The following is a 72089-nucleotide window of genomic DNA, read 5'->3' on the forward strand; positions in this document are numbered from 1 at the left end:
CCCCTCCCGCCCGCTGCCCCCCGCCTCAGCCCCAGCGTTCTTGAAGACCCTCTCAGCTCATCCCGCGGCCTCCGGCCACCACCCTCATCCCAGACGATGAGCTGTGGAGAAGAGCAGGTTCTTTCCCATTATTTTTTGGTTTTTGTCTGGTTTTTCTTCTTCTCGTACTTACACAGCTCCGCAGGGGGGTGGTTTTCTCGCCTCTGACTGAAAACGAGGTGTCTGAGGGGAAACGATTTGAATAACGAGGTGGTGTGAGGAGAGATTCTCACCCCCGAGAAGGCACGGGCGGTTTCTCTGGGCCAGCGCTCTGTGACAGGCCAAGAGCCGGCTTTGCTTCACATAAATGGTGGTGGTCTGTGGAAACACTGATTTTCTCACTCTCATTTCTGAGCAAGTACCTGTAAATTAAAAAACCAACCCCATAGTCACCTCCTGGGAGATGTTTGTATGTGTTCTGCAGGGCATAACAGTGTCTTTAATTTGAAGAGCATAATACTAGTTGTCATTTAAATTCTATATTCATAATACTGCCAAGAAAGATGTAATACTCCTTGGCTAGGGCTATTTTTTACAAGTAAATGTTAAGAATTTGACCTTTTTGCCAGAAGAAAAGCCCCTGACTTGAACCAGTAGGAGACAGGAGGCATTAATACAGATTAGAAACTGAAAGTTCAGAAGTGTTTTACATGGCTTTGTTTTCATGTGCGTTGTGAAACTGACATGAAACTTGGCAATAAGTACTCATATTGTACCAAGATGAAGAAATTGTGTTCCCTGAGCTAGACGGTTTCTATAATAAGTAGCCAAGCAAGCCCTCTGGCTGCTCCCTCTTACCAAACTGAAGCATTTTTAAAATCCACCGTATTTCCAACAAAAATAGTTACAATGACAACATTCAAGCAAAGGAAAATGCACACTCTGAAGCCAGAGAATTTGAATGCCTTTGTGGCAGCAGACTGAAAAATAATAGGACACAGTGATCTTCCCACCTGGAATACTCAGAATGTGTTTAAATTTTAAAACATTGCTTAGATATACCAAAATCAGTTTTAATCCCTCTGATTTTAATAGCAACAAATTTCATATAAGTATGTTTAAATTAGCTTATTAGGCTAAATTAATTCTAATTTAGCTGTATTAACACTTAATTTCGTAAGTGAGCTTAATTACATCTGTGTGAGTTTGAAGGTAATTATAAGAAAAGCTGAGGCTCCTATTTGACATGTTAAAGCCTTATAACAGAGAGAACAAAACCAAGAACATAGCACATACCACATCAGCTAGAGTACGAACTTTTCTACCTTCAAGAAGGGTTTGCCAATAGCATCACAAGCAACACAAGTTATGACTTTACTTAACATTTACAGCTCAAGAAAAAGCTTCTAAAAGGGCTCAAACCTCGCCTTTTGAAAAAATAGTTTAATCTATTGGCTTCCTACCTTTTTTCCCCCACTGTGTTCTAGAGGCATTGCTATTGAAGCCTTAAGTGAGACAAGGTACATATCAGCTTGCAGCACTAATGACAAAACAGTGGTATTTTTAACACCTCCTTTGAGCATCCTCATTTTATTTTGCTTGTCTAACTTGATTAACACAGTATTAATGTTTACTCACTCATTTACTGATGAAAGAAGTAAAGACTTTTTCTCAAGTACTGATGCTACTTCTCTATTCCTTCCTGGTCAAGGCTGTATTGGCCCTTCAAGGTCTTAATTTGAAGGCTCACCCTGCTACTGATTGGAGGATGTCCCTTTAAAAGTCATGGTGGAAGGTCAGAGTAATTCAAGGTTGAAGACTAGAGCATGGAGGTGAGGTTGTTTTCAGGGAGGCTGGTTGCCTTTCCTTTTTTATTTTCCTGTTGGTTTTGCTTGGCATTTTATAGTGATAGAATTGGGATGTCATACAGCTGAGCTTGTTTTTGTGCCTTAATTAAATGTTTTTAAAAGATTTTTTGATGTTTGCTTTTTCTTAATCAACCTTTCAGTGAATGGAGTTTAAATCTTAAACTGTTTCTACTTGCTCTAAAATGTAATTTTTTTCTTATTATGTAGAATTATAGTGCTAAACCAATATGACACTTTCTATACCTACGTATCACTTGTAAAGACTGCTTAACTTTTAACATTTCCTAGTTATTTGAGTAATTTTACCCAAAAGAGAGTAGGCAAGAGGCAGTAAAGCTGTTTTTAGAATCCTGTGTTGTTTGTGCAGTGACTTGTAATGGATTAAATTCTAAAATCATCTTCACAAATGCCTACTGCCTTTTGAGGCACAAGAACAGAGAGTCATGTGGTATCCACAAACTTCTACTTTATCTGTGGAAGCAGGCTTGAAGATCTGGAGAAGCTTGAGGCATAAGACATAATTTGTCCAGTTCAGTTTTACATCTATTGAACTAGAGGGATTCCAGTTATTCTACCTTAGGGGCCGCACTGGAAGTTTCCCAGCTGGTGTATTTTTGGTTTATTGTGTTGCTCTTGCTCTAAGCAGCTGTGCTTTGCCTGAGTGCTAATGGATACTATAGTTTTCCAACTAGCTGTCACTTACCCAAGTTCTGTATACTTAGTCTGCATGCTTTGAGTGTGAGTAAAATATCTCTGTACCTTCAGTACTTTTTTCCATGTGCTTCTAATGTAGGAAGACCTATAATCCAGTGTATTTTTCTGTTTTCTTATTGCTTATCCAAGTTCCAAATCATTTACACTTTTCTGTGCTGCTGTGATTCAGCTAATGTATAGCTTTAAAAGTGAAAGGTGGACCACAAAGACACTAGTATTTAACATCCTTTCTTTTAAAGAAATGCAGTAGCTCTATGAGGTGGTTGAATCTGGCATATGTCCTTCTGATTAAAAATGTGTTAATTTCTTTAATACCTGCTACTTTTCACAGGTATAATGTCAGGTGTTATTTTAATACTTCACTTAAAACTCTACTAAATGCGACTCACTCTTGTGTTGCTGTAAGGTCTTCCTAACAGTTGAGAGAAAACTTTGAGGACCTGTGTAGTATGGACAGTATGTTTTTAAAGCTATGGCAGGCTCCAATAGGGCAGAATTTTTGTCAAAGTTTGAAGCTACATTTCTTTCTGGAAATCATTAGTGTTTCTTTCACCTGTGATAACCAAAGTACAGACTCAAATGGAGTTCCTTATGTGGATAAAGGGATTTGTATTTCAGGAGTGTCATTGTATGCTTACTTGCAAAAGGTGGAAAAGGATGTAGAGAAGCAACATAACGTTTTCTGTCTGGCCTGGGATTGATATTGCTAGTTTAGAGTCATTAAATAGTAGAAATTCACATTCATATTTTAGTGTGTCTCACTTGATGTAGAGGTGGTCTGTGTATGAATCTTAGGGCTCTCAAGATGCTCATTTAAATTATAAATGTCTCTACAAAGCTTACTAAAACACGCTACCTTCCCAGAGTGAGAAATGCTACAGCAGGCCAACCATTCCTTGTTTTCAGAGCTATCCAAAACCAGTGAAGTTAACAGACTGGCAGCATTAAAAAGGCAGGTGACAGATTTTGGCTGGCTTTCAGGGAAGCATGAAGGAAACATCCATTTTTACAATAAAAATACAGCTTCCAATATCAACCTTGCCTTAAACACTCTTGTTCTATACCTCAGTTGCTTCCTTGTGGTATTCTTCACTTCTGTTGGGGCACATCTGTGACTGTTAATCCTGTTTTTCCAGACCTTGTCACTCAATCGCACTGAACAGAACAAGCTGTTCTGCTGGCATAGTCTGTGCTGGTCTTTGTTCCTCTCTTGCCCTGTTTATTGCTTGATAGACCTCTTGCTTTTCTTTGCCTGGAAGCTTTTGCTTTTGTTGATTGTACTGTACTCACTTCTTTGTGCTTGAAATTTAACTACATCTGGCTATGTGTGTACAAGCCATCTTTATTTTCTCTGCATTTACATCAAGAATATATACCACCTAGTGGCGTTCCAGTCGACTTGCACTTTAGTTTACACTATTTCTGGTGGTCAGAGAAGCCTAGAAGTCTTTAAGTGATCTGAATGCTTAAATTTTCTATATTCTGAAAATACCAATATTGCTGCTGTTGTGCTCTCTAAATTTATGAATTGGCTTTTTAGGTTGCCTGGGTGTGGATAAGCACAGGCATGTAATATCAGCCCACAGTAGAGACAAATACTAGTGAAAAATCTTGTAAATCTGCATATCAGACTCAATATAGTCACAATGACTGAAAAAGTGGCTCTTAAGTGTTTAGGCAGGGAAATTCTTGTGTGTAGAAGCCCTAGTGAACCATGGAAGGAAAAAATACTTCCAGTTTTTTCTCATCAGAGTCTAAAGCAGCCTTGAAACCAGCCAGCCCCAAGTGATACCAGTATGGCCAATTGCTGTCATGTTAATGGGAACAAGGTCTCTATTATCAAGTTTCTGTGCTATTCTAGTTTGTCCTTAGAAGCAGGAGACAGTGTGCTATGTGTTATGGCTTAAACTTACAGTTTGTCTGGGGGAGACTGAGACAGTTGAGCTGCTGGGGTTACTGGTCATTTAATAGCTCTGAATTTTAAGGAAAAAAAAGGCATTTTTTTACAGGTAAAACAAAGAATTGGCTGAACAACCAAGATATTTACTTAGCTTGTGCTTGAAATTTCCTGGGGTATAAGACTCTTAAAACTCAAGCACTTAAGTATTCTTGCTGCTTTGCTTCCTTCTGGTTTATGTTATTCTTTCTAACTTAGACTCAAGGTCCTTCAGAGTCCTGGATTTCTACAGCTTGGGGAATTTGAAGCAGTAGCAGGTTTTGTTTGTAAAAATCTAATTTTTCACAACCAAAAGCACTGTCCAAGCTTACCAATGGAATTTTCCTCTACTCACAAATGTCTCGTGGTTTGCTTGTCATTCTTGTCAGAGTTCATTGCTTGCCAGTTATACTGCATGCAAGCTCCTTTGCTAGGACAAGTGCTTCTTTTCCTATAGCTATGGAGAGCTTCTCAGTACCACTTTATTTTAGCTAGTCTTAGATACTTAGCTTCCATATGCAAGCTCCAAGTGGCCTTCCCAAATTCACATATGACTGACTTTAGCAAAAAGGTAACCAGCATATCTGATCGGCAGAGTAATGGTGTCAGGTCAGTAAAGTCAGTTCACTACCTCCTGATCACAGGCTGTGGAACCTAAGATGTTTTTCTCCATCTACAGAACAGATGGCCTCTGTCGAAGACTGAATAGACATGCTTCACTTGAACATTGCCCTCTCCAGAACTTGACAGCTACTGATGTCTTCAGTCCATCAGGTAAGTTATATATGATTTAGTAGCCATTACCTGTGTACTATTCCTAATAACTGACTAAAATGAATCTGTGTCAATTACACCAACAGTGACACAGCAATAAAGATAAGGGCCATTTAAATTTGGATAAATTTAGATTTATCAACTGGCATGTGATGGTATCCCTTGCAAGCTAGAGTAGATCTGGTAGGACTGCCTTTGTAAACTGATTCAAACACTATAGGATTGGGTCCAGAAAATGGCTGACCACAAGTTTCTTAGCTGAAATAATCACTTAGCTTCAACACAAGTATTTATTTTGAGAGAGGATATTGGCAATACTCTGTGGAAGGGGAAGTGTGTTAAGAATAGTGTTTAATTATTCTTTTGGCTGCCCACTACTTACATAGTGATAGGCTGGCTCTGAGGGTGAAATAGTATGGAGAAAGCATCTGGTGTCTGTACTAGTGCTGCTTCGAACTTCAAACAACTGCAACAATCAAAACAGCTTGAGGTGCTGTATAGATGGGGTAGGCATACTCTGTGAAACCAGTAGTAACTGTGGTTTTGTTAGTAGCATCTTAAAACTAAAATCAGGCTTGACAGCTAGGAGGCAATATATAATAACCTGAACCTCTTCTCTTATGAGCATGTTCATTTGTCTTGTAAAAATGCTTTCAATAATTCTTACCACTAGCTGGTGCTAGGGTACAGTTCATGATGTGCAGTCATGGTGCTTCTGCAGTACTAGCCTGCAGTGTGAAGTCTTTCATTTTAGTGTTCTGCTTGTGTATTTCTTTATACATTGCTTCTTGTCAGGTGCATCAGATCTTAAGTCGTTCTTGTGGTGATTAAGTTTTCTGCATGAAATGCAAGCATGCTTTACTTCTCAGATACTTTAGTACTTTCCACTCATACAGTCAAGCATGCTTATTGTGGAAGTAAGCTAATTATTAATCATGACTAGATGAGCTGGAGAAAGCCATCAGGAAAACTGTTTTCAAGGAATAACTTCATAGTTCTGGAGTTAAACATTTACATTTCAGTGCTTGTAAGTTTAAATGAACAGCTGGCAAGGTTTGCTCCCCTGGGAGTTGTGGTTAATAGCAATATATGTTTTCATAATCTCATTAATATTATCTCTTACACAGAGGCAGATCTTAGTGCTGGGAGTAGTTTCCTCAGGCGAAGTCCAGCTCTAGATCACAGAAGTAACTTTATGCAGCAACTTACCCTATGTAAATTTTTCCACTACATTACTGATAAAGCAAAGACTGCCTGTTGAAGCTGTCTTTTCTATACAACTTGCCTTTAAGGGCTGGTGGTTTAGGTTAGTTTCTTGTATCACCAGTTTCTAAAGCTATGTCTAAGACTTAAGTCTCACTGTGTAAATGGCTTGTATGAGTATAGGCAGGGAAACACTGACAGTTCTGCAAATGGCTGTCCCTTATTTCTTAGTGCATCTTTATTGCATCAGGGCTAAGTGCACAGGAGAGAAATTCCTTCCAGAAGGAAGCTAGTGTGTGTTTTGCTCTGTGCAGTTATTGCTGTTTACTCAATTTATGTGGGATGTCTTGCAAAATGGTAGACAGGAAATGAGGAAGAGCTGACATTCCCATCTCTTTTCCCCTGAGTACACCTGCTGAAGCTGCTAATTCCTTCCTGCACAGGATGAATCAAAAATGTTGCAAGGCAAAATATCTACTGGACTCTAAAGGAATGTGTTATTTGAGGATAATGTGGTTGAGAAAAGCAGGAAATGGAGTTGCTTCCCAGCTCAAATGAGACATGCAATACTAATTTCCTAAGGCAAACATCAGTACATTTAAAATTGCTTTGTTAAAAACATTTAGTCATTTCAGTGGTAAGGAGGAAGGGCGTTAAGGACTCGGGTTCATCCACTTCTAGTCAATTATTTAACTCACTTGCTGGTCAGTGTTGCCTTTAAGTTGTTACCAGATGGCAGTCTTATTGTACGGAAAATTAAAGGGCTTATGTAGTACAGAAAAATCAATTTTCTTAAAACATTAATAGTTTCCTGTTCTGCACAAGAGAAAAAGAGGGCTTCTCTGAAGACCAGGACAGATTTTTTCCTACCATTTTTCCCCTCAAAAACCAGAGGGAGCTTCTTTTTTTTGCCTGGGTCTTACTTGAATTGTTGCTGCACTGCATCAGTATTGGTCTTAGTGTGCTCTCTTTCCTATTCAAGATAAGGTTGCAATTACTTCAGTTACTTTTTGCTGCTGCAATGTCTTCCTAGATTATGTTCTGTTAGGAAAACTAAACATGGTTTGTACCAGTGTTGCTGTACCATTTCGGAAGAAAAATAGTCCAGTTCTAAATAAGCTGCAGAGCACGGAAGGTTGAAGTTTTCTTTATGGAACTTAATTATAATTAATGATGCTTTCAGGAAAGTAAGCCATGAAAAATCCTTTGTTCCCTTTTCATTTTGCTAAGGTAGATTTAGCATTGCGGAGGAGAGAGGTGCAAAAACTTGTTGTAAACTATATTTCTTAACTAAAAGCAGTTCTTCATTTGCAGATAAGTGCATCCTGGGGTTTGTATAACTATAAACACAAAAAAGCTCTTCATGTGCATCATGAAGTGTTACAAGACTACACTTGATTGTGGTCTGTGCTTTGTGTCAAAAGCCAGGAAATACTCAGCAGAAATCATCAAATCCATCTGACTTTCTAATGGGCTATAGTTATTATATTGTGGGAAGTTTGCTAATGAGTACAGCTGTAGTCTAACAGAACCAGCACATGGCTCAGTAACGTGTATCTGGAGAAGCTGCACCTTTCTGGCAGGATACTTCAGTATTGGTACAGTTTGCTGGAAAGTGTGGAGGACCCTGTAGAAATCTTTCAAAAGCCAATTTTTTTGAAAGCTGTGTTCTCATTACATCAGAGTTTTGTTTGAGGTTTATCTTCTGAATTTCTAGATTAAGGAAAAAGTAAGCTTAAAAGGAAATGATTCTTTCTGGAAGAATCTGTATGTGAACACTTACTGATTCAACGCTTGCTGTAGAGGGAAGATATGACTTCAGGTGCTTGGAAGAACAATTCTTTTCTGCCTCTCTGTTCCAGTCAATATTCTTTTATTTCAACTTGGATAGAACTTGCAGTGGTGCCTTCTTTATCCTTTGAAGAACCTATTTCAGAAGAGTTTAAAGGCAATTGTGGAAAGGAATATCCAGTCATGTCCTCGGTCATATCCAGTGCATTCAAGTGAACTTCAAAGCTTAATGTTTGGTAATTCTAGAGATCCTGGTTGCACACAAAAATAAGGACATTGTAGGTCTATGCAGTGGAACACTAGTACTGCAAGAGCAGCCCAGGATGAATTGAGTAGTTTCTTATCCTTGTATTTGTGCTGAGGGATCCCAGAGGACACTTAGATCTATGATTCTCTGTTAACCTGAAGCATAGCCTGGGAAAAGATTAGAACCCCTGTATGCCTGACCCTGGCCAAAAGTGTTTGAGACAAACTTCTAATCTGTCAGAACAAAACATTTTTTTCTCCTGATACAAGTTTTATCTCACTGCTGATGTAACTTGACATCTGAAATGGCCCCCACAGGTGGGCAAGTCCTTTGTTTTATTTCAGTTCATTCTGGAAATGTGAATGAAAATCGAATATTTATTGAAGACAACGTTCTGCAGTTCTCTACTTTTGCTTCCCCTTCCATTTTCCACTTTTCTTTTTGTGGATGGCACTGTTTGGTTTCGGGTCTGAGCTCTCAGTCATCCTTGCCAGCTGCTTTCTGGAAATGGAACACAACCTTGAAAATGCATGGAATGTGCAGCACTCCTTGCCTGCTAAGACCCTTGCCAGTTTAGCGCTTACCAGAGTCTGAAAATGTGACTTCTCCAGCCTGGAAGAGCCTTCCAAGCTACATGATTGAATGGGGACCTTTGTGTTGCTGTCCAACTGTTTGTTGCAGAGCAGGGGGAGCTGTGGGTTTGGTCCAGTGCCTAAATCCACAAGGCTTGGACAAAGACACATAGCTGGTGTGATGCTGGGTTTATTTATACATAAATGCCTCCATGCTGCAGCTGTGAGAAATATACAAAGCCCTAATTCAACCTTCTCATTATGGCACCTAGTGTTAAGTTACATATCCACTACTACCTTCTGTATCCATCAGTAGTTGCTTAACAAAAGTAGATGCTGAGAACTTCACTATTATTAATGTTTTAGGATTAAAAAGACGGCTGGAAAAGGATGACTGGTTAATCTGATGCCTTATTTAGGAAGGTAAGTATAAATAGGTATAACAAATGTCTTCAGACGTGGTGTAGGCCAGTTAAGACTTAAGCTTTTGAGTTGCAGCAGTTCAGTAGCACCTACAGTGCAAAACTTCAGGTGGTGGAGGAGATGTTTTTAAATGGAATGATTTTTGACCAAAAAGCACCAGAGCATATTTCTGACCTGAGATTTGTTGTTGGTAGATTCAGTAAGTTTTTCTTCGTATTGTTACTGTCTGATATTAAATAATATTAAGGATCACACTACAAAAAGCTATAATGGTACATCACTTCATCTGAACTAATATGGACCTGTGACAGGACTAATGGTTAAAGATTCCTGGGTTGGTGGCTCTTCCTTTACCTGTGGTTATAACCCTTGTCAAGTCACATAATTTATCATCCTCTCCTGAACTGGAGGTACTTGCCATCCTCATGTGAATGATACATCAGTGCTTTTGAGTTTGACAAATGTTAATGTGCAGGTTGTACTTAACTTTAATGAAATAATATGTGGTTAGGATACTTTCAATAGTGTATTGCAGGTGCTCTTAAAATAGTTTAAAAGCAATTACTGAATGTTTTAATTGGTATTTAACTATAAATGAACACTTTGAAAGTTGATTGGAGTAACAATCTCTGTGATTCTTCTGGTTCATACTTAATTATTGCTAATTTTATTGATTTATTCTTCTGACATTTTCTGATCTTTTAGTAGAAACATGTCTAGATGAATTCCTGTAAGAATTGCTGTATGGATGCCTAGAAGTATTATAAATATTGATGCACAAAGTCACTGCTTTCATAGTATACTGATGTGTATCTACCACACAGACACAAACACAAGGGGAAAGCTGTGTTTATGATACTTTTTAGTGACATCTGGCATTCTCACAGGAAGCCTGGTGCCTGCTTGTCTGTTCGGGAGAGCCACATTTATGACTCCAAGCCAAGCTACAAAAGGGAACATTACTGTTACTAACTATAAAGGAATGAATGTGATCAGGAGTAATGGCTTTAAGTTAAAAGCAAGCGTTGATATATTGACTGTTGTTCCCTGTGAATAAAAATCAGACCTGGCCAGCTGTTGAAAGTATGGAGCTGTTGTTTCCTCGTGTGTCCTCATGCATAGGAAGCCTCCTGACCTTGGGCCTTGATTCTGCAAGCATGTGTACTGATCATTCATTTCAGCTTACAGAAGTATTTGCCCTAGGCTAATGTGCTGTGTGACTTCTTGCAAAGCAGAAAAGATGGAATCTTCCACACAGATTCTACCAAAAAAATAGCTTATGTTTAAGCTACCTTTGAAGTCCTGAACTAGTAGCGAGAAGATAGATCACACCAGTCAATAAAAGCTCAGTCACAGAAGGCTGCAGTAGTTTGCATATGAAATATAAACCTCTGCATGGATTTTTAGTCAGTATTTCTAGAATGCTTGTATTGTGAAGTTAAATTCCTCAGTAGCAGAAGAAACTGGTGACATCTGTGCTCTTCCCCCCAGTGGCTGAATAATTCATAATTCCATGAGGCATGTGTTTGGTCAGACACAGAGTGCATATTACAGAGTAGTTTCCAGTACAGACAAGAAATTGTTAAATCCGGAGTAACAGAAATTCCTATTCTTTTATGTTGCCATGATAAGAAAAAGCTGTAATCTTCCTGCTCTTGTATGAGTTTACGTGCGTTTTTAGCTAATTCATATACATAAACAAGCAAATAGAACAGTTGTGTGAAACTTCATCATAATTTTCTTTCAAAAACCAGTGGTATGTATGGACACCTGAAAAAAAGATACTAATACTGAACTAATCTGGTCCCCTTTAAGTATCGTAACCTAAAAGTACAGGCGCAGAGGATACTAATGTGGAAAGTTAAACTTTTTCTAGCCAAGTTCAGTCTTCAACTGAACTGAGTCACAGGAAGTGGATGGTGATTAAGGTGTGTGTGAATTGTATTTCAGGGATGGGACCTCATGTGTTCATCTGTAAGACTTCAGACATGCTTTCTTGGAAGATAACTCATTTGATGTACCAGAACTTTCAAAAATGAAAGTTTACCCTTGCTGCATGACTTTGTTACATGAGTAATGCTGCAGAATGCAGTGAGTCAGAGGTAAAAGAATTACTGCTGCTGAAGTTAAACAGCTGCCTTTACAAAACCAAGTTAAACTGAGGTCCTGTGGCTTTCATAGAGGTTGTGAAAACTTTTCAACCTATTTCAAGCTTACTTTGGGCCTTGAATTTTGTGCTTTAAAAATGCCCAATACCAACTTGTGTTAGTAAAGGACTGACTTAAGATAATACACTAGATTTAAACTTGTTTCAAAGTTTTTATATAGTGCATTCATTGTACAGTGGTATCATTAATTTGTCCCTTTAGTTTTATGCAGCTTTTGAGTGTAAGCAGAAATGAGCCACACAAGTTTCAAAATCATTTGGGAAAATTGAGGGAAGTTGAAAACATTTTATCATTTTTTAAGAGAAAATAAAGAAACACTGTAAAATAAGACAGTTCACATTATAATTTTTATTTCCAAAGCTTGAAATGATAGTTCAAGGCACATGAATGAAACAGAAAAGCACATGTAGTTAAGTTGACATGTATAGCAATTATTGACCATATGGATTATCATGATTTTTACACCAAACACTTAAGTGCCTTAAAGGTTAGAAAACATGTTGCCTATCACTTGACATACAAAGCCTTTGCTCTGAACTGCCTGAATTCAGGTACTGCAGCACTAAATACGCCACAGAAAAGTTGTGGACTCCAGAGATGCTTTATACCTTACTAACATTCTGCTCTGGTGTTGCACATATGTTTTCAAACAACACACCAACTATACAGTTAGAAAGAAAAAATGGCATATGCTAATTCAAAAGCTTCTACATATCAGCTATAAAGTGGGTTGAGTAACTGGTTAAAGTGACCCATCAAAACTGGGTATTTTCCAAGCACCCTTTAATTCAGGATGTGTATTTCAATCCCTGCATGTCTCTGCAACAGGAGAAGACAGGAAATTCCTGGTGCAGCAGTCAGAAGAGCAAGCTTTCAGTTGGTAGGTCAGTTCCAGCTGGGCCTACCATGTTTTGCCACATAATGTAAATATCAAAAGCAGAAAATCTGTATCAATAGTGGAAAGATTAAGCTTCCACTATCTATCTTCTAAATAACTGGTTCTCTCTGAAGCCAATTCCTCCTTTTAGATACATCATTTGGTAGATAAACATGCCACAAGCACTTAACCAGCCAAAACCACTTAAGATTCTGGAGACTTTTTTTTTCATCAAGCTAGGATATATCTATTAACTGCAAATCACATTTCGGATGTAAATCTCATTGCTGCTGAGTTTTTCTTACTGTATAATCATTCTCTTGTTCTAGTGAACTCCTGATTAGTAAAAGCCTTATGAAATATTCCATACTCTGTAGTCTGGGGCAGTGGGAGTCCTTAGAGTTGTGTGGGATCCCCATAGATCTGGAATTCTTCAACCGTATTTTCCATGGATCATCTTCTCACACAGATACAGGAATAGTCTTTAGTTCTTATAAGAAGCACTTTTATTTTTCTGGTGTAGAATGGCATGGCTGTGTGTTTCAACCATTTTCAGGGCCTGTAGAACAGAAACCCAGATGTTTTATGTTCATGCTTACCCAAATGTTATGTGATCTTTTCTCCCTCCTCTTGTATGTCTGATTTCACTTTCCAGTTCATATTTTGCTTTCTCCTAATGCTGTATCAATAGTAGTTGTTAAATGTAGTGTGGTTTTCTTACTAGTTTGGAGTTTATAAGCACTTCAGATTTACATGGCACCAGTGAATCTTGTTGATACCAAAACAGCTTCTACAAATGTCCAGAGTAATAAGATAAAGATCAATTGTGTTCACATGTTATCCAGCACTTCCAGAAGTTAGTCCTGTAATACTTCATAGTGGATTTTGCCTCTGTGCAATGGAGTAATCCAAAACCCATGCACCTGATGACTATTATAACTGCACACAGTGTCTGACTAACTTCTCTGAAGTATGTAAGTGGGTTTAGATCACGCACCTCACATTGGCACTGTGGGGTCATGAAACAGGTTATTGTGTCAAGACAGCATGAGAAATTTCCAAAGCAGTCTCTGTGACCCTGCTCAGAGGATGGTGCTTGTTTGAAAAGCCTGAGTAACAATTTACTTACGAGTACCTGCCTGACATCTTCCTTACAACAGCGATGATGATTCCTGCAAGGATTCCAACTGCAACTATGACTCCAATAATTATTCCAACCAGTGCAATTGTTTCCAGACCACCTGAAAGAAAATTGGGAATGTTAGCATGCTTCTTATGGAGACCACTGGTAGGAGGCTACTGATTGAAATGACACTGTTCTGCTGCATCCCACTCCTTGGGGAAAGTTCCCTTATCTTGTGAACTCTGAAGTAGGTTGGGTAAGTTTAGGAGGCTTTTTGTAACCTATGAGAGTGCCTTTGGGCTGGAGGACTCTGTAGAGATGTGGCCATGGAGACAGCAATGGGGTGAAACAGAGGAGGCATTTCAGGGGGCAGCTCGTGGCTCCTCCCAGGACTTCTATTTAAGAATAGCATGGGCATCACTGGTGGCTTTTTGAAGGGTGTCACCTGGCAGTTAAGTTCTCCCTTGTTCTTATAAGGGATACTTCTGTTCAGTACCTTTTTCAGTTTTCTCTGGCTCCCCACTCAGTCTGCCTGTAAAGCCAAAGAGAGAACAATTATTTAATTACTTGCTCAGCTTTGTATGGAGTTTTCCATCCCAATTTTTAGTGCTGTATTCAAGGAAAACTTACCCACTTATCCAAGGGAAAAGTTTATCAAACTTTTACTGCAGAGGTTTGAGGGTTGTGTAATAGCTTGTTCTTTTGATTGGAAGTGAGCAACTGAGAAGTTTGAGAGAATGAATGCAATGAGCTCTCCGAAGTAGTAGAAATTAAAATCAAAGGGCCTCATTGATCTGATATATACTAGTGAATCTTAAGTGTGATCACATCAAGATCAATAAGGATATACCTGGTATAAAATGAAGATGAAAGTCAGATTTTAATTGAGATGGATTTATGCTGATATGCTGACAGCAAGGCAGAACTTTATTTGCTGAACTACTCTTTGTTAATAAAGGCTTTTTGTTAGTGTGAAAGATCCTGAAGTTCCTTACCTAGTCTTTTGTGTCTGGAAGATTGTACAAAATCTGATTAGTACACTTCTCTAATCCTGGAATTTGTAACTGAGAACTCATCAGAAACAGATGAAGCACAAATGCTACTTTGAATTCGTTACAAGTATGTAATCCCTAATCTTTCACCTATCCTTTAGGAAACATCTGAAAATTCTATATAAAATTTAAATCTGCTGAACAGTTTATTATTTAATGCTAAGCTGAGAAGTCTACACTCAGCAGAGATAAGCAGGGTGGGAAAGGAGATAAAAGCATGTACAATTTTTAAACAAACGTGTCTGACTTATTGAGGGATATAAAACTGCTGTAGAAAATGAAAGCTTCAAAAGGAAGCTAGCCAAAGAGAGAAGTGTTTGCTCATAGCTGCTGTCAAGAGGTAGTTGGCTTGGCATACTCTAGGGAGAAGCAGTGAACAATATACATACTAGAGGACTTTGTAGACACACAACTGCCACCAGATCTGATTTGACTATCTGTTTCAAAGCAAAGCCTATATGCTAAAAAGAAACTGACTTGCAATGGGGTTGACAGATGCCATTCATGTGAATTGAGTATATCGCTAATATATTCTGATAGGGGAACCTGATGTATCTGTGAAGCTGACTGACTTTAAGTATTTCTAATCAGATTTTGAGTTTGTACTTGAGGTAGAGTCCACTCTGAGCATCTGTTGGCAACAGCTACTACCATTCACATTAAATGAAGAACGGTTTTTTGAGTCTTCTTGGGCACTGTTCTGAATTTGCATTTGGCTATCAGAAAGTTGGTCTGGAAACAAAACCACCTCTTCTCGTAATCGTTCATCTGACCACTTTAAAGTGAGATTCATTAAACTTACAACAGTCATTGCTAGTGTTATATGGCTGGAATATCAGAGCAGAAATTACGATGCTTGTGTTCTCTTCCTTTTTACTGGTATGAGAGTGAACTGCAAGAACAACCACTGGTGAACGAAATGAACTCATTCCTTTTGTCAGTGTACATTTGTGATGAAGTTAGGATGCAGAGTGATTATTAAGGAGTAATTTTAGCAATCACCTTTCAGCAGTGCTTCCTTTGAGACAACCTTCAACTTAGTATTTGAATTTTCCAGGTATTGTTTAGTAGGTGGCGTTAGAACTTTGACATAATGAAACAAATGAAAGAATTTACCATCAGCATTTTCTGTGTTGACTTTGTAACCAGTAGAATTATCACTGTCTTCAGCCTGGGCAAATGCACTTTCTGTGGTCATCAGTTGTCCAAACTGCAAGAGATTGGTGACACTCTGGAGTCTTGTGGGCAACTACAAGAATTTGGGGGGAAAAAGAGGGAAAAGAAAACCTCAGTACATTTAGTCTGTGTGTACGAAATAAGCATTTTTAAATCTCTTGGACTGCCAGGTAGAGGATTTCTTAGCTATCGTATGTCATCTCTGACTTGTGTACAGTGACAGGAAAAGTAAGCTGATTTGTCTTCCCAGCCAGAGGCTCTCAAGATGGGATGACCCCTCAGTAGCACTATGGAAGGCATAGGGCAGTACTGCAGAATACTGCAGACCTGCCTTTTTTCATTGTTTTTCTTTTTTTACAGTTTCTCAGTTTGGTTTCACTGAAGCTAATGAAAAGATACTGAATTAGAGGTAAAAATGACAATGCATAAGCAGTTATGAATGCTTTTTACAACACAGAACTATTGCCAAAGTGTTTTCAACTTTGTCATCTTCACCCTGATTGCTTGCAAAGCAAAGGCATTGGTGTTAGAGCTCGTATGTAAGAACTCAAGATTATTCTATATAATGATTATTGAAAATCTCAGACAGAAGACAATACCAGAAATACAAGATCAGGGTACCCTAAAGGAACCTCTGTTCAGAACGATACTCACCAGGGTTGGTAATTCGTCAAGTTCTGTGTCATTTCTGAAATCTGTTGTTGTACTTTCTTCTCCCTCTAGAACTGAGCTTGCTGAATAAAATTTTAAGGAAATGAGTTAGCATTTTACTTGGTAGTCAGATGTCCTGCCTACACTGACGTGGAAATTGTGTTAAACATGAGATCTGAGTAGTGTTCCATCTCCCCTTCCCTGTGCACATACGTTTGCAAAATTACTTGGATTACCTTTGAATTATGCATAACTCTTGTGCAAAGCTGTAGGATAAAGAGCTGAAATTCACATGACTTAACTCTGGCACAACCTTGAAGCTTACTGGTTACTAAAGACTTTGTCCAAGAAAAAATTTCTTGAAGGAAAAAACTTTCCCCTTCCCTCTGGATAGATGCAACTGCTCCAGATCTCAAGTTAAGCATTTTATGTATTTGATAAATTACTTCAAGCATCTTCCACTTTCTAAAATAATAAGAGCTTTCTCTCATCTTTCAGCTCAGTCCCAGTTACAACCTTTATTTTTAGAACTATCATTAATGTTTATGGGTATAGATACAGTTTAGAAAATATTCCCACACAAATCTGTTCAGAGATTTTTTTCTAAGTTGCAAACCTTACTTGCTGAATATTGCTGAATAGGGATTTTTTATGTAACAATGTAAGGTCTCCCTTTTCATTCTAGACCTATCTATGTCACCTGTGTTCTTTGGTATAACAGACACTTAAATTCTGACCTGCACAATACTTTCTTTACAAATACTTCTGACTTCACCAGTAGGAAAAATAAGATGGAACAAGGTAGAACATGAAAGATGGATATATGAAGACAACTGGTAATATCAATGTTAAACATAAGTATCATTTAAGTTTCTTGCCAATTCATATAACTCTGACCATACACAGTATGATGCTACTGCAGTGATTCAAATTCTGCATCTAACATTAATTTCAGCAATTGGAGCAAAAGTTTGTCCAAACATTTTGAAATCAAGTTTGTATTTTTTTTTTCAGCCTAACGCTAAGTTCTTGCCAGGAAATACTGCACTGGTGGCTGAAGGTTAAAATAAAAATGTTGTTTCAAATGAAAAAGCCAATATTTAATTTTGAAACAAGTAACAAAATTGCACTGGGCTCTTTAAAGGAAACTTTTCATACAGAGGATGAATGATTCGACATTGGAAAAAAGCAGTCTCTGGTTTTGCTTGAAACTCTCATCTAAATTCTACTGGAAACTTGCAACTATTTTTCTTTGCTCCCAAAACTCGTTTTTGAACCAAACTAACACTTTTTCATCCATCTCTAGCATTGTAAGACTGAGAGCTTTGTCCCATTGCCAGAAGCCCAAACACTGATCTAAACTTAGACTTCTAATTCCATGTTTACTCAAGTAAACAGAATTTTATAAACCCAAAGGCAGATACACTTTCATTTGAAGAGCCAAAAGGGTGTGCGAGTAGTACTTGAGACACAAAGAGATGAAGAAAGTATATTCATATTATGCCAACATGAGGTCTAATTAAGCCAGTCAGTCTCCCAGAAAATCACCTTCTAATCCATGGAAAGACAAGAACAGGCCAGGGTAAGTTATTTTTACTGACTAGCTTAGAAATAGGATGTTTTGGTCATTTTTGATTGAAATGCCCCAGGGGAGCAGCCTTGAATATTCTTCTGTTGAGATAGCATAGAGGGGCCTGACTTAAGCGTGTTGCTTTAGCCACCTTCTACATATTAGGGCATTTTAAGATACTGCACTACTTTATAATATTTTTGTGAATGTCTTTAAAGTACAATATTGGGATTATCCTCTGTAAATGTTAAATGTAAAGAAAGAAATAGCAATAGAGCTCAACATGAATTGCGTATGGATCAGTTTAGTTTGTAATCCTGGTTGGAAATGAAAAAACATCCCTCATTTGCCAGTTGCAAAATAAACCCAGATGGAGAGAACCAATTGCCAAAGGAAAAACCCGAAGTAGAAATTTAACTTTGTGTATTAACAAGCAGCTTCTCTGAATATACTCTTGGTGTGACAGTAGCTTTCAGCCCTGAAGAGTTAGCTGGCAGTGAAGGCAGTGTCACACAACAAAAGTGGAAAGAATTAGTTTGTCACAAAGAAACATGAAATAATTATTCTTTGTGTCATAAAGTTATTGCAGATTCTTGGCAGCAAGTGAGATGTAGAAAATCTCTTTCAGTGCATTTGCCCTCTGTGTACAGTGATTGACAAAAGGAGGTTGCCCAGATTAATCTGGCCTAATTTTAGGTTCTTAAAGGGGCCTAAATAAAATGTCTGCTTGCTCTTATCTCCTTTCATAGTCTGCAGGGAAAGATAAATCTAGAAGGTAATTCAGCTCACCTGAGATTTGGGTCACCCTAGGTAATGCTGCTTCTCCTTTACTGTAAAGGGAAACTAGAATACTGTGGCACACCTATTACATGCCTCAAGCTCACTGATTTCTGTCATTGTGAAGGTCTTGTCCCAGTCCTGTCCAATCCACTTAATACTCTGCCCAAGCTGAGCTCCAGGATTTGCTGGGTTATAGTCCCTGGACTGTATTTCCAGGTTTGTTTTTCTGGACAGACAGTGGGGGTGGTAGTTAAGCAGACACTACTAACCACCAAAAGACAGACTGGGATGTAATTTATCAGTATACTACATCTGTAAGAAGAAATATTTGATACCAGGCAACTCTTTGTCAGGGAAAGTTGTAGTAAAGTAAAAAGTATTTAAATGGAATTGAGAGAAACTACTGGACTTGAAATGTCTTTCCCTGTACCCACTACAAGACACGTATACCACTGACATCAAAGAGACCGTAAATAGGATGCAAGGGTGTATGTGCTTTAGTTATTTGTTGGTTTTGGCTGATGTGGGTGAGTGTAGCAAGAGCCATAGGGTTAAGTAGTGCTTCTGCATATGTTCTTGATGTGATCTTAGAGGAGGCTGTAAATAAAAACATTGCCTCAGTGCTGTGATTGTCTCCAACCAGCGCTATGGCCTCTTCTGTTTGCAGCTATGTGTTGCTGCAGATGTGAATGAATCATTGCATTTCTTTCTGCCAGAGTTCCAGCTGGGTGTGTTTCAGTTCAAAGTCCTCAGCAGCTATCAGCCTGCAGCTTCTCACACCAGGAGAAAATGGGATGCCTTTAAAAGTTTAATGCTGCTTTGAAACCATCCCGTGGTTAAGCATCCTATGACCCACTTAGGGGAAGATGAGCTCACTGCTCATTGTTATGCATGGAGTGACAGTTCACTAGAAAAACCTTTTAGGGGTGCTTTCAAAGCACAGTGATTGTGAGTGGTAAAACTGTTGTTCATTAGCATTTCTTTCAGGTATCTCCAAAACTAACAAAGATACTTCTGAAGATGGATGTTGTAGGATCTTGTTTCTTCCCTGGCAGCCTGAATAAACCCAGCCACTAGTAGGCAAAGGCAGTTATAAGTCTGTATTTTAGTTTAGTCCTTGAAACAGGAAGCCCTCAAAATAGAATGTTTCCATCTCTGTGATAAGAGACCAGTAGATAAAAACGGGTAACCTTAAAGGATTCCCTCTAGCAAGAACTGAAATAACCTTTATTGCTCATTGCCCCTCTGCTCCTATTAAAATAAAAGCAGCTTCAGTTATTTATAACAGCTAAAAAAAAATCAGCAGGTGAACTGTCAAACTTTGTAAAGCTTTGATCTTAGAATTCAATTTTATTTTTATGTGTATCTTATTGATATCATATTTTATCCTATCCAGCTGTGCCAAATGTGTGCTTTGGGGAATGCTGCTCTAGAGAAGCAAGGGAAAGAATTTAGTGGGATAGGTCACTTGAGAGATACCACTCTTCTATTTGAGATACTACTGAGCTAACATCTGGACTTGACTGGTGTTTTTCAGTATCTGCTTCCTGAATTGTTACAGGCCAAGTGGTGGTTGAAGGACTGTGTATGTACATGTGTGGTGGCTGTCCTGTTTTGCCCAAATTTTATTTAGCAATTATGTCCTGGTAAAGGAATTCCCTTTCTGAGGAAGTATTCTTCACTCACAGATTTGAGTAAAGTGGGTCTTAAAGTCAGTGTCTTGTTACTGGAATCAGTTCAGCTCTAGTTCAATAGAAACTTTTATTAATGGTCGTGGAAGCTGAACAAAACTGTGTGAATTGATAAGGTATCTGCTCGCAGAATACATAATGTGTCAGCAGCACCTCTGTGATTTTCAAAACCAGTTTTGTCCGTTATTTTGCTTCATCCTCAATTTAAATATATTCCACCGTCGGGTCCAAAGCCAACCTCATCAGCCCAACCTTCTCTGAAAAGAGTTTTCCATTATTTCTCTATAGTTGCTTAAGTATTTTCTGGGATTTATAAAAGCATATAGTTGTCTTTGTGTGTGTGAAATAGTTTCACACTGCCAAGTACAGGCTGCAGAACTTTTTGGACTTTGAAAATTTGAGGGTTTGAGGAATATAATATAGTTTATCCTGAGTTTTAGCTTCTGTATTTTGAGCTTTTGGACAGTTAAAATCTTCAGGCTCTAGAAAGGAAGTTCTTAATGGGAACTGAAATTCTCATTTGTACCTCTGGTTGCATCATTATTCATGACATCTGCAGTACTCTGAGCACTTTGCACCCTTACTCTCTCTGGGGCCACAGCACCGGCATATTTTGTGTTAATTCCTTCTGGTAGTTGGACTAATGTATTGTGCCATAATAAAGAAATGCCCTGGCATATGCTTAAGTGTCTAGGCTTCCTGTTCAGGAGAAAGTAGGTACTGTCTTTCTGAATCCTGCAGTGCTTACTGCAGTTTCCTTTCACAAAGAATGACAGCTGTGCTTTACGTAAAGAAGGAAGCTGGATGACAAAATACCATGATCTTGTATCTGCCAGTTGAAAAGCGGCTGTGATGCACAAGAAAGGATTTAGTTTAGCCTTCTTCAGAGTATGGCTGCCTTTGTTCAGGTATTCCACGTAGCTCCTCATGACAGTGTTTTGCTGAATTGTCAGAAACATTTCCTTTGGTCACCACACCCTACTACAGATGGTTTCTATTGCTATGACTGGCTTAGCCAAAGGAACAAAACCGGAGTTGAAATCTACAGTGCCAAGTGGCGAAGAACTACCCTGCTGCTTCTGAAGGAAATCACATGGCTTCTGAATGTTACAATATTCTACACAGCCATATATGATACCCACAGAAAAGCAAAATAAGGTATATTTTAACTGGGCAGATATAGAGGAAAATAGCACTTGAAGAGCAGTGATGTGTATATGACCTACAACCAAAGCTATGAAACAAAGCCACAGGAGGAAACGGTGGTAACTTACTAAGCTTTTTCTTGTGCATGATAAAATTGACCACAGAGTTGTGGGCACTGAGAAGAAAGAGAATATTTGATTCCATTATGGGATATTCCTTGGAGAACTAGAGGTGAATCTTCTAAGATATGTTTTAATACTGTTGCTGTGTCAGTCTCTGATTTCTTCTCTGGTAAATATGCTGAATTCAGAGTTATCCCATGAATGTGGGATAAAACCACTTTCTTATTGATATTTTCTGCCCCATGACCCTGCTGCCCTGTTTGAGGTCTTACTAGCAACTTTGGTGTTTCCTCTGAGCAGTAAGGGTTTGACAGGGGCAACAAGACTGAACTTGTGATCAAAACGTCTCTTCTGCATCTTTCTTTAAGTGGCATCTAAAACTGGAGCGCTGCATTGCTCACAAGGAGCATTGCAGCTAAGAAAAGGAGGAAAGTATAAAACTATGTAAAAACTTTGTGTAATGGATCAGCAAATCTGAGGCTGTGTGCAGCAGAAAGCAGACAATCTGTGTGCAAATATTGGTATATTTAAATGCAGATGAAAAGAATTAGGAAATTACCTCTAAGATAGTAATAAACTAATATTTTTCCTCTGAATCACTTCCTTTCCCAAACTGAGACTATAACCATGTGCCCTTTCACAGCTGCCTTGATGAAGGTTATTAACTCCTTGTGTCTGCCAGCAGAACTGTTTGCATGATGTTTTCTTAACTCACTTGTTTGGAATATGCATACTAAACTGAAAACTGCTCAGGCTTTCACTTTGTTCACACAACGCTTTTTGGTTAGCTGCTTTATATTGCCACACTGTAAGCAAGATACATTCAAATATGTTTAGTCTGACTTTGATACTAACTAATAACATACTAGCTAATATTTGGATGGGTTTCAGAGTCATAAAAACACTTTAATATGTGTTTGGAATTAAGTACGTCCCCTTTACAGATTTAGCAGTATCTCATATACTACTAAAGCTCTCCTAAGAGAATATGTATTTGCCTGAAATGGTGTACACAGCTGAATTGTGCCCTCACAAAGGAATATTCTGATGCAGTTTATGCTGGATGTAGTGTCTGTAATCAACAAATACAAAGATGGAAAAAAAGTACATGAGGAAGTCATAAAGCAGTGTGAGAATGTGCTCAGCATCAGCTTCTATTTGCTTTGAGGTCTTTGGCTGAGCTTCTGAGACAGCGAGTTGGAAATCAATAGTAAATTTATCTCGTTTCTCATTTGTTTCTCTGTAGAACATCCCAGTGTACCTATACTCCCAATCCTTCATGTCTTTCTGAAATGCTCTGCAGCACATTGTGCCCCACACAGCTATAGGAGCTTTGCTGAAGCATGAATTCAAGCTGAGGGTATGGTGTGTGCACACACCACTTGCAGGAAGCCCTTTTGGAGGATGCCTTGTCTGCAGCATTGATCAGGATACAGTGAACAGTAGGACCTGGCAGCATTTGGGTTCCATCCTTTAGTCCCTGACCACATCCAGACAAAAAGCAAACAAACCAACAAAAACAAACGTGCAACTGAGACACACCATGTGTTAGGGCTGGGCAAACAGTAGTTTTTGTGGTCTGCATGGGTGTATGGCTTACCTCATATGACATGAGGAAGAAACACTGTCTGCTTCTCTCAGAGCCCAACAGCCTGCATGCTGTGGGTTATCCTTCCTTTACTGGCTTTTTGTTTTCTATTAAGACAAGCTTGATGTTCTAAGCTGCTGGTTTCTGCAGATGATTTTCAAGTTCTAGATCTAAATGCATCAGTTCAGTGGAAACCAGATCTAAATGCATCAGTTCAGTGGAAACCAGATCTAAACGCATCAGTTCAGTGGAAACTGTTGAATTACAGGAGCTTAGAACCTGGGTGCCTTTTTTTCAGTATTCACTGTGCAGCCTGAGTTAAAGTAAGCTTTTAAATATGAGTCTTTTGCTTGTAAAGTTACACAGATTCAGAAACTATCTTTTGTGATAGGATGGGCAAGCCTCTCTGAAGCCTCTCTGCTTTCCCAGTGGAGAGAGCAAATTTTACCTGTTCTCTGCTGGCCTCTTATCAAGATACTGCAAAACAGTCACTAATTTACAGACCTACTAATTGAGATCCATTAAGATGTTTTTCTCCTCTTCATGTTGATTAAGTTTTGGGTATTGGACATGTAGAGCTAGATTAATCTCATGCTAATGCAGTTTACCAGAGGCCTGTGTGGGGACACATGCGCAAGTGTGCATCAGTCGTGATGGAGCCAGATGCAGGGTCATGCTTACTGAGTACAAAACTGACTCTTCTGAGTCACATGTGGCTATTCTTTTGGTGGTTCATTTTGTGTGTTACCAGCAGTTACCCAGTTTGATGTTCAGAAATGTTTGGAGTTGCCTGACTTTTTTGTTTAGTTTTGCTGCTGAACTGGCAACAGAGTTTGGGTAAACCAAGATCCATTTGAAGCAATCCTTTCCTGTTATTTTGTCAATTCTGGTCTTCATGATTTTGAAAAGCATAAAATGGTTTTTTAGTCTTTCATATTTGACTGTAAACTTCAATTTCCTTTCTTACCATATAAACACTTTTCATCTGAATTACCCTATGTGCTTACTTATAGTCCAACAGAAATGTAATGTAGCGTGACCTAGTATAAACCTGTTTAATTGAGGCTTGCATAAGGAGGTATAATCTAATCTTTGCCTTTAGGTAAGATCAGGCATGTGGACAGTTGATGCAACTCAAGTGACATGTGGTAACTTGTTAAACAATCATGTTAGGTTTTGTTCATGTTATGTGACAGCCAATAGAGTCGTCTCCTTCCCTCCAATGATACCTGCACCAGGGGAAAGGTTTTGGACCGGGAAATGTCACCTCCATAAAGCACTTGTGCTTTTAATTGTTTGATTAATGCTGTGCCCAGAAAGAATCAGGTTAAATTCATTTGGTCTGATCCTGTGTGCAAAGATTTGCCTAAGTTCTTATGCGCTGAACAGGATCACAGGACAAAAATTACTTGCTAATCATTGGATAGGAAATATTTAGCCTATAAGTATAATAATCTAAAGATTCATTAGCTTGTATAAAGTGCTCAGGGCTGTCTGTGCTTGTAAGAACAAGAAAATAGTTGGCTGTTTCAGTGAGGATTTAAACCATGAATGGATAACACAAATAGAGTGTTATCCATCAGCAGATACTGATGAAACTACTCAGATTGTGGATCCCCTACTTGAAGGGTGAAAAATTCTATGCATAAAACTAGCTGAATTCAGTTTATTTGGCAGTTCAAGGAGGAATTTGGAACCAATAATAATCTTTTTGGAAATACATTTCCTGATTGAAACAAACCTGCTTTTCTTGAGTCAGTCTCAATCCATAAAAGAGTGTCCAAATATAAGGATGGTTGTAGATTTGTTTACAGCCTCATCAAGGTTAGGAGGTATCAGAATCGAATAAGGGGGCTTTTTTCCTCTAAAACCCTCAGGCCAAATTGTCTACCCCAGAGGTTCAGGTATCTGAATATACCCACTCCACTGAGTATTATACAAGCCTAAAAAACTTTTCCATCTTCACTGTCAGTGCAGGCACAGATTGCCCAAGGTGGAATTGTCATTCTAAGTCTGGTCTAACTTGTAATTGCTAATGGTTATCAGTAAACAGCACTGATACACATGCTAAATAATAGGGACTTGCTTATTTTATATCTGGAGTCTATTTTCCTGGTGTGTCCTTTGGAGGTTATCTGAAATGACTTGTTCCAAATGAAATCATAAAACCTAAAGAGACACAGAAAGCCTTAAACACTGTGAACTGTGTTCTAGATCCAACTGTGTTCAATGCAGACTATATCAGAAACAGAGGCAGAATTTTGCACGGAGGAAATACTTGAATATTCTGGCTGGCAGGGTTTCAACCTGAGCATTGCTGGGCTCCTTCTCTCAGGGTTGAAAGAAAGAAAATACGCTTAAAAATTCCTCAAAAGCCCAAAGATGAAAGACCTTTTCCTGTAATTCTGGTATCTTAGAAACTGCTGAAGAGAATTCTATGAAATTGGGATGGTTTTTCCTCTTTTCTCATGGCTTTAAGCTTTGGTCCATGTAAAACTGATGCTTTTTCAGGTAAGCCAGCTGGGTGAGCCTAGAAGCGAATAGTTGGGACTTGCCTAATTTCTGTGGACTTTACATTTTCTGTGAAATTTTGAAGTGCAACTCCAATCCTCCAGCCTCGCGTTCTGACATCCAGTCCAGAGCATCTGGAATTACCGTTAGAATCTCAAGCCAACATCCACACATCCTGTATATTGATATAGCTCCATTATTCCAGCAGAATGATATCAATAGCCACCAAGCCAAAATCAGGTCACACCATTCAGTTAGGGTCCCTAGATCCAAGTCAGACAAGTAGATTTGTGCTTTGGAAGACAAGCAGGTTGAGTCTCTGATTATTGTTTTCAGAGCACTAGGACTTGGGACATGTTTAATAGCAACAGCAGCTGTATTTTACCACTACACGCATACTTTCTGTTTGCACATACCTCATACATCAGGCACGTTGCCTGATGGCCAATTCATTCATAAAGAGTGCGTTTTTGAATGCAAAATTCCTGGAATCAAGTACTGCTCAGGGTAATTCTGATTTACTGTTAATCAGACTCTTCTTTAGCTGTAAAACGACTTAATCTGTTTTATCTTGAAGTGTATATTTTATTTTTCTTAAAAAGTTATAAATAGTTTGCCAAATAAACTTTCTGAGAAGATACATAATGCTGTTCAAATCTGTCTTGGGTAATAATTCTTCCTGGTTTCCCTCATTTGTACACATTGCTTATGGCTAAGTTAGTCTTAGCAAAACCCTGCGTAAGGCTCAAATTCTAAGCTGTTGTAATGCCTCAAAGTACAGAAGCTAAACTCTTGAACGGAAAGATTTACAAGTTACTGTCACAGAGTTTCACCACCTAAATGTCACTTACCACTAAATTATTACTTGCAGTTGTCTTTGTGTATATACAGTGAAACTACAAACATTCCAAGGGCTGCTGATGTGCCTTCCCTGTCTGCTTGTGCCCTTCTTCCTTTACACAGACACACAGAAAATGCTTTTCTAATAGAGCGTAACTCATCTGAAAACTTCGGATGTGTTTCTTTCCCAATTACAGCCATAATAGATGCCCAGGAGTCGCTTAAGGATTCAAAAGAAAGTTTCATAAACAGGACAGAGCAACTATATTGGCTATGAGTAAACACACAAACTGTTACATTACAAGAAATAACTGGAAATCACTGTAACCAATGTTTCTTCTTACCTTCTTCAGCAAGTGCTATGAAAGGCACGCTCCCTAGAACGAAGATGAAGAATTGAACTTTGATCATAATAAACATCTTTGATCTGCTTGGAGAATAGTTTTCCAATCCTGAGACCAGATGGATTCAAATTTGGATCAATTTTTTGGAGAATTGAGATCACAAAAAGAAATTGCTGCAAAAAAGACTTTGGTATTCCAAATATTCCTTTAACTGCTGTAGTCTAGAGGGGGAAGGTTTTCCCAGATGATAACTATACAACTAAAGAAAGCTGAGTGGAGTCAGCATTATTTGCGTTAGCCAAGGGGTGGGAGTATGCCTAAGGTGGTCCCCAAAGAAGAGCCAGGCCCGCCCTCTGCACTCTGTTTGGTCAGTACTAAAATGATGATCTCAGCCCAGGTTTAAAGTTACAGGAGCTATTGTGGCTTTCAGAAGACTCTTATTTAGTAAAGAGGGAAGGGGTATTTAGGCAGAGGGAGGTGTTCAGAGAGTTCTCTCCCTTCTGCAAACTGTCCTTAAGAAATATTTAAGGAACAACACTAAGGACATTTTTCCTGTTATTTCCAGCAGGGAACTGATGGTTTTGTTCATTTCAAAGCGAGTCCCCATGTTTATCTGAGCAAGTGTGGTAGTGAATGTGCAGTTAGGGAGACTGAAATAGTTTTAGGACAGGATGTTTAATTCTGCAGTAAATACCGTCTGAATTTTTCTGCATGTTGAGTCTCTCTTGTGTCCTCAGGTGACATCCTAGCTGTCTTCCAGCAGCAATCTCTGCCCACAGGCTTGCTGTGCTTGGTGGCCTTGATGTGCTAATACAGTCCTGCAGAGATAGAGGTTTTTCCCTTTTCTAAGGGAAAACATGTAACTCTTAGTAGTAAAGCTGTACAATGGTCTGTACAAGACTAGGTATTTTCTTGTGTATGTTTCTGCCCATTAGCATCCTATGGCATGAATGCAAGACTAGATGAGCATCCTACCAACATCTGTAACAGATACTACTTCTCACAAGTAATGGTTGTTAGACAGGAACTGAAGCAGGACTTGGGAAGAAATGATTTGTATTAATCCTTTCCTGAATCTTCCCTTGTCTTGGGCAAGTAATAATCTAGTGATCAACATCTATTTAGCAATGTGAGTTTTAATCAGGGTTCACATGTACCAGTGTGCCACATGGCTGAGTGGAGGAAGTATGTGACCTCCCTGGGTTTCTGTACCTCAAAGTCCTATGGTGCCAGGACATGAGGCTCTAAAGCATAGATTTGTTTTCTTTCTGCTGAGAGCCGTGGAGGAGGTCACCTCTGCAGGAGAGTGGGGCACACTTGTGGAAGAGGTTTAAACTTTAAAAAACAACTCTGAAACACGGCTACATTGTTTTGCTCAGTGAATGATGGTTAGAGCTGACCCCACAGTGCTTTATTGTGCTATAAAGGAAAGCAAGTCCAAACATAAGCAGTGATAGTAACGTAAAGAGGGCTGCAGGTGGGAAATGCAACACCTTCTGTAGGGCTTTTCTTTTGAAAGTGATAGGTGCCAAAGGAATTTATTAGCTATAGATCTAAGTTATGGTGCTGTAATTGTACTCTTTGGATTGAAGATGACTAGGAGAGCAGGATTTAAAACAGTCAATGTTAATGCAAAGAAACAACAGGCAGTATTGGCTCATTTCTTTAGAAAATCAGTGAAATATTGCCATCTACTAACTTTCAGCATGTCATAGGTCTTAAAATCTGGGATTATTTATCCCTCAGTAATGCACCTTCAGATTTACATAAAGAATGTTTGCTTATTGGGCAATGCCATCATGTGAAGCTGTGATATGCTGGGGGAATACGTAAATTTTAATGAAACTTACTTTGAAAAATGGAAACAAATCATTTTTACAATATTAGAGCAGAACATCTGGAATTCTGTCTGTATTTTCAGAATCAAAAGTGAATGTAGTACACTATGAAAGATAAGCTGGAGCAAACAGTGATTTCTTGATGTTAACAAGTTAGTAGGAACAAAGAGAACGTATTTTTAGGATTTCATTCAATTTCCTTCAAAGGTGCTCTGAAGACATGTCACGTTTATGATGATTTATAGAAACAAATCTGCCTCAGGTTTAAGAGTAAGCCTTTCTAAAGAAGGATAAGCTCTTTGCTGAATGGAATAATACCTTCCTTTAAACTGTACTGTATTCTGGGTATAGAACTGGAGCTCTTGAGCTTTCAGGAATTGGAGATGTCCAAGTTCCAGTGGCTACTTCAATACTTCTTAATGTTTTTACTATTCTTCCCAGTAAGGAATAAAGGAATAGTTTCTTCTGTAGCAGCTATTTCTGCTGCTGCTCAAAGAAAAACTCTTTAGATAAATTTATTGAGCTATGAAGAACTTAATAAAATCAGCTTCTATCACGGTATCAAAGTGCTACAAAGGGAAAGGAATTTGCCTACAGTTGTAAACCAAATCAGTGAAAAAGCTAGGAGTATCTTATTAATTGTCATCTTACTAACTGTTCTTAAGGAACAATGCAATTGTTGTTAGTGCTGAACTAATTGTTCCTTGGGGACAACGGTGATACAAACTTGCCTTCTAGTGGGGACAGCATATTGCTGAGCAAGGAGATTAAGGCTGGGAGCCGTTGCTGAGCCCTCTGATTTAAACCATCAACTAAATTCTTTCAGAAGAGCCAGCATACCCTGGGAGAGAATATGGAGCCAGGGAGAGAGAAAGGAGCAGTTTTCCTCTGAACTGTAACAAATCAAGGGGTTTTAATGAAACTTCAGTTTAACCATACTGTAGTTCTGTTAAGCCAATAGGGTTTGGGAAAATGAAGGACTTATTCTAAGTTCTGATTTAACAATCCATCTATGTTTAAAGGAGCACTGAACTATGTGCTCTGCTTTCTTCAAAACTGAAGTTAAGCACTTACTCTATGTGAGTGTATGTCTCTGGGAGTGGACTTGCACAAGTGCTCCGACGCTGCAGTGAACTGAGAGGTTTAGGTCTGTGAAAAGACGTCATAATTTGGTCTTTTTTGTTCTGGGTGTGTTCTGACAATTCCCACAAATTGCCAGGATATGAGTACATGGGCGCCCTTTTTTTTTTTTTCCCCTCAATTTTCTGGCCAGGCAGCTCTGTGTGTTTTTAATCACAGTGGTTTAAGGGAGGAGGTGAAAAAGGTCTAGAGTACAAGCAGCCCTCGTGTTTTCATTTCATTATCTGTTCTTTCTGCCTGACTGTATCAGTCATTTACGCAGCCTTGAGAGGCTTAGGCTGTCTCTAGTTCAGAAGAACAAAGAACGAAACAGAGCTGGGGGAGTGGAAAAGTATCCTGCAAAGTGTTATGCCTCGGTGGCAGAAGTGTGGGATGATGTTTTGCCCTGAATCAGTGTTTCAATATGAACCCAGGAGTGCTGAAGTCAATAGAAGTCTCCCTGTTGTCGTAAATGAGCTTTTAAAGAGCAGCTCTGGTATGAGTGAGGACAGCTTTGCTCTGATCCTGTGTAGCTCTGCGCATGCGGGGGGTGAATGTAGGCAGCTCAATTTCTGTGGCTGTAGGACTGATTAAGGTTGCTTTGTGTTAGCATTGGTCTATCTGCCTACATACACCCTTCTGAAAGTGCAGTGCTTTATGATGATCTCTTCCCTGATGTTGTTTGGCTTTATAATTGGCAATGGTTTGGCAGTTTATCCTGGAGTTGATTGCATTTTGCTGCTTATGGAAATAATCTGTATGTGTACATTTAATTCATCTGCACTAAAAATCTAGCTCCAGATTTCCTTTCCCTGAAAGCAAACACTGTGATCCAGAAAGTAAGGAATGCTCCATAGGGCAGAGTGTGGCAATGAGCTCAGGGGAACATGCTGACTCAGCTCCTGGTGTTAATGGGCTGGAGAGAAGAAGGGATGGTTGTAACAGAGCTCCAGATGTTGCATGAAGCTGTTAATTGTACTTAACCTTAGATGACAACAAAATTATTACTATTTTCCTGAGATACTTCAGGTATAATTCACCTTTTCACTACAGCTATCTCAAACCCACAAGGAAATATATAGAGAGAGAGGTCTAAACTACTTAGGGCTGCACTAACAGAATTGATATTTGATTTTTCTTGTGTTTGACTGTTTTAGAAACCCTTTGAGCACACCTGAGGCTTCTAGGATGGTAGTTCAGGAGTGCCAAGCATGCAGAGCGCCTGTAAAATGACTGTGCCTGGGCATGCCTGTCCCTTCTGCAAGCCCAGGCTTTAGTGTCTCAAACTGGACAGGCGGTTTCTGCAGGTTTGGGTTACATATCACAAGAAGCTGCCTAAACATCATTTAAGAAAGATGCAACGTATGGACAGAGTTTGCTTTCTATTTCCACCTCCAGAAGAATTTAGTTTGTGGATACTCTTTGCTTCTAATTTAATGTTTTCAAAGAATAAATCTATTATGGAAAGGATTCAGAAATGGAGGTGGGCAATTCTGTACAGCATGATTTGCTGAAAGGTTACCTCACAGTAAAGCTAAGTTGAAAAATTGTGGCTATCATTCTGGGTCTCCTCCTCTTTGAAGTCATAGAACATATTCTAAAACTGAATTGGGTATTTTTTGTATTTCATTACCTACCAAAAGGGTTTGACTGCAAAGGGAAAACAGGAAATGACTTGAAAATTAATAAAGCTTGCAGAAAACAGTTTCTGTGCTTCTGACCAAATATTGCAGGGCCCTCAGCTGCCCCTGGGGTACAGAAGCAGGAAATCTGGCAACAGAAAGAGATGGTATCTTTTCAGTTCCAGAGCAGATTTGCAAAGGATATAATGAAATTGAATGCTTGATTTCCATTTTTTGAGTGTAATTCTAGTGAAAGAATAGGAAATACTGGTTTACTGTGTATGTGCTGGTGGTACAGTAAACTTCTACTGGTCACAGTTCTGTGGAAAGAGAAATTCTGGCAGCACATGAGCTGCATATTCATGGGAAATAGCATTAGCCAGGCACAAGCCAGGACATTGAAACCTGTCACCAGTGTCCAATCTCTGACAACTTGTGAGACTTTGGGACAGCAGAGGGGTAATTTGGATATTCCTCTTTCAAGACATGAGACATTTGTGTTGCATTTTTATGTGTGTGTGTATAGAGAAGCTCAGCTGCTTTCTTACTAAAGCTTTCTCCTCAGAGTGAAGTTCTCAGGAGGAACAGTCCTGAAAATATAAATGTCATGGCATACAACAGGTTACATATGGTGTAAGAGCTGACTGTAGGGAGTGGTCACACTCCTGAGGGCTCACTGGAGTTGGGATTTCTGTTAATAAGTATTTTATCCAGAAAGAGCCCTTGCAGAGGCTGCCAGCAATCGTCTTTACGTGACATACAATGGAGTGACTCAGAGTTAAATATGGGATGCCCACTCTTTACTACTTTTAAACCTGTGGATGACCACCAGGTATTTAACAAAAAATTATAAGGTTGACGTAGGTTTTCTCAGGTCAGGAGTGCTCTTTTAACTAGAACAGTTATATAAGGAAAGCAACACAGCAACGGAGCCAAAAGAGGAGTAAAAACTATACAAATACTGTGTATTCAGTCTCATTTATTACAGAACAGTTCTGTGAGTTTGGTTTTTAATACTTTCAAAGACTTACATGGCTTTTATAGTAAATTTGTACAGATAAAGCAAGAGCCTCTCATTAGGAATTTACAAGTTCTAATGGTTTTAAATGCACGTTTAAGACTGTGTTACTGTGCTGGAAATGCACCAAGAATGCTGACAACGTGGCCGAGATCACGCTTGGATCACTGAGATCACACTGCTTGGAATCCAGGCAGAACCCAGCATGGTCCCTGAGTGTCCTGTGTCCCAGCAGCCCAGGCCACCAGCAGCCTGGGCATCTTCAGCATGGAGCAGGATCTGCTGGGGTTTACAAGGAGGTGGACTGAGGCACACATAGCATATGGGTGTAGGCAGTCGGTGTGTAAATTTGTAGTTGTCTCTTTGAATAAGCTGGTGTGTCTTCTAGAATAAATAAAACATACCTGGATGAATAAAGGAGAAATACTATCCCCATGAACTTCCATGACAAAATGTCCTTTGTAACTCTGATTTTAGGGAGAAAATGTATATAATGTTGCTTCTTCTCCTTTCTCTGTACAAAGCATATTCCCAAGAATAAGCAGCTTCATAAAGGAGGTGCAATGAGGGAAAGAAGAGTTGTTTCAGATGGAAAGGGGGGAGGGTTCAGGCCAGGGCAGAAACACGGGCTGGTGTGTGGATGGGTACTTACTGTGGGGAAGGTGAGTGTGCAGAGTGATGTTTTCCAGTGGCGTTTCCTGACTGATGCGTTTCATATAACTGGGATTTATCAGCAAATAATGTAAGTGAATAAACAAGAGACCCTCTCTGCAGCCAGCAGAGGGAGTGATCTGTTCAAAGGTGCTGTTCAAAATGTGCTCACTTCCCTAGTCCCAGCGAAGACGTGGAGCAGAGAAATGTGCTCCAGACAAGTAAGGTTTTGCACTGCAACCTTTCTGCCACATCGTCAAGCAGCAGCATGTTTTCCCACATGCCCAAATGTTTATGAAAACACATGCTTCTGTGAAAGGTTTGGTGAGAGAAATAAGTCACAGTGATCTTACAGCACTAGAAACCACGGGTTTGCTTGAAATGACAGTTGTTGTGGTGACCTCTAGCTCACTTTCTGACAAGCAAGCAAATTTAACAGCTAGCAGCAAGCTGAAGCACTGTATTATGGGGCAAAGCATACCTCAACTGAAAATGAAACCAAGCCCTGGAATCAGGGCAGGGATCCCGGGTGGTTCAACTATTTTGTAAGATCTGGATTCATTCACATATTATTCCACTGATTGGAATCATGTACTGTAGTCCCTTAAAATGAAACACTATACCACTGAATTAAATAAAGGGTCTCAGCTGCAACTGCTAATGCTTTGTCTAGGAGAAATACCAGACTAATAGCATGGCTTTGTAAGTATTTTGTCCAAAAGCTTATAATGCTGGATTGCTTTCCTGAAAAGTGAAGTGAATAAGTATCATAGGAATGGAAACAAAGCAACAGAGGACACACAAAAAAATCTAAAGCATGTTTAGCATAGTTAAAACATTAGTTAAATTCAGGGCTTGATCAATTCTGGATTAAATGAAGTGATCACTTCAGACTGTGTAGAGTGGTGGAGTCTCAGCCTGAGTGTGGAACATGGATCTAAAGTAATGTGATTCAACTGGAATTCACAGACAGACCTTAGCTTTGCATTACACAAACTGTTGCATGACATCAGGCTTTGTGATGTTAGCTTGTCAGTAGTAACTCGAGGAAGAGAAGGGAAAGTAGTTCAAATGCAGGATTTTCCTATCTAAGGGATAAGTTTGTTCATGCTTTAAACTAGGAAATAAATGTTTTATGCTTTGTTCTCTATTTGCAAGACCTGTCTTGTTCTAGAATTATTTTATGCACAAAGGTGAATGAGAGAGCTTCTCTCTCGGAGGCCTGCTTGCCACCTCAGTAGCTTCAAGCCATGTCTCTTCAGATAAAGGCACTATCATGTTGTTAAAATATGTGTTTGAAAGCCTATGCCTTTTAAAGTGAAAATGCTGAAAGCTTCTGAGGTGAATATCATCTAACTTTAATGCTCCATCCTCTTGCTGCTTCTGGTTATTTCCATGGGAAACTGAGGCACTTAGCACCAGAGTGACTTTTCCAAGGTCACACAGCAGATCAGAGTAGAAGGAAATGTTGCAGATTCTCCTTCCACTGCCAACGCTGTCTCTATTCTGTAAATTATTTCACTCGATATAAGTAGTGAATCAAGAGGTTTTTTCTTTATTGGAATGTTCATATCTTCTTCGTTTCACTGTAGGGAACTGTTTTAGAGGACCATGATTCATGTCTTTGTAGGCGTAGGCAGCTGTACGCCAAGTACAATACCAGGAATATTAACAGTTTCAGTTGCTTGCAGGCATTATTGATAATACTGCATCTTTCATAGCAAAGGAGATCCCTCCTAAAATAAGGGGTTAAGACCTGTATCTCTTATGGCCTATACATCCTGTAATCCTTATAGCAGTTTTATCCCTTGCCCTGTTTACAAAAGGGAAACCGAGGCTTTGAGGTATTACACTGTAAGTGTAAGTAAAGGTAAAGTGCTGGGGTTTAGTTGGACTGTGCAAACTGAGTGAAAAGTAGTAAGACATCTCCAACTCCCACCAGTAAGGGTCCAACTGAAGTTCCAGTATTTAAAACTATATGTACCACTGCAGGCACATCTACCTACGTGATATGGTACATCAGCATGTAGGCTGAAAGAAGTTGTGTTTAAGAGACCAGCTGTTCTAGCGGTTGCTAATGCACCATTCAAAGTGTGCCTGTAATAGACTGCTGGAGGTTAGGTGCCAGAGAAGTACCCCCAGTTCATTGTCAGGGAGGTAGGTAGTTCCTGAAGCAACTCTGAAACCAGTAATTGTAGTAATTAGCATTGTCTATCAACATGCTTTTGAAAAGCGAATCCAGAGGCAGCATTACAAGGCTCCAAACAGCTCCCGCTTGGGGATGGCTGCACTCCCTGATATGATTCCACCTGACATTTTACCCATCTTATTACCAGGGCGAGTGAAATGTCAGAAGGCATCAAGTCAAAATATGCTGCATTCCCTAAGGGACACTGGACTTGTGTATAGCCAGAGCAACTTGTGAGAGGATAGAAAGATCACTTCAGAGTGAAGACAAGTGACTGACCAGGATCACCTACCATGAACAGGACTGTAAATACTTCAGTTATCATAGAATCACAGACAGGTTTGATGGGGCTTAGAGCAATCTGGTCTAATGGAAGGTGTCCCTGCCCATGGCAGGGGGTTGGAACTGGATGATCTTTAAGGTCCTTTCCAATACAAACCAGTCTGGGATTCTATGAAAGAGGAAAAAATGACTGTTACAGTTGAAACCAGGACATTATGAAATATTTTCATGGCGAAGGACAACAGAGGGTTGTGTAATAATTATTTCCATGATTTCTACTACTCAGTTGATGCTTGGAATTCTCATTGACACAGATATACTTTCTGCCCATTTAAATCCATGAAGGGTATGCAGCAACAGTCAGTGTGGTAGATGGGAGAAGGGCAGTGAACACATATGACTGTCTGGGGGGTGAGGAGGTGGAGGTCTGTTTATTTGCATTCAAACAAAGGTCTAGAAGATCCAGCCTGTTTCTTTGCCCCTGTTGTGAGTAGCTTCTACCACATCAAATAAATTAATAGAGCCAAGGAAGGTGGCTTTTAATGGTTTTGTAAAATCCCCTTATCAAAGCAAAGCTGAGGAGTCATGAAAAGCCCTTGACATCCAGTTAAATTAGCCGTGCTTTTGTAAATGGAGCTGTTTTCTGGTACTGGCTGTATCTTTGATACGAATTTGCATAAAATCCTCACAAGTGCAGCATCTCATTTGCTCTGGAAAAGACAATTGGCCCATTAATGTTACAATGTTAACAGAAAAATCAAGCCAGGGCCTATTTTTCTTTGTTGGAAAAGTGTTTATGGTTGCTGGGGTAGTTTTTGTGTTTGTTTTTTTTGTTTTGTTTTCTCTGGTGTACCGTGCTGACCTCCAGAGAGGTTTTATACTCAAAGAATATATAAGGGGTGTTTTAATAAACATTAGCTGTCAACTGTTTTAATTGCTATAAATGTATTTGCTGTTCATTAGAACAACGAGAACTCTTCAAAGGGTTTTCAAGGTGGCACAGGGTACAAATTAAACCTATCTGCTTCCTACTGAGAGAACATAAATTTGCTTCCCAGATATTCAGAATAATTTCTGAGTTTCCTTCCTTGAAAGATAACTTGCCTCCTCGCTGCTAGAACATGCACGATTTGTCACACTTCACCCTCTGCTCAGCCAGATTGCACAGGGGCACGTTCAGTGCTTTGATGGAGTGTTCAGCAGTTGCTCTCTAGAGGGGGGCTGGAAAGGATGAGTGTGGAGGGCGTGACTCGGAGGAAATCAGTCCACAAGACTTACTAGGTTCCTGTCTTTTGCTTTGTAATAGCAGTCATGGGTTAAAAATAACAATCTACTTGGCTTTACATTGGGACTGGATTAAATTTTGTCATATCTTGGGGCTTTGAGAATATGCTCCAACTTCCTTCGCTGTTTAAGTGCACGTTGAAACAAGTTTCAGATATGAATGTTATGTTCCACTCCAACCACTGCTTTAAAGTCATTGGCTTCCATAAATTTTCCCCTACAGCTCTGATGGTGGATTTCTTATATATATGTATTTTTATTTAGAAGCTCTTAGGTTCTGCAGAATCCCTGATCTACTGAAGGTTTTTCAGAACTTGACAGGTCCACTGGTGAATCTGCCCAGATAGAGGGTGTTCGAGAAGAAACCTGAGTCCAGCTTTACTTGTGACTTTATTACATACAAGAGTAGCAGTGGATATACATGAGCACATCTCTGTGCTCAGGAGAACTTTCACCTTTAGTCACCTTTAATTTGCTTTAAAGCTGCAGTAATTCAGGATCAGCTAAGCAGAGGGCAAGTGGCTGACTACACTGTAGTGGCTGGATGCAAACTCATTCCTGGGGGAAAAGGAAAATACAATTTACATTGCTCCGTCTCTCATGGGTGCTTTTAGAGATTGTCAGTGGTTTCCAGTAAGGCAGTGACCATGCATCTGTGTAATCCACATTCTCTAGAGCAGATGATAGAAGTCTTTTGCTGGGGTTAGGCTGGTCTGATTTGGCTCTGAACTGCAGTGTCTGAAGTTTTCAGACTCAATCCTTGCTGCTGCCATGTTGATTAATTTTGATGGCATTTCCCTCCCAGTGGCATGGCAGCAGCAGAGAAGGGCTGGGCAGGTGTAACACAAGCTTCACTTCACAGTTTATTACATCTCAGAAATTGTAAGACAAAGGAATCTTTCGCTTTTTCAGCCCTTCTTAGATGCAAGATCAGAGGGAACTGTCCAAAGGTGCCCCTTGGCTCCCTTCATACAACATGCCTGGTCATAGCAGGGGAAGGTTTTTCTCAAAAGAAAAAAAGCACTGGAGCTAGAATGGTAAATATGTGAAGAAAAATGGGGCTTGTGTCAGAGCTGTTGTTTAGTGCTTGATTTCAGGGTTTGATGGATTAACATACAATTAATCATTCAAGTTCGAACACCATTCCCCATGACACATTGCTAATGTATGAGAGTGAGGAGGAAAACCGTTTGCAGTCCTTGTGTGCACCTGGTACAGCAGCCTCGGACATGACATGTGCCTTAATGAAGCATAAGCCTGGAATAATAACTTCCTTCATGGGAAAATATGCTTAATGAGTTCCTCAAAAATGTGAATGGGGATGGACCATTTTCAGTCTCAGTCTCTTCTAGCTAAGGATGTGTTGGCTGAGATTGGAATCCTTCATGTTCTTTCTTTTTTTCTTCCATTAGTCGAATTATTCCAGGAAGTTTTGAGCACTTTTTGGGGAAGGCTGGAAGTTCCTAAACATGAAATCTTTGTCATTTTCCTGCGAAGATATTTCTTACTTCACTAGATGAAAAAGCAAATGGGGTTTGTTTGTTTCCTCCTGCTTGCCATGATGCAGTGCTACAAGCACACTAAAGATCCAGGACCAGTGTGGCTTGTCACTGTTTCATTTTAGAGGTTTCTCTTATAGTATCCTGAATAGAAAATCAAACAAATGAAAAGCCAGATCTTTGTTGTTTTAGTCCAAAGCCTGCCCGCTGTTATTGTTCTGCCTATTCAGCTCCTACAACTGGAAGGTATAGAGAGAAATAGGTTTTGCTTCTTCATTCTGCACAAGAGGGTTTGACACAAACTCCTCCGAAGTTCTTTGATTATGAAACTGTTTGAAGTACAAGCATGTTCCTCTAACCCATCCTGTACCTCTTGCCTTAGGGGAGCCTAGAGGGCAGGACCACAGGTAAATGGGCAGATAGCTGAGGTCTGATCTGTGTGGGATCCCATCTGTGTGGAGAGAAGACTGTTTGGGTTTTGTTTGACATCCTTTTCTAATTGGGAAGCTTGTGTGTTTTCAGAAGTAAATGAAGTAAAATCTAGTAGTGGAAGTATTTTGGGATAAGAGGTGAGAGAAAGCTGTGAGGGCTTTGCTTGGGAGTGCTGAAGAAGCATAGATGATGAACAAATCTTTATTTCTGACACTACTCTCTGGAGCAATTTTGTGTTTACCATAGTGTCAGGTGAAGCCAACAAAATCCTGATGTGCATGATCTATTGTGAGGTACTGAAAAATGTCTTCAATGCAATCATGCAATAGGTGATCAGCAATCTGTGATCTAGTGTCCCTGCTACTGTAACAAGTAGCCAAAAGAACACCACCAAATAGCACATAAGAACACTGCGGGGATTATATCTCTTATTTTCCTGTATGAAGTGATTTAATATGCCACTGGAAGAGGAAGAAGTGAAGCTCAGAGCATGGGTAAGCTATAGGAGTATGGTGAAACTTGCTCCTAGCTCATCAGAAGAGACCAGGGTGGCTGTGGAATGACCGCTGTCCTGCAGGGCACAAGAGGGTGCTGTGCACTCAGCTGAGAGCAGGCTAACCCGTTGTGCGGCAGAACGGGTTACTGTGACTGACTGATGCAAATAAAGATGACAAAAGTAAAGCTTTAATTATTAAATGGAAAGCTTTGCTGCAGAATCTCCTTCCTGCTATCCAGAATTGCCCGAAATGTCTGGCAAGTGAATGAAGCTTCAAAATGATTCCAGAGAATTTTTATGCTGTGAGGAAAATGGATACAGAAATAAGCAGTAGCTAAGGAATGAAAGCTGAACAGACAAGATGAAACAGGAATGTTATCCAGAGAAAGACAGTTCAGGAAGAACCTCTATGGAATCAAAGACGACAGGAGAAAGGTGCCAGACCATGCAGGTGGCCTGTGATGGCAGGCACTGCACCTGGTCTGGGGTAGCTGGGACATGTTGGCAGTGAAACTCCATTTGCCTGGATGCTGTGGGAGCAGGGATGATGTTTGACAAACCTATGGGATACCTATCCCAAAATATCCAGAGCCAGTAATCTCTAGTTTCCTGCCAGCCTCTTCACAAACCTCTCAGGCAGGAAAGCTCCACAGGTTCCACAGAGAAGATGCAAACTGCATGCAAGTGTGCAGGATAAGCTGTGAAGATACTGTTGCTTGCAGTGCTTACCCTCTGGGGGTAAGATGTAAAGAACACATATGAGCACCTGAGCAAAAGGAAGATCTTTTCTGTACAGAAAAGAACGGTGGTTTTAGCAAGGGCTGGTGGAATTTTTAGGGAAGCTGAATCCTGCTTCTACCCGTGCCTGTGACATGTTCTTGGATCTTTCACAAATTGTGCCTTATTGTCTGCAGTCTCCCATCTGTGAAATAGGCATAATAACACTGAGGCATCTTCAAAATGAAAATGTCAGTCTGATTCTGTATATTTGATAGGGAAAGGTGGGTCTGCATGGGAGGAGCCCTAGGGACCCTTAAGTCCTGTGTATTATAAACCCCCTAAATAGCTAGATCTCTATGTAAAGTTATCATTACTACAAGATACTGAGTCAGATCTGCTTTCCTGTGTTAGGAACAGCTTTATCTTGAATTAAAGCCTTAACTGAATTAAAGGCAGAAAACCAGTAAGTTACAACAGGAGCAAAGTGTTTGCAAGATACAGCCTTAAAAGTTTAAAAAGCATCATTTCTGCATGAGAAATAGCAGATGCAGTTACTTCTTGATGCCGATTCATGGAACCCAGATCATAAGAGTTACTTTGCATGGGGGGTTTTACTATTTTTATTCATAGGCAGCCTATCAAACTTCCACTTCGTCTGTAAAGTAAAGGTAAGTATTTGAAATGATCATGTTGGGAATTTAGTTGGGCTTTGCCCTGGTGATTTATAAAGGCAGCTGTGCCCATTTCTTTCTGCGATGTGGTTTAAAAGTGATTCAAGACATAAAAAATACCCGGAGCAGGATTTGTGGTTATGGCAGGGATCTAGAGGCTGGCACAAGGTGGTTTAGTTAAAAGACTTATGAATTAGAAACAAGGTGTTGCAAAACGTGAGAGGTGTTCAGAGGTGTAACTCTTCCTGGCACGTTCATTTCCTGACAGCTCTGAGGTTAGAAGGGATCCCTGCAAATCATCTGGTCCAACCTCTTCCTCAAGCAGAGTTGGAGCAGGTTGCCCCATGTACAGCATGGGGGAGATTTCTCTTCTTGGATATTTCTGCAAATGGAGACCACAACTTTTCAGGGCAACCTGTTCCAGTGTCTCACCACCCTCACAGGAAGAGAAGTGTTTTCCTGTCTTCAGATGGGTTTTAATCTGTGCCTATAGCCTCTTCTTCTGTTAGTGGGTGCTATTGAGAACAGTCTGGCTCCCTCTGTGTTCCCTCACAGCAGTTCAGTGTTTCTATGTCCTTCCTGAAGGAGAGGTTGATAATCCTGCTTTATTATGTGAGTTTAAGTTCTGTATCTTGGGAGGATAGGCTGTTTTAGAAGGAAATTTTTATACCATGTCCTGGATGAAGGATACTCTGAATTCAGTGATGAAGTACAACCTTAAATCAAGATTACTGGCCTCTCTTTGACATAGGAATGAGCTCTTCAAAGGTGTGTGAGTTTGTGCTTTAATCTTCAAGACACACACACACACACAAAAATCTTCCTTCGTAGGCATAGGTATGGCCCAAGCACCAGAGTCCCGTTTCTATCTGCTTACAGAATGTGCATAAGGAGGGAGGGATGGAATTAAAAGTTAAGCTTGCAGCTGGCAGAGGACTTGCCTTTCTTGTTGTGGATTTGAGGATGCCAGAAAAACACAGATGCCTTGTTGCAAAATCATCTCTGCTGGCCCATGGGAGACAGGCAGATTGGTTGTCAAATATTGCAACCTCCTGAAAATGAAGAAAATCTCTTCAGTTTTAACTTGCTCAAGATTTGAGCCACAATTTGCACCTTTATGTGGCCCAACAGACATTACTGGTGCTGTATTAGAAAGTAGCTGGTTTGGTCATTAAAACAGGAAGGGAAAACCCCTCACTCTTGAGACCATATTCATTGTTGCTGTAGGAGGTTATCCTTCTTGGTTAAAAGATAATGAGTCATATCCAGAAACAGCACAAGTTCCTTGTCCTAGGGGCTCCCCCTTTGGTGCTTTTTGGCTCCCTATTTTACAAAGGAAAGGGAGAACAGTCCTTAGCAGTCAACCAGGATGCTTCCTTGACCCTCACCTGCATTTCTATAGAGCATTGCTCACCTTGAGGTAGGCTCAAATAAAGAAATAAAATCAGTGATTTCATTAGGGTTTGTTACCTGGGGGGCTTTTTAAGCATAAGCTGTTGCTGTCCGAGTCACAGGATCAGGTGTGATTTCCCATTTGCTGGAATACACAGCAAATGTGCGAGCAGGCTCTCGGCTTTTTTTAGCTCAGAGAAGCAAAGGGAGCCCTTTGAAAGATCCTCTGCTTGCCCAATCATCGCTTTCCCTTGCACTGTGCAGCATTATAACATTCTGACAGTGTAAATCCTCACATTTGCCTCCCTCCCTCCTCCCTCCCTCCTTCAGTCATTCTCCCTCCCCCTCCCAAGGCTGCTGCTATCGGATCTATGATGATATGTGATCTCCTGGATACAATCACACACACACACACAAGTACCAGGCACTACTGCTCAGCTGAGCAAAATGTCTTTCTCTTAGAAGTGGTGCTCATCACAGCTTTCAGATCCTTGACGATGTTGCCATGCTTTCCTTTCTGCCTTCTGCCTTCTTCTCTCTTTGTCTGCCTGCTTTTCTTACCCGTGGGTCATTTTTGCCCTGCTGTCTGTAGCTGTATGGACTACCACACCATAGATTGCCGGGATCAAGGACTCCCAAGTGTTCCTAGTTCATTTCCATTGGATGTACGGAAACTTCTTATAGCTGATAACAACATTCAGGTGATACCAGCTGATTTCTTTATATTTTATGGAGATCTGGTCTATTTGGACTTCAGGAACAACTCTCTCACCTCTTTAGAAGAGGGCACTTTTAGCAGGTCTACCAAACTGCTCTATTTAGATTTAAGCTACAATAATTTAACACAGCTTGATGCTGGGATATTCAAATCAGCAGAAAAACTGGTAAAATTGAGCCTTGGCAACAATAACCTGGTGGATGTGGATGAGGCTGCTTTTGAGAACCTGGAACAGCTCCAAGTGTTAGAATTGAATGACAATAACTTACAAAGCCTCAATGTGGCAATTCTAGAAGCGCTTCCCTCCCTGCGGACTATACGCTTAGAGGGCAACCCCTGGGTCTGTGACTGTGACTTTGCCAGTCTTTTCAGCTGGATACAGGACAATGCATCGAAGCTCCAGAAAGGTAAAGCTCGGTGCCTTACAGCACAGCATGTATGTTCCTTATGTGTCTGTCTTGGAGGGCAGGAGGGGTCTTGGTCAGGTTGTCTGTGTGCTGCCTGCAGTGTCCCACACTGCAGTTTGGTCCAACTGTAATTGCATGCTTTCAGCAAAGCAGTCCATTAAACTGATGTTGGGTTTTTAGCAGCAGCTCATCCTCCCAGTTAAGAAATACAAGTTAAAATTTAAGCCCCAATAGTGTTGATTTATAGACTAAACTTACATAGGCAGTGAAAGAGGCTTTTCAAATTCATTCAGTTCCGAGCTGGTTCTTTTCCAGACTTCATTTTCTCTTTGGTAAATAACACTTTCTACAATAAGCCCTTTGAGAGCAGCTAAATATTCTGTGGCAGCTCCTTAGGAAAAGTGATTTTTTTCTCATCTTGCTGATCAGCTCTAAAGCTGCTACAGAAGAGTTAAATCCCCATTTTATGCAACTGTGATTGTCAGCCCTTTCCTGGAAGTATTTTGTTGTGATACTCTGTGTTTGAAACTCTCTTTGGTAGCTTGTTTTGGGCTCTTTTTCATTAAAATAGCACTTTTTCCAATACTAAGAATAAATTGAATTGGCTTTGGAACACCTCAAATATAATGCTTGTATTTGGGCCAGTAATTTTCAGAAAAGCATGGGAGAGGAAAACAGTATTAAAACTGGAAGCATAGGAAATCCAGACTCTTGCTCCGCACATCCCAGCCGACCCTAAAGCCTCTCTTAATCCAGCTTTAGCAGGAGATCATCTCCCGGTTCATGCCTCTGAACAAGCACCAGGGTATAATCTTAGGCCATTGAGCTGCCCAGATGCAAACTGCTTGGAGCAAAGAACCTCTGTAAGGGCTACAGAGGCTGTACAGGCATTGCCTGACATGAAATAACTCTCTTGGAGGGGACAGGAGATGGTGAGAACTAAAAGGCTGAGGGAGAAGAGCTCAGGAGAATGGGTTGTGGCCCAGTAACTGTTTCTTTGCATTCAGACAAAAAGGAAGAAAAACAGTGAGGCTACAAATTTCAGAGGTCTTTTCTCTCTTTTCTTGATCAGTAGTCAGTTATTCAGGTTCTTCCTGTGCTCCTGACCTTGGGCAGCATTTCTTTAATATACACATCTAGGTTGCCCTAAATATCCTTAGCTGTAAAGCAGCTGTATTGAGGAAGAATACAGCTTCCTCACTTCTCCTTTGAGGAAAATTGGTGCGGTTTTGCCCTCTCCCTCAGTGAAACTTTCATCTCTATTCTTTCAGAACCAAACCTGAGCCTGTTCTCATGTCTCCCATGATAGCTAAAGTTTGCTCTATTTGAACCAAGTATTTGCCCATCTCTCATGCTAAACATCAGTTCGCTTTCTCAGTGCTTTCCATCTCTTTTAATGAGCTTCTGCTCCTTCCCCTTTATCCAGACTGAGCCTGTTCAGTTTGAGAGTCTGTCCCAGCCCTGTCAGTGTTTTAAAGCATCTCTGAACTTACATCTGGAAATTTCAAGTGATTGAACTCTCCCATAGTATTACCAGTGTTCCCAGTGTCTTCCAAGCTTCGAGATGCTTTCTCACAGTATTTTCTCTCGTCCACAGTTGTGTTTCAGCCAAATAGCTAAAAAATTACTCCCTCATCCGCATCTTCCAAACTTTCAGCTAGATTTGATTTGGGAAGACAAGGAGGGAAGGAGCAAATGCTCAAATGGTTGGTTTAATCAGAGCTGTCCCCCTGACATGCCCCTCTGGCTTGTATTTGTTCCTAGGAGTAAGTCTCCTGATATCTTTGCAGCCAGTGAGCTACAGTGCATGTATGCAGAAAAGCCTGTGGAGTCAGCAAGCTGCTGCCACAAACATACAGGCTGTCTCCTGTAATAAACCAGCAAAACATTATTCACAGAGGGCAAAATTAACCCAAAAAAGGAAAAGCTGTCTCAAAGGCATTTCTAAAACCACACGGCCACAATTCAGTGCCTTTCAAACCAACTTTTGGCTAGTCAATGTAAAAATAATTCTTAGAATTATAATCTGAGTGCATTTTATATCCAGTTTTCAGTTTTTAATGATACCACAATAATATACCCTTTAAGAACTAATCACATTTGCACTGTGTGGCTGTACTTGTCCACGGCCTGGTTTGCGTGGCCTTTCCTGGCAGGGATGGGAAGAGCAACTCACTGAAAGATCCAACATTCTGCCTCCATGGCTTCCTCAGAGTGCTGCTGAAAGGCTGGAGAGAGAAGTATTCTGGCAGCAAACGCATCAGGCTAAGTAGGGCAGCACACATTATGTCTGGAAATACAACAAAAGCAAAAGGGATGCATTTTCAGGGGCCGAGAGAAGAGCTCATTTATCAATGCTACATGGTTTTCCTTTATAATTCTACTTAAGCATTTGCATTGCATGGCCTGTACAAATGGGAAATTAAGGAAGGGGAAAGGAGTTAGCTGGCGTTTTTCTTCTCGTGTTCTTGAAGAATGAACTGTAATGAGCAGTGCAGGGTGGTTCTGTGACACATGGAAGTTCCCCAGCCCGTAAGTGGCAGACTTTGTAACCTGGGTTTACTGAGGAGGGAAAACTGTGGAAGGGTGAATGACAGTAAACTTACAATGGTGGTCCCCAGCCCTTTCATGAGAAGCACTGCAAAGAAACTAAAGGCTCTGTACACTGTCCTGTGTCTTACACTGGCTTGGGATGCTTCTGTCATTAAGGTCTCTGAACAAAAGCCATACTTCAACTCGTTAGTTTTGCAAAAGCCAGGTCTATTCTTTCTGGCATGCTTCCAGAAACAGCTAGTGGAGGTCTGCCTTCTACTGACCTGTCTGACTGTCTGACTGTGAAGCTTCTTCCCAGCTGAGCTGCCTTTGCACATCGGACCTGTCACTTCACACAAACAGCTGGGGTTTGAATCATTTTGCAGATCCCTGCATTTATTCACCTAACCTAAACGTCTAACTAAAGGCTTAATTTGGCACTGAGTGAATGCTCCTGCATGCCACCTCTGCAGGCACATTTGTTAAAGAAACTGCACTAAAAGTTTTGGCATTAAACTCAGCACCTTACCTGCAGTCAAACCCAGCACTTTAAAACAGCAAACATTTTTCTACATGTAAAGAGATAGTAAACCAGCATTTTCATCATACTCCAAAACCGAACCACAGTCTTTTCCTTCTGATTTGGTTATTGAAGAATTCACAAAGGAATTGTGAAATCCAATGGTGATGAGTAGAGACTATAACTATTATTCTTTCTCCTAGAGCTGATAGATCTATTCTCTGCTTGCCTATATTTGATCTATCTTGAATATTACAAAAAGCAATTTTCAAGTCTCTAAAGTGAGAATTGAAGAAAGAGGAGGGGGAAGAAGAGAGTTCGTTTGGGATCTGACAGAAGAAGTTAAGAAAAATGTGTTTAAAAGCAGGAGACGTGCTGAATAAAGGGAAGGGTGGTTATAGGTTAAGTTAAATAATTTTGGGGCATAAGGTTCCAAATCTAAGGAAATTTGGCATTCATTGTTTTGAGATCGAGAGTCATCTTTTAGATTTCTTGCATTTTCTAATTAAGAGAGAGCTGGTAATCCTGTAAAAATACACTCACTTTCTCATACTTGGAAGGGCTTTCTTCAGCTTTCAGAGCTTTTTCTGTATCACATTTTGTCTGGGCTAAAAATGCACTTTTCCTTTCTTACCTCATCTCTTAACCTACTTCTTTTAGGAGCACTGTTTGAAACTGAGGGCTCATCCAGCAAAAGGCTGTTGCTGGTGCACATGACCTACAGAACTGAGGTTTATGAATTTGTGTTTAAACACAAATGGCTTTATTTCTGATGAAAAGTGCTGTTCCAATTAGTGCATACCACTCTGAAAACTGTTTCTGGAATCCCTCTGAGGATCCCACCTTGATGAAGGGATTGGGATCAGATAAAATGCATATAACAGGGACAAACAAGTAGTCTGCAGTGGCCACACAGTAGAGATCCGTGGCTGATTTTTCCTGTCTGAGAACATGCTTTGGGCAGCTGTGCCTGTGACCTTGTTTGCTAATGACTAATGCATTTTTAACATTACTTTTAATTAGAGTTGAAGGATTCCCGGGAGAGTGACTCCAGTGTCTCCTTTCTGTCATCTTGCCCTCATTTTGCTTCTTACTTCTTTTCTTCTCACTATCTTTGGAAAAACCTTTTGGGAAAGTTGTGCAGTTTCTGGGATTGCAAGAAATAGTCAGTGTCTGTGCTTTCTGTGCTGGATGCAACAATGTTTTCCCAACCCTTTGTGTTTAACACAGACTTCAAGTTTCCCACTATGATTTGCAATAATGAAAAATTTTGCTGCCCTCTGTTAAAGCAGTATCAGGTTTTTAGCATTTTGATGAGGTTTAGACTGAGCATTCTTATTGGTAGCTTGAAAAATTCGTTTGGAATTGGCCAGTGGCAGAATTCCAGATACATTTGTGCTGTGTGTGTGATAAATAAAGGAAACAGATGTTCTGAATGTCTGACATTAAAGTAGTGCAAGTTCAATGCGAGGATCAGTGCTCAGTGTTAGACTTGCAGATGGGATTAGCTAGCACAGTGTCAGTTCACCAGCCCCCTGGATGCTAACACTTACCTTCACACCACTAGAAGCCAAACTGGTGAAACAAGCCTGAAGAATACAGAACTGGCTCCATGTGCAGGACTGTATCCAAAACTGAGGTAATCACCAAACTTTACTAGAAGACAGTTCATTAGTGGCGGCAAATCCTGTGTCACAACACAAACACGTAGGGAGGACTTTGTTTCTCTCTTCATCTGGGCAAATGTCACTCCACTTTGTAAAGTGTTGTTCACAAGACTGCAAATTTTTAAGATACTCAAAGGGGCTTGTAGTGCTAATACTGATACAGATGCTGTTTAGCTACTTTAAGGACTTCTGTAGCTAGTACCTATATAGATGGATAGGTAAATTCTGGTAAAGTGGTATATTTCCAGGTAAAAGCTATCTATGGGATGAAGAGGATGTAGGAAAGCCAGAGTTGGTGACAATGAGACTATAAGCAGCCTTCTGGAACAGGAAACTCAGGCTGAATTCAGTCCTAAAAGAAAACAGGAGATTCAGAAGAGAATCAGTGTGGTGAGAAGAATGGAAGGATTTGTGTGAGACTGTTTAGAAGGACTGCCATGAGGTGATCATCTCTTGCTTATCTGGCTCTTTCTATAATCCCATTCCAATCTAAGATCCATTACTAAACTTATTCTGTAAATAAAATAACATGTTACTTCACTGGTCCAGGCTGTTACCGTAGCCCTGGGCTCACTGAAAATGTTAACCATTGTCTTCAGAACAAAGCATCTCTGTTATGTGGGAGCACAGGTTTCATTTGCCTGTCTAACTAAACCCCAGTGAAACAACTGAACATTTTGTAAGTCATCTCATCTTAGCATTCTTTATCAGTACCTATTTATCTGCTGTCTAGCGAAGGCTGCCTTAACTTCATGTACTAATACAGACCAGAGCAAGCTTCAGCTAAAAAGGACAGACTGTTCTTGTCCATTACAGCCATTCAGTTCTTCCCTGCGTATTGTGCACCTGCTAGCACATCACTGGTACAGAACATAATATCTGCCTTTATGGAAAGGAATTAAAAGCCTTAAGACATTTCACACAGTTCAGCAGTTTTTATTCTGTTCAAGCAGAAACTCCTAACAGAAATTAGATTCCCTAAGAAATGCATAAAATCTGTTTCTATATATACACACACATATAAATACATGATTTGCTATCCTAGTCATTTTCAGTAAAATGATCTGACTGCCACTGGCTTTTCACTCTGTTTCTTCCATTTAAGGTTCTTTGGAGTACTTCCATCTTGAAGCTGTGAGGACAGCATTTGAGGATGTGAACACCTAATGTTCAACTTAATACTTAGGCATTGAGACAAACTGTTAGGAACCCTCTGATGTTGATCTGTGAGACTCTAGGGCACTTGGCTATAAAAAAAATTGCTTTAAGGACCTAAATCTAGGCTGCAGGTTTTTTAAGCCTGTTCTGAGAGCTCAAGGCTATTTCCACTGAGAATTCATCTCTCTTCAGAGGCAATGCCTCTCTCAGTGCTTATTAATACATCTAATGCATTAGTGACAGTGTTTAAGTGGACAAAAGAGAACTATAGCTGGAGGAAAAATATCATATGAGAAATAAAATGCCACATTTAAACATTTCAGTCTCTGTCAACTGCATTCAGCAACATGAGAGAACAGCTAAATTCCACCCGAAAGGGTGAATATAATTACTACTTAAAAAATAATAACAAACAGCATATTACTGTGTTTTTACATTTACTGCATAGTAATGAACATGTGTGCATGAAGCTCACTTGGATGTTTATGGCTTCAGGTATTTTTATGGATAGATTTCCTATACATACCAGTGCATGTATGAGTGACAGTTTTCATGATCTCATAGTTGTACAGGAAACTGTTTCTTTTGATACCTGATTTTTGTGACCTCTACAAAGACCCAGCAGAATTGAGGCCTCTTTTTAAGCTCAGCATCCAAAATTATAGCTGGTAAATTTCCCTCTGAGGGTAAACAGACCGTAATATTCAAGTAATAATGAATTTCAGAAGTTCTTCAATAAAAGTTATAGTTAGCATAGGTATTAGAAATAAGCAAAGAGGAAATGTACAAGGAGCCCTTTAAAATAGAGTCGAGTGGACCTGGAGTAAGTGATACCTCTTGCTTAAAAACATCTCTCCTTTTAACATGGTTCTAGAATTCCAGCGTTTTCATACCTGTCATGTTACGGAGACAATCTGTTCCTCAGGGTACAGCCCCATATTGTCATCTCATTTTATGTCTCTGTGTTGAGACAAGCCTATATAGAATCTAGCACCCGTCCCTTGACTGGCGCTTCAAAGCATTCCCCTTTTAAAAGCAAACAATATGTTACAGTCTGCCAGGAAAGTACATCTGCTGCTTCAGATGACGTAGCAGAAAGCTACAGCCTGTGTGACATTGTCCTTGGGCCAGCTGGAGTCACTGCAGATAATGTGATTGCCCTGACCAAAATAACATAAGCTATATATTTATAACACTCACATTTGTTATTTCATTTACAGATTTGTTTGGTATGAAGAAGCAACTCTTTGAACATGTTGGGGGAGCAATGAGGTATATATATAACTACCATCAAAGGTTTTCTTGCTGCAGCCAAGCACTAAATATCTTTGACATACCCTTTCAAGAAGCTTGTCTGTTTTTTTAAATTATTAAATTGAACAGGTTCCACAGAAAAACAAAAGCAAAGCAAACAAAGAGGAAAAAACCCAAAGAAAGTATATAAAAAAACTAGCATTCCAGTGGCTAAAGTGTGTGAAAGTGGAGCACTGAGGTTAACTGGCACTCTCGCGTCCTCTAAGTCTTGTGTGTGGGGACAGGTAATCTGATTGAGCCAGTCTATATGCAACTGAATCACCCAGATGGAAAAACCCACACACTTTATATGAATACTGATCACTTTATAGAAGCTATTCTTTTGTTCGTGCAGAGGGTGTGTGATGACCTGGGATTGTTTCCTGCCCAAGCAAAGAACAAAATTGAATCTACTGCACAGGTGGAGTACAGAACATGGTTCTCCATACACACCGGATCCTCATGTCATAAGGACAACCTACTTTTAAATAATGAAAAGTTATGTATTGCTTTGTAAGGAAGCAGATGACATGGTATTCATGGTTCGTAAGTCATCTTAAGCAAACATGCATTAAGATGACTTATTGATGACATTTTCAGGTAAGCAGTTAGGAGCTCTGGTGCAATAATCACTGCTTTATCTTTGAGAGGAGAAATTCCTTGTGCCACCAGAGATACAGCTGCTACTCTTACTACTGCGACAAATGAACAGCCTGTTCCAAATCCTCTTTGGAGCGGAAAGAAAAGCTACTGTTAACTGTACTGGGGTTTGCAGTAGCATCACAACACAGCAAAAAGAAACATTCACCCAGCAGGATGTTCCTCCCTCCTTCAGTAGCTGCCATGTGCTTCCTCCGAGCTCTGCAGTCCTCCTGGGTTGCTTCCAGCACAATTTTAGATGAATGCCTATCTGTGTGGATAGACGAGATCAGCTCCTTCCTGTCTTGTTGAAAAGATGGTGCATACACAGGTTGGCTGAAACTAGAGCTGGGATCTAGCAAGACCTCTCTGTACTGCCCCTGCTTCATGGTTGTATGCTTTGCCCATTGGCATCTATTATTCTCCATGACATGAGAATTCTATAAAAACTTAAGGCTAAACTAACACATTGGAGTGTCATGGAATAAAGCAAGTAGAAAATTCCCATCTAATCTATTTGGTTTGAGAACACGACCTACATTCCAGTACCCATGGCTACATGGGGAGGAGCTTTTTCCTTTCTCATTATTGTGTAATCAGACTCAAGATCATCCCAGTACATTCATAACAAGAAATACCCTCTGAGTGACTTGATATATTGCAGGTTCTATTCTTTAATTATTCTGTGTGTTCTGATGTTAGGTGAAAGCATCTGAGGAATGGGAATAGAGCTCACAGTCTGCAGGCTCAGTTTTGATCTATAGCAAAAATGCTGTTGGTAAAGAATAAGTGGGATCTTAGTTTTCCATCTCTAGGATCCTGGGTAAATACTACCATGCTAAGTTATTTCTAGAGGCAAGGGCTGCAATATGTAGAACTAGTTAGAACAGGAGTTATCTTTTGGAGTCTTTTTTTCCTGTCTAATATATTCTTTTTTTACTTCCTTCCTTATGGAAGCTTAGATCTGATACTCCAGCTCATCAAAGGGTCACTTTAAAAGGTGGCATGTGAGGACACCAGGGAATTTCTTCTGCATTTGGTCTGAAATAGGAAGTTTAGAAAAAGAAAAAACTTGTTTGTTCTTGTGCTTGCTACAAGAGAAATGGGATTTTTTGGGGTCCCATATTCAATTGGACCGGGATTTTCTGCCAAAATACTGCAATGTTCTTTTCTGTTAGTAAGAAACTTCCTGTTCAAATGAATTTGCAGTATGTTACATTCATTTTCTTGCTGTTCCTATACAACAGCGGTAACTGCTTTGATTACTGTCAACATCATGTTGATTTATTGAAACTGTTTGCTTTTTAAACTCTGATTAAAAAGACTCAGGGTGTGGAATTCCAGCCTATGGTTTTTCACTCCTTCCATAGATCTTATGGTTTTGAATAGGGAAGGATATCCATTTGTGTCCCCTTTTTCTTATTTCTCCCATTAACACAAAGGTTGCTATTCTCAAGTCTTGATGAGAAGAAAATACGGACGTGGTGAACAACTCTCTCTTCTTTCAGTAGAAAGGTTTGTGCAAAGAGCTCTGTCACAAGCTAGAGAGTGCAATAGTATCCCAGGCATCAGTGCAGTCAAAGGCACACTCAAATGCTCCTGTATGTCAGCTTGTATACAAGACACTCTGTACATGAATACTGCAGCTTCTGGATCTCCAAGTGCCTCAGAGGATGTTGGAAACAGTGCGTCTCCTTTGCCTTCCAGGCCAGCTGCATAGGCAGGAGGTTTCAGAGGTGTGCAGAGCAAGTTGCCTCACCATCTGCTGTACATCACCAGTGCACCCCAGGCTCAGCGGGGACAATGGAGCATGTATTCAGGTGGCAGGTTGCCTAGAGGAAACCTTGGCCATGCTGACTGTTGTCCTGTTCTGCTGGTAGCTTTTACTACGTTGTCAGTGAGAGGAGCCTGGGAAAGACCAAAGGCAACAGAACTTTAGGCAAATATGACAGATACAGGTTGGCTTTTAGGGATCAAAATTGAGTGCAGTCATCATTAAAAGGTCAAGGAAGTCATTGGATCCATAGTAGATTTTGCTAAAACTCCCTCTTAAATCAATCTGACAGCTGGGCTGGACCAGTTTGCATCACTAACCTTAGAAGCCTGGGTTTAATAGTAAAATACCATACACCAGAGCTGTTCAGCCACAAAAAAAAGTGAGATTCACAAAAGCAGAGGAGATCTTATTGCCACATATTCGTTATTTAGAGACATAGTGGTTATATGGTAGAGCTGTGTGATGGAAACACCCTTTAGACTGTGTGCACACAGCAGTTCAGAGTCAAACGCTGGGATCCATCCTGTGATCACTTAGCAAAGAGTAAAAGTGTCTCAAGGAAACCAGCAGCAGTTCTGGCATTAATGCACAGCTCTTGTATTTCCCCTTTACGTTCATATCCTTAGCAGCAAGATAAAAACCATCTTGCCAACAGCCACACAGATTTAATTCATGTCATTATTTGTTCCATTCTAGCCCTTTTAACACACTCTCCTGATTTTCCCATTATGAATGAAGAGGGTTATGTGCAGTGAAGTGTAAGCTTTTACTGCCCAGTATCAAACTATATTCTCATCGGGGTTTAAAAATGGATTTTTTCTTGGCTTTCACTATGAAAAACCCAGCTCTAGGCATTCCTCAGTAATGCATGGAGGAATAATATCTACCAGACTGCATGTCCTTATGACAGGCAGAGAGAGAGGGTGAAAGCAGGTCACAGACAGACAAGCATCCATTAAACATAAGCCTCTGTTTTGACCAGAAGAAAAATACAACTGTAATTTTGGAACTACATGGAAAAAAGTGGTGTGGAATGAACTTCAGTATCCCTGTTAACCAGGTTTGGAGTCAGAATTTGTGTTCAGATGGAGTAGCTGGGCAGTGCTTCCATGTTTTCAGATTTAGATGCATCCAGGGTTCAATATTGGCTTTTTTTATCTTAATAATCCTTGTCCTAGGTCACACCTGACCCGCTGGAAGACCGAAGGTGAAATTAATACTAACTTGATTACCCACTTGAGGGGGTTGTATAATGGCTTTTGGGTAGTGACAGATTTTGTTCCATTGTTTTCCTTATTTTTCTACAAATTCGTAAATGTAGAATTAACCCTAAAACTTCTCTTCAGCCATTCAGTCTCTGACCAGAGCAACAGAAGGATTCACTAACAGTCCACTGATTTGTTTCCCTTTTCCTCTTCTTTGCAGGTCTCCATGAAATCCAGTGTTCCCTGCCTGTAGAAAACAGAAGAATCTTTCTGAATGAGTTATCTGAGGTCAGCTTTAGTGAATGCAAATTTAGTTTGTCATTGACAGACCTGTTTTTCATCATCTTCTCTGGAGTCGCAGTCTCCATTGCTGCTATTCTCTCAAGCTTCTTCTTAGCAACTCTAGTACACTGCTTCCAAAGATGTGCTCCCAGTAAAGATGACGATGATGATGAAGATGATGGTGAGGACGGAGTTGGTGCTTGCATCCAAGACTGTTAGCTTTGCTTACATATGTAACCTGGTGCAATGAGACAGGCTCAATTTCTGTGATCCTTAATCAAACACTGCATTTAAAATGGAAGATTGGAGGGAAAAAGGGGGAAAGGTAAAAAAAAAGCTCCAGTGTTTTAAAAGACGAATAATTCTTGGCTTCCACCTCATCCTTCTGGTGAGATGCAGATCCCTGTGAGGGCTTAATAACGTGTTCTAATCACACTTTGAAAAGGACTGGTGAGATGGAGGCATTTCAGCTGGAAAATAGGGAAGCAATTAAAATAGTGTCCTTCCTGGGTCTAAGTAGTGAGAGATTCTCTTAAGCTCACACAAGTAACAAAAAAGGATTCCTGGAATTAGAGAAAGCATTAGAGGAAGGTTGGCATTTTCTCTCTACAAATGTTCTTTATAAGCATTCATCCTTCATTTAGTGTCAGCAGTTGCAGGCATCATTCAGCCAAAAGAAACTTTTTCTATAAACCCCACGATTCTGTGTCTGAGTCATCCACTGCAGCTGCCTGACACCTCTTTAGTTATGGCACAAATACTGAGTTTAATGTTCCTTTGCATTTTTAGATGCAATGAAGTAAAGGATTTCCATTCCCTGTAATGCCAGGCACAAAGAACTGTTGCAGTATCCAGTCTATTTAGTTATTTTAAAATACCAAGGGCTATATTTGGCTCCTGATTATACTAGAGTAGCGCAACTGAAATGAACACCATGATCTAAATTGGCAACTGTATAAACAAGAGTGGAATCTGGCCCAAGATGTTTCTGACTGTATTATAGATTTGTCAAAACTTGAGCTCTTCTATATAAGGGTAGATATTTTTGTTAAAATTTAAAAAAAGACATTTATTACACAAGTTTTTTGGAATAGTGCTGGACAGCTTTTTAGGATAAGTATATTTTTAAAATATTTGTAATGGAAATATTTTTTTAAAGCTCTGTATTTAAATATCTAGAGTAGCTGTGAGGGCTTAATAACATAGTAGTAAATGATCTAAGGACTGTATGCTATTATCAAAGAATTAGATCTGATAAAAAGTAGCATCTATTTAACCACTGTAAATGCTAAAACACTCTTTGGTTAAAATATTGCCTTGCTCAGCTAATATGAATGGTCTTTTATGGACAGTTAGTTCCAAATCTCTTCTGTTGTGCGTAATGTTCAGGCAGACAGGAGTCAATCACAATGAGTGTTACGGGGTAATACAGCCCAGTCGCCAAGGGCCAAGGTCAGGATGTGGCACTCCGGGGTCTTGTCTCCATCTAACAACGATCAAGTAGGAGACCTCCAGCAAATCACTATCTGCCTGGGCCTCAGTTCCACTACCTGCAAAACAAAGATCATAATTATTTTGCTTTCTCAAGTGCTTTGAGATATGTGGGGTGGGGACACACTATACAGGGGCAACGTGTATTGTTTATAGACGCTAGGCTGAAGCAGATGTTACACAGTAGGTCTAGTCTGATCTGATATCAAGGTGACTTCACTGACATCAATGGCGTTAATCCAGTGGCCAACTGCATTTGCAATGGAGTTTGCACCATGCTGAGGTCAAAACCAGGACGAGAGTGTTTATTTCTGTTAGCTGTACAGCTTACTCAATGCCACCCAATGCTACTGTTGTTAAGACTGTTTCTGCAAACACATTGAAACAGAATGAAGTAGGGCAGTGGGAGGATATTCTGTATCGATACTGTCTTATTCTATTCTGATTCTGTCCAGAAAAATGAAATGACATGATTTTCACTGTGTAGTGCCATGATTATAAATAACACAAATATATTTATAATTTCAACATGGGCTTTCATGTTTATTTGTACGTGGGTATGAAAAAAGGAGAAAAACTGTGCCTGATTCATCCTTTCTAAGCAGGGTTTTGCCATGCGGTTGGACATCCACAACTTGCTGCCTGGTGCAATTTGTGAAGTGTGTGCCTTGGCAACGAATACAGATGTTATCAACAGTTTATATTTGGAGCTGTGCAAATTATTCAGTCGTAGAACAAAAAACTGGGTCACACTTTTTTGTCTGTTTTATTATGGACTCAAAACCTGTCATCAGTTAGTAAAATGATTTGTCCTACCACACTTTTCAGTGAGACATCAGTGAATGTTTCAGCAAGTGTCTACCCTTCCTTTGGTAACAAACTTACGGGTTTGGTTTTGTTTCGTAAGGCTGAGTAATGTTGCAGAGGTCACATCTCAAACTCAACTATTTTGACTGGGTTCTGCTCTTACTTGCAGGTTCATCCTACCATGGTGCTTCAAAATGAAGATCTAGATTTGTTTGTAGTTTGTAGCTTTTTGTTCAACACAACATAAAGCCCTGAAAGCACTGATTGTATTTGGAACATAGGCACCCTTCAGAACAGCAAGGAACAGACCAAGCTGACACCCACATAATCCAGTGCAAGTTGAAGAGCAAGGCTTAGTAAAGCTTTACTTATGAACCTGCCATTCTGGATACTCCATCACATCAAAGTGATTTTGCAATGTATGTTTTTTTCTGGATAAGAAACCCTAATGATATTTTCCCCTATTAAGTAATGTGTATTTCATAAGTATTGAACTCATCCAGTTAGTAATATTTATTCATCACAAGCATCAGCAGTTACCTACTATTAATATTGATTTTGCATGATTCTTATTGCTAGCGAGAGAGAACTTGGATTTAGTTCTTACTGGGAGTTTTCTTACTTTATGTAATCATCAGAGCAAAACATTCTCCTGTTGGGACATTGCCAGAACCAGTGATCACCATGATGATCCCTGGAAAACTTTGAAAGCAAATTTGTGGCCTAAAGGCTTCATTATTACTGCAGTTTTACCTCCACAAAGGTAGTAACATTGAGGTAATCCCTTCTCCAGCTTTGTGGATGTGGGAAGCATTCCCATGCCAGGATGCTCCTGTGGGTGGAATCCAGTGCTCCCTTCTCAGCCTGCGGTAACTCCCATTAGATTAGTGAAGCTACAGTGGTGCCAAGTGTAAGAGCTGAATTTAGCTCCCTGTGCAGTACATTGCTAGCTTGAGAGGCACTGCCTGGAGGTGATTCTAAATGTGCAGTAGAAAGTTTGTCTTCATTTCCAGTTTTCCTTCTAAAATGGCTTTACCTCAGGTGGTATCTCTTGCTCTCAGGAAAGAACAGACATTTTACCTGGTTCAAGGGGAAGGAAAGATACTCTGCGTGACCCAAATAAAACATTGCAGGCTCCAAGAGCCAGGAAGCAGCTGTCACGTTGCCTGCAGATCTGTCTCCTCGATGAAATGCTGGAGCTTGGTATGTGTGAGGATCCAAAAAATGCGCAGGAAAGCAAATCTGCATGATGTAATTGAGATAAGGTCTGGCTGTTTAGAAGTGTGTGCTTTGCTTTACATGAAATCTCCTTTAATCCACAGTATTAAAATGAAGCTCACCTGAAGGCACTGTCCAAACTCAGCATTTCATCCTCAGTCAACCAGCATCTTTTTGGGGCAGCTTCAGTCCTGCTGGGGTTCTTACTCAGATGTGAATATTAATGGATCAGTTTTTAGAGCAGCATTAAAATGCTTTGGTAAAGTACCTTGAAGGGATGGTTCTGGAAGCTCCTAAAGATGAGCACACCTCTGGTGTATAGTAGAGAGTGAGCCAGTGTACACTGACAGTGAAAATTTAGCGTGGCATACATAGAGGTGATCAAAAATGGTCCTGTCTTTCAGCAGTGGGAAGAACTCTGTGCAATCACCTGTATATGTGGATAGGGTGTGCACACTTGTGCAGTAGGGTGAAGGTTGTGTGTATAACAATACTAGAGCTTGCTGTAACTATCACCCTTGTAGACAGCCTCAGTGGAACAGCTGAAGCCTGATGGGGATGCTGAGCCTGAGACAGTCCTTCATCCCCAGCGGAGATTCCTCTGTCCTGGCTTCAAACCCGCGGGAGCAACTCTATGCAGGACCTTTTCCTGATCAGTATGAGCTGCCTACCTGCTACGTGAGTAAACTACTTTAGTTTCCAGGGCTTCTAGTTTGTGTGTTTCTAAGTTCAGCTCATGTAACCCAAAATAAAGGAGCAGGGGTTTGGATATCTTCCAAATCTGACCGTTTCTCTCGGAGAATGATGTTATGTGTAGTGTAACCTCATTTACTGACCTCTAGTGGCATCTGGGATGCTCTGCTGTGGAGGTAAGTCCTTGTGGTTCCATGTGGTAATACTGAAATGCTGAATCCCTGCATACTCTTTGCAAAAAGAAACCAGAAATACACATTAGGGATTTAAATTTCTTGGAGAGTAAGATCTGCCATGGACTCGAAGTGCCAAGCAGCCTGTAATATGCATGAGCCACTAGAAGCACTCACTTCGTGTTTAACCTTGTTAAGCATTTAACAAGGTTAAACATTTAGTAAGATTAACGTTGATAACGTTTATTTTGTTTAACCTTGGAGCAATACAACCTTGTCATAGAAGTGTAGAAAATAGCTATGGCAGAACCTCAGATACATCATCTAAGGATAGATGATGTTTCGTAATAAAAATATTTGGGTTTCTACTCAGATTCCTGCTCTCATCTTGCCATCATCTTTCCCATTGTGTCTTGGTTACTGTATCTTCATATCTTGACTGTGTCTAGAGCAACAGAATCCCAGTTTGGTACTGTTACTGCAGGGTACAGCAACACAAATCACCACCAGCAAGAGCTAACCAGCAGACTTGGACAAACAGTTTTATTTATGTTGACCAACCATGCATCTATGTAAAGTGTTAGCAGGAAAAAAATATTGCATTTTAAGATGATAGAGCAACAGGAGACCTTCTGTTGCAAAGCAGAATGCCTGAATTATCATGTGTCTTTCCAGTTCCCATCAGTTCTCACACCCTACCCAGAGCTCCATGAAGCCATGTGAAATTGTGTAACTTTGGCTCAACAAATGTGCTTTTTTGGGGAGTTGTCAAAAAACATACGAGTAAACACTTGAGAGCAGGCTTCTACTGTTAGTCTTGTGGGAAGTGAAAAGTTTGCAGGGAGGTGAGCAGCAAATGAGGAGTGCAACAGCTTGGGCCAGGGTTGTTCAGCAGAGTCAAGTTTGCTTCAAAGCAGCATTGTTTTGATCTCAGAGCTGCTTTTTCACCACTTTGTCAGCAGTGTTGAAGTGTCAAGGTCAGTGAGTTTGCACCCAGGTATGAAGCAGTACAGTATTTCAAGCAGAAATTGATGTCAGTTCAATTACTAAAGTTTACCACTCCCGGCCAAAGCACTGTTTGCCTGTTTAAAAGCTTTAATCTGAATCTGGAATGGGAGCTGTCACTTGGTAGGCTGTACAAAAATCTTTTATCAGCTCAACTGAGAAAGTCAAAAACACGCTTGCAGAGAATGGTGGGAGCAAGATGTGCTTCGGTTGTTTTGGTATGTGAGGTCATTTTGACCCTTCCTATTGTTTTTATCCTGGTCATGCTACTCACCAATAGCCAAGCAAAGTCCAGGCTACAGATGTTGAACACCACCTTAGAAACTCGCCTTAGGTGGAAGAATGAGCAAAAACGAATGGAGAATTGAGCAGAAAAGCAGCTCTGTGACCTTTGTGTAAAACCCGTCTGTGATACAGTCCGGCTGACTGATGTTCCAAGGCATAGCTTGCTGCTGCTGCGTGGGGATTTTGCTCTTTAATTAGGGCAAGTGTTGAAAGACTTTGCAGTAGAAATCAAGTTTGATCTTCATGGCATTTAAGAGGGAATGAAATGACTGTGGATGTATTTGACAAACAATCCTAAGCTATTTTTGCCCACTAGTTTTTCTCAATTTGAGAAACTGTTGCTCAAGAGTAGATTAGGTTTGCAATCTGTAGTGGGTTAAAGTATTACTCTCTTGATCCTTTGAAGATCTGGATTCAAATGTGAGTTTGGGTCAGAGGAGGAAATGACCAGACTAAATCCCTTAAGGTCATTTTAGTCAGTTGGGTAAATGCATGGAGATGCCCTTATTAATAATACGAACTGTATACTTGAATATAGGAAAACAGGTCTCTGAGCTTCAAAAGATTCTGTATAAATATGGCATTTGGATATTGGCTTCAATTCAGATTTCACTACTAAATTATTTGTTATCCAGTCCTTATCTGGTAAAGATTTGTAGGACTCCATTAACTTTACTACTGTGATATGCTGATTTACCTAATGAAGATATTGGACAGTGGAAACTCTGCAATTGTGTGTATGTGTGTGATTGTTCTCTACGTTTTCATACAGAGAGAAAGAAAATAGCTCAATGTGGGCCTTTTGTAGGGGTGATCTGTATGTGCATTGGTAACTGAGTCTATGGTTTCTGCATTGGAAGGTAAACACTAATTTTATTTAGGCTTGTAGGTGGCATTATTTGGGGGTTGCAGACACTGTGCAAAGAGAGGCCCTCCAGATTTTCCAGATTCTTTCTGGATTCAGTGCTGTTGTGCTGTGCTCTGCGAAAGGAGGATCTGACCCTACTTACCAGACTTGACTGCAGTCTTGCATAGCTCAGGCAGCAACTTAGAAATTGCCATTCTAAGTACACTCCCTCAATCTGGTAATCATTGTCCATCTCTGTCCTAGTTTGAAGATGGATTTATAAGGAACATCTTTAACCTCAGCCTAGCCCAGCTGTCTGCCTGTGGAGCAAGCTGGCACTTCAAAGCCATTTTTTACTTCAAGGTGTCTCTTTGTAGTCTTGCAGAACAAATAGTGAGTCATTTCCTCCCGCCAGAATCAAGCAAGAGCATAACCTATCTTGATGTGAATGGAAAGACAGGTTCCAGAGAGCACCACAGTCAACTACAGTAGTAATTTTTGCACTGAGGAAAATAAAGGCTCGTCAGAACAAGTAGTACAGACGTACATTTGTCCTCAGAGAGGCTAAAGGGGTAGGGGTAGTGGTTATGTTAGCCAGGCTTGTGAGGGGTCATTTGCCCAAAGAAGCTGTGGATCCCTGGACGTGCTCAAGGCCAGGTTGGACACAGGGGCTTGGACCAACTTGGTTTAGCGGAAGGTGTCCCTGCCCGTGGCAGAGGGTTGGAATTGGATGAGCTTTAAGATCCTTCCAGGACAAACCACTCTGGTTTGTAGAATCTCCTTGGTGGTACGCTTCTATAGATATAGGCAGACATTTTTTGGTGAACCCTCTTAAAATGCAGAGGGCAGAGAAAGCAGATGTTTCCTATTTTGTTGCATCCCTCTTACTGCAGACTTTAGAGCTGTGTATTGCTGTACACAGGCACCAAACTTGAGTATTATTTCTCTCAGCTGAGTGGTAGAGAGAGCTGACACACTAATCTCTTGAGGGATGTGTTAGGTATGGGGGTGTTTAACTCCTATGGTGTATGCAGGAGGGATTTTCTTGCACATAGGATTGATCTGATTAAAATAAAAATCAGATAACTTTGTCAAGACTAAGCTGTTGGATAAGCATCTCTGCCATGCTGGTTTAATTTATTACTTCTCCAAATGTTATATCTAATGATAGGAAGTTTAGACTGATTGCTTGGTTTTGGTTTTAAGATGATCTTTGATCTAATAGACATACGTGGAAAAGATTCTAAGATACAGGGTCATTACTGTACCTCATTTTCATCCCTGCAACACCACTGGGTGCAGTTTGTATGTAGTACATGTGTAAGATGTAAGCAGTACACATGCTTTGGCAGACAGTACTTTACGTACCCCTTTCACTGTATTACATGCAGCAGAAATCGAGGCTTAGCACAGATTCTCTCTAAAACCCATGGTCACACAGGAATTGGTTCCAAAGCTGAGTTTCAGCAGAAAATAATAGATTTAAAATTTACCTATTACCACCTTGAGTCTTTGAGAACCTGATGTAAATCACATGGAAGAGAAGATTCCCCACTGCCCCCCTGCTGCAGGCTTTTATCAAGTAAAATGCCTTTAGAGAAAGTGTCAGTGAGGGCACTCACTTCATTAATGGAAATAACTTTGGGGTTATAAAACTGTTCTCCACCGCCTACTGTTAGCTGAAATGGACCTTTCAGTCTGTCTTCTATTGCAGCACTAGAAAATTAGGGGCATCCAATCTTATATGGAAAAGTACAAGAAGCTGTGTCTCAAAGTGATGTGTAAGACTTGTCTGTCTCTTTCTTCGTGTTCTTTATTAGATGATCACCCCTGCTGCCACCTTCAGATGAAGTGATTTAAAATGGATGAGATATTAAAGCTTTTAAGATAGGGGTTTAAAATAAATGAAATGCTATCAGGACTGTAACAGTAACAGATGTTGTGTCCACCAGATGGATGGTGACTTAATCACTCAGTCAAATCCCACTTTCCACAGTGCTGCACTTGTTTTCTCTGCTTCTGCCCTTTCAGCAATGCCACAGCATCAACTCAACAGAGGCTGCTTTCCTGTGGTCCGTGGCTGGCTCTGCCAGAGCCACTGAGGGAGAAATCTCTTTCTCAGCACTGTCAGCACAGCATGCACCGTGCAACTGAGTTTGCCTTGCCTGGAACATGCTTTCTAAAGCCCTCAAATGAGGAAGGAACAAGAGCTCAGGCTTAAACCTATGTACATGCTTTTGTCCCCCTACATGCAAGACACAGGAATGTGCTGTTCAGGGCATTGCTGTGTACCTCACAGCTGCAAAGCAGGGGTTTTGGGATCTGTTTGTGTAGATACTGGAAAAGCGGCTCTGAGGGCAGAACGCCTGTTTTCTGAGCCTGCTGCTCGTAGTGCTGTTTTTTAGAAAGAAGGGACTGCTGTATTCAGTATACAATTGAATAGTAACTGTCAGATATATTTCATTAATACTGTTCACTGCTGACCTATTCACAGCAGTTCCAGAAACCTGCCATTTCGTGTGTTAAAACTCAGCAGTGAAACAAATGATTTCCAAGTCATCTCAGAAAGTAACTTGTGGTTTCAAAACATCAGATTTCTCTTTGACTTTGACCTAAGCTTTGTATAAAGTTTAGCAAAAGGGTTCAATATTATTTCCTTTGAGCTGAAACCAAATCTTTTGGTTGACTCATTTAATCTCACTTGGTTAAAAGAGCCATTAGGAGAAAATTGGTTTTAGTGAAACTTAAAACAACCATTTTTCTGATTGATTATTTATTCAGATCTGGGTTCTCACTCCCAACACTGCAGGTTACTCAGTGAGCAGCCATGACCAAGGCAGTTAACCTTTCTATTGTGTGTTTAACCATCTATAAAATGGATATGATACTACTTACCTGCCTGATGCAGCTGTACAGAGGCTTAATTTTTAATCAGGCTCTGTCGAAACACTTTGAGCTCATTGTATAAAAGATTTATGGAGAGGCAAAACACTTTTATTATGCTATTCTGACTTTTATAAGATTTAGGTTTCCAAGAATAATACATGGTAAACTATATCATGTTCTAGAAATAACACCATAAAGGAAAGTATCAAGAAGCATAAGAGATGTCCTGGGATGGAGAACAGACTTTCTGACAGTCTAGGGTTCCTTCGTCCCTATTAATTATACATGTGGAGCAACGTGTTAATGCATTTCTAAAGACACGTTGACATGAGCTTAGACCTCTGTCCTGGCAGGCAGTCTTTTGAAGGAATTTAACCCCAGGATCAGAAGGAACTGGACAACATAGTTGAAGGCATTTCTATAACAACCACAGGAGACTACTGTCAACACAACAGATTTCCTGTGTCCAGGAGAGAGACCAGGGAGTAATGGAACACCTTCATGCAGAGCTGGTTATGAATAATTTCTGTAGAAGGCCCTGGCATTACATTTCAGGCTGATTGTCCGTGGAATATGACCAGGTATCATTCTCCATGTTATTTCTCTCACCCCTAAGCCCTTCAACAGTTTCAAAAATAATGATAAAAATACTTCATTTTACTAATAAAGTACCCAAGTCATTCAGGAGTTAGGTTTATGGTAAAACATAATAGCTTATATTTAACAGCCAACAGAAATGGAAACCAGTGATTAGTTATACTTGAACAGATTGCCTAATATATACTACGATATTCAAATCTTCCCTACTATTTTAAGCAAATTTGACACTGCTTTGCAGGCACGAACACCCCCCCACCCCAACCAAATTACTGTTCATTTCCACAGTAGTGGAGGTGCAGTATTTGAAGTGCATTTCTGAAGTGACTGCACACATAGTTCTATGAGGTGTCCTGCTTTGTGCCATCTCGGGACCTCCCACTACGTGTGTGCTCCTTATGAGAGAATGGAGAACAGAAAAGCCTGAAACTTCCACAGACCAAACTGTGGCAATTTCTTGAGTCTGCAGGCAAGCCAGGTCATGAAGAACACACACCTCAATGGGACATGAAGCTATTACAGGGATGCATGCGTTAGCTCACGAGAGTATTACTGTTTCTTTTTTGGAGTCACTTAGAAAATTAGACTTTCCTGATAAAAAAACCCGAGTGGGCTGAATGAGACAAAAAGCATTACTGGAAAAGACATCCACACTGAGTGTCAAAACTAGGATATTACATTAGTTTGATTATTTTACATTGTGGACTCACAGGAAAGTCCCCTCAAAGCATCTAAATATCACTGTGGATTTCTCAGACAATTTATGAAATGAATTCTTGAAACAACCAAGTGGCTTAGAGGCAAACACCTTCTAAACTACTGATTCTGAGTCTGCAGCTTGAGATATCCTGAGGAATTTGACCTTAAAGCGCTGAGCTCCTGTTGCCTGGAAAATGCCAAGAATTGGAGGTATCCAAGTAACGTCAGTATGTTTGAAAATCCGAAATCTTAAGTTTAGCATTACCTCTTTACCTGAAGACCTGATCTCTTGTATAGTATGAGTTCCTGTGGAGAAAAGCATTTGAAAATATAACCTGAGACATTAGAGCCATTTCCAATATTACAGCTTTGGATTTAGTTGATTTAGTGAGTTCTTTTTCCTCTTCCTTTTTTTTCCTATGCTGTTCATAAATACCCTGAACAGCTACAAAGGTTAAAGCTTTATCCACCAAGACACATCCTCATTGGGCACAATGCACCTAATCCATAGCTCAAACAACTCTGCAGTACTAAGCCTGTAGTATATGCTTGTTGCTAGAATGTATGGAACTAACCAGACTAATATTTTTCTCTCTATTTACTCAGTAAAAATAGGCTTCTGGATAATCTTTAAGAGCAATCACATCAGTCAGTGACACTTGCTGCTGTAAAAATCCACCTGAGTTCCTATAATTCAAGGTAGTTTGGTCAATCTCAGCTAAATGGTGGTTCTTTTTTCCCTGATTCATTGACACAACCATGGAAATGACTAAAGGCTTTGCTGGGGGTGTGACTTGATAGGAGAAGGTTTTGAGAAAAGCACTGAGCTGTGTGAATGTGGGGGTGAGAACCTCTTTTAAAGGATGTTAGCCACTGCTGCTTTCATTAAAGCTCTTCTTGTGAATTCCAGATCTCTAAGACTTTTTTACAGGAAAAGCTTAGGAAACTCCTCACAAAATCCTTTGCAAAAAGGCAGAAAAGGATGGAAATGTATCTAACTAGTCAAGATCTGCTAACAGCCTCTGGACATTGGGAATGATGGCTTTCTTGTGGCATTGGAAATTAGTAGGTGCCTCGCTCCAGAGAATGAGAGACATCAGGAGCAGGTGTATCAGAGATTTCAGGTGGACTTTGCTGCCCCGTCAATATTCCTGATGTTTGAACACCATAGACAGTAGCTTTGCAGCTTCCTCCTTCAGACTGAGGCTGTACTTGACTTTAAAGAGTTAATGTTCGCTTACTCTTCCTTTTTTTTGTCCTTTCTCTCTACCACTGGCTTTCATCTGAAGGGCACAGCATACTGACTGATGTTCACATGATACCAGTGACACCAGCACGATTAAGCCTATTTCTGAGTGTGGCAAATTACTATTATGAAATCCCAGTACATTTGATTGCAGAGTGACTTTGAGAAGGGATCACACATAGGAAGGTTATGAAAGGCTCGGTGTTTACTGCAGTAATGCTGACTTACTGGAAAAAAGTAGCAAGAGTTCTTTAAATAAAAAAGCTTGGGAGATTCCCAATTCATAAGCCATTTGGCTGAGTACATCCAAGCTAACATTATGTTTCTCTAAAATGAAAGGGGAAGAAACGCTCAGCAGAAACTCATAGGCTTTTTTCCTCCCCTTTGGTGACTCAGTGGAATGTTTGCCAGAGATTCACTCAAAAGGAGTCATCACTTGAGGCTGTCCTTCCCCTCTAACACTTCACTTTAGGAGGTTATTAGAGTTCTGTCTCCCCATTCCAGTCAAAGCTTAGGATCCCCTATGTCTGCACAGTGCCCAAGTTACAAGCAGAATAAGATTCAAACAAAGAATTGTGACAAAAGCAGAAGTAGGAGGAGAAACAGGCGATCTGTGGGCTATGCAATCATGAAAGTTGTCAGTAAGAGAAGCACATCTGTAAACTATAGAACAGCAGTAACCCAGCTGCTGAATTATTGTCAGCATCCAAGGCTGTGTTACAACAAGGAGATAAACTGTCCCTGCTCCAAACACCTTCCTTTTCAACACAGTCAGCAAAGTAAAACAGAGCAGGCAGTTAATGCTCAGGTTTACAGCAGGATTTTCATCGCACCAATGGGCAGCAAGGTATTTTCATGGGGAAATATTTGTTCAGTTATCCTAATAAATAAATAGGATTATTACTTTGCTTTTTCTAGGTTTTGTTGATAAGGTTTTTGGTTATGATAACTCAAGTAAGTCTCTAATTGCTTTTCTTGCTTTTATTAATTATAACAGCAGCAGGTTGTGATTACTGCATCCATAAGCAATGTTCTGACTGCTTAACTAGAGCCTGTGCCTTCTCTTTCGCGTAGACTTAAGGACGCCTTGGCATTCCTATTAAATCTCAGTTCAAGCACATCCTGCCTCCCTAAATGCAGAAATATTGGTCTCTGCTATATTTTAGCAGTGTTTTGGAGCTGGTCTTTACGTGGTGTTATACCCAAGGTGTTACAGTAAGAGCTCAACATATATAAGAATCTGATTAGGATAATGAATTGGGGAAAACAACCAACGAGCAAAACATCCCCCCAGTAAAAAAAACCCATGTTTTTTCAAGTGTTTGGACTTGTTATAGCTCTCAGATATTGAGGCAAATCCATTTTATTTTAAGCAAATTGTGCTCTAGATTTAGCAATTGTAGCAATTTCTCTGCACTTCATTCAGTGAAGCAGCAACTTCAGTTGTCTTGTCTGCCTTTGCTCAGGCAAACACATTTGCTCTGGTGGGTAAGATCAGGTGTGTGACGAATTCAGATCTCTCCCTCTTACTCCTTCCTTCTCCCCAGCTGAGGAGCTACTTAAACGTTGGCTGAAATACACCTGATCCCTGTAAGTATGGATACAACATATAAAACCCCCTGAAGTTTAGGTAGAACCCCTTAGGTCTGTATGAGGCTTTTGAACAGCAAAGAAGTAAAATTTGTTTCCAAAAGCCCCCAAACACATGTAATTGTCACTTCTTAACATACTTTTAAGCTAGGGCAAAACATGTCAATCAATAGACCAGTATACAAAAGATGATGATTCCCTTTCCTAATTATCTTCATTTTCTTGGCCAAGTGGAGCATTCACATGATGTTTATTTTAGGATAAACAATACAGTCTTGTTTGTCTGCTGGCTGGAATGTGACTATTCCAGTCTGCTTTGATTACTTTTCCTAGCTGAACTGGGGAATTGATCCCCTAGTTTAGTAAGAGGAGACTTGTAGGGGTTTTGTATTCTTCCTCTATTGTAACACCAACACATTTTGCTGATGGTGTGGTATGGTTTCCATGTGTAGGTGGCCACAGCCTGTCCTGGGTTTAAGCTGACCTACCAACTGTCTGAGGTTAGGTGTGTAGCACCAACATCTGCCTTTTTGAAAAGTTATTTTTTAAAGGGATGTGTTCTTGGAATGTTTCCTGGGTGGCATCTTTTACTGTGGAGGAGCTGAATGTCTTCAAACGTGTATTTTGTGCTTTGCTGTAAGACCTAAAGGCCATTGCCTCTGAAATCAGACTCATGATGGCAAAGCTTTGGTGCAAGTGAATGGATCATTATTGCCCTGTCTGTGAATCATAGAATCCCAGACTAGTTTGGGTTGAAGAGACCTTATAGCTCCTCCAGTCCCAAGCCCTGCCCCGGGCAGGGACACCTTCCACTAGAGCAGGTTGCTCCAAGCCCCTGTGTCCAACCTGGCCTTGAACACTGCCAGGGATGGGGCAGTCATTGCTTCTCTGTGCACCCTGTGCCAGCGCCTCAGCACCCTCACAGGGAAGAGCTGCTGCCCAAGAGCTCATCTCAGTCTCCCCTCTGGCAGGTTAAAGCCATTGCCCTTGTCCTGTCCCTCCATCCCTTGTCCAAAGCCCCTCTCCAGGTTTCCTGGAGCCCCTTTAGGCACTGGAGCTGCTCTAAGGTGTCCCCTTGAGGAGCCTTCTCTTCTCCAGCTGCCCCAGCCCAGCTCTCTCAGCCTGGCTCCAGAGCAGAGCTGCTCCAGCCCTCGCAGCAGCTCCGGGGCCTCCTCTGGCCTCACTCCAACAGCTCCATGTCCCTCTTGTGCTGTTGCCCCAGAGCTGAAAGGTGAAGCTGAGGGGGGAAAAATGACAAATTTAGGATCTTTTTGCATATCTAACAAACAGATTTGAATAAATAAGACTTTTATCTCTGATTTTAGTGGAGCCAGAATGTCACCTGGAAGTTTTTGGAGAAGAAAAGATGATGCTGAAGTTGGTAGTGCTGTGTTGTGTATACAAGCTGGGAGTTCGAGTGCTATTACTATTTGCAGTGATCAAAGACATCCCACTGCTGAAACTGCAGCATTAACTAGTTTGGGTGCAAAGGAATTGTCTAATTGCAGCATGTGGCACAAGCTGCAAACCCACCAAAACAGTCAAGCTCCATGTGCTACAGCTGGAGTGCCACAAGCACAGAACTGATCCCTGGGTTTAGGATTTGGAGACTTGCAGGGGTTTTTTTTGTTAAAAAAGAAGCCTGTTCGGTTTGCTACTTAAAAGTAGCTGCGTTCCCAGTACTTCACTCGCACCAGTGACTTGCTTGTAGACCCCACCCATGTCTACATCAATGCCAGCGTGTGCTTTCTTGGATAATTAAACACAGATGAATTGCAGTGAGTATCTTTTGTTACAATGTCTTGTGATTGTTTCTGGAAAGTCCCAAGATCTTGGGAGAAGAAGAGGGCAAAGGGGGGTATCCAGCTTTTCCTCTGAAACCAAAGGAGAAACGTTTGGTGGTGCTACGCAGGATCTGCCACCGTAAGCTAATAATGACACTTCTTTGTTTAAAGGTTGAGGCTGGCTAATTGCACAGTGTGTGAGTTAATCTATAAAGAAAGAGGAGAGGGTGAAAAATGTCCTCCAAGACTTTGAAGTGCAAGTCAACAAGTGGATACAGGAAAAGGGGGATTTCTTGTGAATCATCACAGTGTAGAAATAGAATTATTTGTAGTCCCAAGAGTTGCAGTTCTAAGAACTAACAGCCTGACCTAAGTCTTTACAACAGTTGGAAATCTTTCCACTGTTTTCAGTTTACTTGGGACCATATGTAATGCACCTCATGCTGCAGAATTCCTAATTTCCCCCTGGAAATATAATCTGGGTCCCTGCTGTGTTGTATATAGACAATGCCATTTCCAGCAGAGTTTAAGAACTTATGATGCTACATTCTAGTTTCACAGTAAATTTTTGCTTAAGTATTTCAACTTAGTCATACAGTGGCTGATACTACAGTAAATCTGCATGTCTATTTATTTTATAAAGGCAATCTGTTGTAGTCCTGATATAGGGATTCTATCAGATATGTGAAAATAAGGAAATTATTTACTGTTGCAGAATTCTGAGGGGAAGACAATAATTAGCAGTGGTGGGACTCCTTAAAATAGGCCTTTGGGAGTTTGCTGTGACTCAGTGTGTTTTAAGGAAAGGAAAATATTATTTTAACTCTGAAGCTGGCAAGTTCCACCGTTTCGATGGCACAGCACTCAGCTCTGGGCGAGACAGGGTTCAAAAGCTGCTATTTCTCACTCTCTGAAGCTAAATACACTTTTTATTCTAACAAATGTGAACAAAATTAGAGCACTGTGAATAAATTCCCCCTGCCTCTGCGCCTGCTGTCGTAGCTCCAGGCGGAAGCAGATGACTGATCTCTAAGACTGTGGAACTAGCACCATCAGCCAAAGCTGCATTCACCTCAGAAGAACATGAGGTTTATTCCAGCTTGGTAACAAGCTGGTCCATTATTTCAGGGGTTTGGTGTCAGTGTTTAGTTTTTTGAAAGGCCATCTGAAACCTCACAGGCATTTTTGACATTTTCCCACTAACAGGGTTGGTATTTGGTGGCTTGAGAGTGCTTTGTTCATGTTCACATTTAAACTTTAACACCTTAGATCTGTCACCAGTGCACTGGAAAATGCTATTTTGATTTTCCTTGTTAGCAGCTCTGGAAAGAAAAGGGGGGGGGGGGGGGGGGGGGAGGAGGGAATAGCACATTTCTCATTTAATATTAATTGGAACATACTTTTCCCTGTAGCAGTTTGCTGATTATGGGATCAATGCCACTGACTGAGGTGGCTTTGCAAATAGTCCCTATAAATAGAAAACAAGAAGCTGTTTCTGTGAAGTGACCAGCTAGAGAGTCCTTAGTCAGTGACACAGGTACACACCAACAGCCCTGCCTAAGACTGGGCTGACAGCACTGTCTGAACAGTCAAGCAGAACAGTTTGGGCTACGCTCGCGTTTTGGAGGGAAGTAGGGAAAAAGGTTAGTCAAGTGTTTGAAATATGGAAATAAGGATGAAAATGCCTGGTTTGTGTTTTCTCCAGCCCTCCTGCTGCGGGCAAATCAACCTTGCCTCTATGTGATCACTGACAAAGGGCTGGTTTCCACCTGAAAAGCAATGTTTGTTGGATACAGTCTTCAGAAATCACATCATGCAGTGTGTAAATCACATGGATTTGTGTACAAGTGCAATTTGTTCATGTTAAAACAATGCAGGTCATTTTGGGCTGGTTTGCATCAATGTTTTCTGTCATCTACGTACCCTCTCAGTAAGTGCATTGACTATTTCCAGAGAAAAATATTATTCATAAGGGGGAGCAAGACCTCTTGCTGCCTTGTCTAGCAGGCATGTACCAAGTAACAGCTACATGTGTTGACTGCATGAAATCAAACACAGTTTACTGCCAACCCTGCTTTGACCTCGTTTGTGCTGTAGTAGAAATAAAGAGTAGTAACAGTGGCACCTTTCGTCTCTGAGGATTTTGAAAGGTTTGGAAAAGCTACGTCCTCTGAACAGAGATTTTTTAAGGATCATGTAGACATTCCTTCCC

General features: G+C 40.3%; 2 protein-coding genes across 2 annotated transcripts; one reads left to right on the forward strand and one right to left on the reverse strand.

Annotated features, from left to right (window-relative positions):
* Positions 1–13677: 13677 nt before the first annotated feature.
* On the reverse strand, positions 13678–27222 carry PDPN (podoplanin). The gene is made up of 5 exons (XM_010009890.1): positions 27147–27222; positions 16558–16637; positions 15844–15976; positions 14172–14207; positions 13678–13793 (listed from the first exon to the last, which is right to left on the reverse strand). Exons 1-5 carry the CDS (start codon positions 27220–27222, stop codon positions 13678–13680), a joined length of 441 nt encoding a protein of 146 aa, XP_010008192.1.
* A 15523-nt stretch (positions 27223–42745) lies between these two features.
* LRRC38 (leucine rich repeat containing 38) lies at positions 42746–54775 on the forward strand. The gene is made up of 2 exons (XM_010009891.1): positions 42746–43483; positions 54495–54775. The coding sequence occupies exons 1-2, from the start codon at positions 42856–42858 to the stop codon at positions 54773–54775; spliced, it is 909 nt and encodes a 302-aa protein (XP_010008193.1). The 5' UTR covers positions 42746–42855.
* The last annotated feature ends 17314 nt before the right edge of the window (positions 54776–72089 follow it).

Source organism: Nestor notabilis, unplaced genomic scaffold (genome assembly GCF_000696875.1).
Source record: "Nestor notabilis isolate BGI_N333 unplaced genomic scaffold, ASM69687v1 scaffold10962, whole genome shotgun sequence".
In the NCBI taxonomy this organism is placed as follows: Eukaryota; Metazoa; Chordata; class Aves; order Psittaciformes; family Psittacidae; genus Nestor; species Nestor notabilis.

Bases quoted from the DNA above. Each gene is read 5' to 3' on its own strand.
- PDPN (XM_010009890.1), bottom strand. From the start codon at position 27,222: ATGTTTATTATGATCAAAGTTCAATTCTTCATCTTCGTTCTAGGGAGC. The intron at 16,638-27,146 runs GTAAGAAGAAAC...AATTTTATTCAG, and splicing joins CATAGCACTTGCTGAAGAAG to CAAGCTCAGTTCTAGAGGGA. The intron at 15,977-16,557 runs GTGAGTATCGTT...AAATTCTTGTAG, and splicing joins TTGACGAATTACCAACCCTG to TTGCCCACAAGACTCCAGAG.
- LRRC38 (XM_010009891.1), top strand. From the start codon at position 42,856: ATGTTGCCATGCTTTCCTTTCTGCCTTCTGCCTTCTTCTCTCTTTGTC. The intron at 43,484-54,494 runs GTAAAGCTCGGT...TCTTCTTTGCAG, and splicing joins TGCATCGAAGCTCCAGAAAG to GTCTCCATGAAATCCAGTGT.